The sequence below is a fragment of the Plecotus auritus genome, assembly GCF_963455305.1.
Source record: "Plecotus auritus genome assembly, chromosome: 3".
Lineage (NCBI taxonomy): Eukaryota > Metazoa > Chordata > Mammalia > Chiroptera > Vespertilionidae > Plecotus > Plecotus auritus.
Window position 1 is genome coordinate 158,447,145 of NC_137772.1, and position 66,934 is coordinate 158,514,078.

Sequence of the window (66,934 nt, forward strand, 5' to 3'; positions counted from 1 at the left end):
AGAGGTTCTTAGTATTAAAACCAAAACTGAAAGTCATACATATAAATAAACAGAATACTGTATCAGAGATTTGCTTCCAAATCCTCACATATCACTTGCCAGCAAATGTCCAAAAGAAACAATCAAACAAGTCTTTTTAAAAATATATATATATATTTTATTGATTTTTTACAGAGAGGAAGGGAGAGGGATAGAGAGTTAGAAACATCGATCAGCTGCCTCCTGCACACCTCCCACTGGGGATGTGCCCGCAACCAAGGTACATGCCCTTGACCGGAATCGAACCCGGGACCCCTCAGTCTGCAGGCCGACGCTCTATCCACTGAGCCAAACCGGTTAGGGCCCAAACAAGTCTCAAGTGACCAAAGTTTGATAGTCTGGACCAAATGAGTGTGAAATAGTTTGTCCTCCTGAAATAGGGCAATGATAGCATAGTATTCTTGAAAGCAATGGCAAGAAATTTTTATTCCCAATTGGATTTTCTTTCCTTGATTTTTTTTTTAGAGAGAGAGAGATCGATTTGTTATTCTACTCCTGATCGAACCCACAACCTTGGCATATTGGGATGACACTCTGAACAACTGAGAACCCGGCCAGGGCCCCACTTGAATTTTCAATAATCAGATTTTTTCTATCCTATCTGAATCTGCAATATGAGGGAGGGAGCAGTACACAGATTATCAAGTATTTTACCCACCATATAAAATTATCTACTTAGTGTCTTTTCCTTCTGTTTTAAACAGATGCCATCTAAGAGAATTTTTTCTTTCCCCTCTAAACTCTCCCTTCTTTCAACTCCTTATACAGACTCAACAAGTACATGTATTATTTTCTACACACATTTAATATATGCCTAGCACTGCCCTCTAGCATGAACTACAAACCCACTTTTACAAAAGCCTCTAGGCATTCCCAGTGTTTGGCAAGTATATAAAAAACATATTCAACATATTCAAAACTGATCTCATTAAGCATTCCCTTCCCCATATTTCTACTACTAGTACAACCATTGCCATCACTCACATTTAAAATAAGTATAGCCTTCAACTTCAACTTCCTCCAAACCTTTCCCAACAATCCTTCCTTCCACCACCTACTAAATCATCCCAATGCCATGACGCTTGCCCAGTATTTATACTACTGTCGATCCTTGAGCAACGTGGGGGTTAGGGGTACCAACAAATCTTCAAAAGTTGAAAAACCACGTGTAACTTTTGACTCCCCAAAATCTTAATAGCCTGTTGACCAAAATTGTTATCAATAACATAAACAGCTGATTAACATAAAGGGTGGGGCAAAAGTAGGTTTACAGTTGTTCATATGGAAAATAATAAATAATACAAGAATAAACTGTTTTACATATGCACAACTGTATGGAAAATAATACAATAATTGTAACAAAAAAGTAAATTAGAGAAAAGAAAATGTTAAGAACTTTCATTTACAGTACTCTATATATTTATTGCATATAAATGATACCACGCAGTTGCAACCCATGTTTTCAAGGGTCATCTCCATATATTGAAAGTCAGCTTTCTACAACAAAAAATTCTACACACTACACTTTTAGACCTTAGAAGTTTCTCATTACCTCCCAAATGTTGAACTCCTAAGTACATTTAAACATGTTCCAACTCCAAATTAAATTTCAAACCTCAGCCCGACTGGTGTGGCTCAGTGGTTGAGCGTCAACCTATTAACCAGGAGATCACGGTTTGATTCCCGGTCAGGGAACATGCCAAGGTTGGGGGCTCCATCCCCAGAGTGGGGTGTGCAGGAGGCAGCCAATCAATGATTCCTTCATCATTGATGTTTATTTCTCTCTCTCCCCTCTGAAATCAATGAAAATATATTTTAAAAATAAATAAATTTCAAACCTCAACTCTTATTCCCCAAAATAAACCTTATATTCTAGGTAACCTAGTCCACTAACTTTTCTCTGAGTACACCATGAACTTGTGTACCACCTGGGGCTGGGGACCTGGACACCGGACTCAATCTTGGGACCCAGTTCCCTCCTCCACAGTTGTGCTCACATCATTCCCTTTATTGGAAAAGACTTCTTCATCCACCTATTCCCAACACACAAATTTTTGTCTTAGAAAAGTCTTACCCTCTGTAATGTTGAACTCAGGTTACCAGTTTATTGGAAGGTAGCATGATGTAGTGGAAACACACACAGGCTTGGCATCACGCAGATCTGGATTCAAATTAGGGCTCAGTTACCTGCTAGCTACATAATCCCCAATTAGCAGAGAGCCTGGTGCTCACTTAGTGCTCAATAAATAATAGTTTAAGAGTTAATTTCAGAAGTATTACTATACCTCCACTACTCTCCATAATTACTCCAGCTAAAAATGAGCCCATTTTCCTTTCAAACAACTCAAACTTTACATCAAACCTATACATGTACATATTTTTATGTAGTAAATATTTATGCAAATATCTTACATCCACTCATAAATTTCAAATTCCTAAAGACGGAAGACTTCATCTCTGTACCCTATAAAGCCTAATAATGCTTTTCATCAAGCACACACTACCTCCAGCAATTAGAAAAATTGCTTAACATGCTTAAACAATACAATTCATCTCTTCATTACTTCTGACACATCATAGAAAAGTATTACCAAAACATGACTCTTAGTTGTTAGGGCTGTATCTTTATTTGTTCGAACATGGCTAACATAGCAAATGTTCAATATCAGTTGAATTGACTTGAATAATATAATTTACAATGCAAATGTTCAGTATCTACTGAATTGACTTGAATACAATAAAATTTCCAGTGCCTAAGGGTATCTGATTTTCCCAAGCATCTTTTTCTGCCATTACAATTCTTGAAATATTTCCCTTCAAAACACATTAACTACCATCAGTACGGACCCATGACCATATCTAACTTGACTCCTTTTCCAGCTTCTCTCAATTATAATACTCTCACCGTAAGCTCTAAACAAGTAACCACTTCAAATGGTTAAGAATCTACAGTTTCTATCTAAATGTAAATGTCAGTCAACTAACCTTTCCTCCACAATCTTTTCTAGGAAATTAAAAAAGCATCCATCCACCCTCTGCCTGCTGAAGAGCAACAATCCTGAAATAAATTTTCTTTTGCACAGGAGAGCTCACTGAACTTGTCAATTCAGTCTGTTTTCCCTAATTCAAATTACCTCCCCTGTCAGTGGTGGGAGGAGAAAGAGATAAGTACCCAAATAACTACAGTATAAGCCTAATATAAGCACCAGGTGAAAATGTCACTTGCCTCACAAAGGTGGCTTGTGTACACTTTACACTGCAAAAACACTGGTCATCTGCTGATAGTCATAATCTGCAGTAACTGCAGTCCCTTATGATCATAATTGAAAAAAATCACTATTAAATGTGGAAAACCCTTATTTCCTACAAAGCTTTCATCAGTTTATTATCTGAAATCTACTCATTAAAGATACCTACTTTACTTTTTCCTTTAGGAAGTCCTCAATTTTATCTGCGCTAAACACTTAATAGAAGTTTCTTAAATAAATAAAAACGAATCACCTGTGCCCATCAGCGTGCACTCTGCATTGCAACAACAGCTGTAACAGTATAGGGAACCTCTCAGGAGTTACCGAGAACAATTCTGCTTTAAAAGTTATGGAAAATGACAGCTCCAAACATGAAGTATATACAAACTTCGGAGAAGAGAGAGACTAATAATTCTCCAAACCTCTGCAATCCATTCGTGCAACAACCGCAGGCTGAACTCATTATACAACCGTAACTTCAAATAGCCACAGGGATTAGGAATACAGATGAGAGAACAGCATCATTTTGTACGTCTGCAAGAAAATAAGGAAACGTATCTGAACCGATTTTCCTCAAGTTGTTTGTTTTAAGAAGCGACTTGAACAATAGCTTGAGCAAGCTTTCCAGTCACTAAAGATCGTGGGAGACACGCCGGTGCCACACGGACCTATCCGGAACCGGTCCCAAGCGCGGTCCACATCGATCCCGGGCAACCCCCAAGCGCGTCGGGCAGAAAAGCTTTGAGAACGATCTCGGGCATCTACACCCGCATCGCCCCGCCCTGGGACTGAGGAGACAACACCTCAGCGACCCGGGCTAAAAAACGAGCCCGAAGGCAGTCCCAGAAGACGAAAATGTCGGGAACTGGGTCCCAAGATTGAGTCCGGTGTCCAGGTCCCCAGCCCCACCCAGGTGGGACACAGGAAACCAAATCTGGGAGGCAGTGCGAAGATTCGGGGGAGCAGAAAAGAGGGGATCGGATGGACCGAGGCCCAGCCCATTCCCACTCTCCAGTCCCAGCAGCAACAACAGCTCCGGGAACCCGGTCCCCGGCTCCGCCCCGCCCACCCCGCGGCCCACCGCCCGCTCCTTCCAGGCTGGCGGGTTTGGCCAAGACCGCGGCGGGCAACAACCCGCTTCCCCGAACCCCGACAGCCCAGCCCAGCCCAGCCAGGCGCCCGGAGCCCGGAGCGGGCAGCGGGGGCCCGGGAGCGCCAGCCCGACACGGCCAGCAGCCATCCCAGGCCGTCCCCCGGCCACTCACCGTCGGCCCGGGCGCTGGGAGGGGTCAGGGCGCGGGGCGGCGGGCGCGGACCCCCGGGCTCCGATACGGGCTGGAGCACCTAATCGGAGGCGATGGAGCTTCAGCGGCTGTGCCTACAAGGCCTCTCTCCGGCCCGAACCTGGGAAAAGCACTTCCGGGGGAGTGGGAGAGGGACGGGTTTGGCACCGGAACTGCTCGCGGGCTGGAGCGGCCGGGGCCACCCAGGAGGGGCGGGGCCTCTTGCCAATCTTTCCTCTCCCCCGCCCCCCCCCCTAACCCGCCCCTGGACTCGGTAACCCTTTCTGCCCCGCAGCCCCTTGGTCCCCAGGCTACCGCTGCTCTTCGGGTTCCCTTCCATCCACCTAGTTTTACGTTGGAGGAAACCGAGGCTCCAAGAATTTTGGTGACAAGGGTCCAGCGCATACACCCGGCCTCCGCTCTCTCAAATGTTCTCTCCACTCCAATCGGCCTCTTTTAAAAAGAATGATAGTTAACTTTAATTGACGGCTTACTACCTGGTAGGTACCCTGTGAAGCGCTTCAGGTGCTTAACTCAGTTCATCATCTCCAAGCCCCTTGAGTGGGGTGCATACATCTTGCAGAAGAGGAAACCGGTGAAAGATGCCAAACTCAATACCACAAACGCTGGCGCTTGATTTTAACTTGTGTTGTGTGTAAAAATCTGCTCAGCTACCCCTAACAAGATTTTTTAATTCTTTAAGTGCGGGCACCAAATTATGTTCCTGGATTCCATCATCGCCTGGAGCTTCGACGGGCGCAGGGGTCTCATTGCCTGGGTCCTGGCACTTCCCTTTACTTTTTCACCCTGGGCAAGTTGCTTGACCTCTCTACGCCTCCGTTTCTTCATTTGTAATACATCTGATATGTGCATGTATGTGTGTATATACATATACAATCATCTCTGGATTGTTGCTGGAATTCAAAGTGAAAATGCATGATCAACACTTCAGTGTACCTAGTACCAACATAGGACTGAATAAAAGCACGATTCTCATACCTCCGCAGGAACAATTTCTCTTCCAGCGGAGTCACTCTGACAGGGAGAAATTTGGAAAACTGTGGATTAGCAACAGGCAACAGAAAAGGTTAGTTAAGGAAATAAAAGAAGAGGAGAGGTTTTTGCAATGGGAAAAATGAAGGTAGGTGAGCCAAAGAATGTCCTGTGGCCAGCCTGGAGACTTGTGACACTATGAGCCAAGACAGTATGAGGACCCACAGTCAGTTGCCAGGCAGGGAACGCAGGGAAAAATAAATAAGAAAGAGATTCCTCAGCCACAAAATCAGGAAGGCATCAAACATCGGAGGCAGAGTCTATATCTCAGGCCAGATACTGGGGAGCGGGAGGGGGAATAAACCCTCTTAGCATGCATACTATCTGCAAAACAAATTTACAAGCATCTCTTAAAACTGTGGGGGAGGAGGATTTTTTAAATTTTCTACTTAAAAAGGCAGAAGAAATGGAAATGTTTTACAACCGTTATTAGGAATTTAAAATTCAAACAATGCTTTGCTATTGGCTTTATTTATTTATTTTATTTTTGTGATCACAGTAGTGTTTGTAAATACCTCCCTAATACCCAAGTTTAAGCAGCCTTTCGTGCCTTGGAGTGTGAAGGAATAAAAAACAGAGCCTGGGCTGGCAGGACTCACTAACTTCTGTTTCCACCAAGGGCCAAGGGCTTACAGGAAGAGTGAGAGGAATCCTGAATCAGAGACCTTCTCAGGCTCCCTGAGGGACGCAGAAGTGCGAGAGGTTTGTCATTGAACCTTGTCATCTAACTAGTAAATGGTGCAGTCAGGATCTGAGTGGGGGTCTGTCCCCTCATTCCTTTCACCACTATACCAGTGGTTCTCAAACTTGAGAGTGCACCAGAATCACCTGGAGGCCTCAGTAAAACAAGACTGCAGGGCCCCACCCCCAGAATTATACATAACCATGCCAGTGCTTCTCTGAGGTCTAGTCCCTGGACTACCAGCATCAGCAGCATCTGTGAACTTGTTACCAACGCAAATGATTAGGCCCCACTCCAGACTCTGTGAATCAGAAACTCTGGGGTGGGGCCCAGAAATCTGTGTTTTAACAGGCCTTCCAGGTGATTCTGGTACATTCTCAAGGTTTAGAACCATTGCACTCTACTCTCTTGTCTTCCACATATTCCTCTTTCTTTTTTCTAATTGCCCCGAATAGGAATAATTCTACAGAAACAAAAGTTCTTGACATTGAACTAAATGACAGATTTTTATTCATGTTTTGCTGTCTATAGGACATGAGGCTAGAAAAAAAATTAGTATTAATGTGGGATTTTTTTTTTGTTACTTTATATTTGTACTGAAATTCAACCATATAATACTGGGTTGGGGGTGGAACTAATCTTATTTGAGAACTATTCTGTGCCAGGCCTTAACATGCATTTTCTAAATTAATCTTCACTACTCTGCTATGAGGTTTTATGATCTTAATTTTACAGAAGAGAAAAACGAAGACTTAGATGAAGTAACTGACTTAAGGCCACATTCTTATTAAAGGGCAGATATCAGGATTGTTCAAACAAAGATTCCTCTAATTCCAAAATTCATGATCTTTCCACTTCGTGGCAAGATCTTGGAGAACCAAATTCCAGTGTGGACTCCACCACCCCAACTATGCAACATTGAGTAAGCGATTTCATCTCTATTTCAATTTCTCCATCTATAAATAATGTTATCATAAATCTGCCCCTCCCACACTGGAATGTTAGCACAAAGGAGGAAATAAAAGTGTAAGCACTTTGAGCTTTTTGAAGAAAAACAGTAAAAGAGCAAGTTATTAATTGTACTGTATGTTTAGCTGAGTGTTGCTATGTGAGCGTCTTTCCTGGTTATCTCCACATGCATGCATAAGAGGTCCGAAGGCTGTACTTGATGCCAAAGAAAAGTTGTTTGACTTCATTTGTCAGTGTCTTCTGAAGGTTAAAGAAGATGACAGATGATTTTATGCGTCGCTTTTCAAAATTACAGGGAATCTCTCACCAGGTTCATAGGCTCCAGGTAAATTGCTGGCCCATCCTCATCCTAGGAATGTTTTCTCCAAACCCTTTTTTTCTTCCTATGACAGGCACCCCTCCACCCTCCTGCCTCTACCCACTAGGTAAAGACTTAAAATTCCTTTACTTTATTTATTTTCCTGCTCTTACTTTATTATGTAGAAGAATTTAGCTCTCAATCCTCACTCAGGCCAGATTCCAGGCCTATGTTTATTGACCGAATCATCCAGGTAGCACAATTCCAGGGGGTACCATTCACAAAGAATATAACCTGAGTGGTGCTCAAGGGGGTGCCGATTGCAGAGGCCACAATAGGAATGGTCCCCCTGGAACTGTGCAAGGTTGTGGCCATTTCTATGCATAGATCCTCTATGTATAGCTCCCACCCCCAAAATCCATTAAGGTGTTTTGTGAAACAAAAGAGCCATCTACTTGGGTATCACCATTTGCCAAGCTTTCAAATAATGGGTTTCTTTGTTTATAGTTTTTTATAATGGGCCTGATCAAATACATAAAGCCTTAAGTCCTGGCTTCCACACTCTGCTGTGGCATTTTTCACTCTGTCCTGTGACACTATTGCCTATCTCCCCATTAGACTTGTGAGTTTTGTGAAGACTTGGTCATATTTTGTCTTCCTCACCTTGTATCCATGCCTTGGCATAAGTGCTTAAAAAGCATTTGCTGATATAAATAACAGCACACTGTACTCCTATGTAGGTACTAGTATAATTGGCAGAGATTTGAAAAATGGCCCTCAAGTGTGTTGTTTGACCCACAGTGTTTTGTACCAAGAAATATATTGAGCCAAAAATTTTAAATTGAGAAATGTCACATTAAAAAAAAAAAAGCAATTCCAGTTTCTGGAGTCCCTTGAAAAGTTAGACGCTGGTGGACTAGGCATGCATCAGTGTCTTTATTCAGGTTGTACAGTGAGTTGGCCTCATTCACATGTACTAGTAAAATCTTGGTGGTGGGCACGGAGTTTGGAGCCAATGGGGTGTGGGATCACATGGTTGTTTTGGAGAAACAAGTATAAAATTTTGCCTTATAGATTTTACATGTGCTCATAACTATGTATTCCAATGTATTTTGAGGTCCTTTTAAATTGTTTTTCTGGGGTAGAAAATTGTGTTGTACCACGTTGTACCATTTCTAAACAAGCCAGGCAAGTGCAGACATCAAGTTATAAATATCATTACCACCGACATTTTAATGGAGTTATGGCTGATGTTATTTGTCAACTGCCTTGGAAATGGAAAAGCACATAAGAGCATATACTTGAATAAATTTCATAATAAGTACCTTTATGGAGTGTGATCCTCTTTCTTCTTCTGGATGGAGAAGCATAAGCACAGTTAGTTCAGATAACTAACTAGCAAGAATTGTAGCCAGATTAGAACCTAGGTTGTCTGTCTCTACAGACAGAGTCTTAACCACTAAATTAATGTTTATTGAGCCTTTCCCAGGTGCTATAGTCATGACTGCCTCCCAACTGAAAGAGACTACCAGATTTATGGAAGAGTGTGTATTTCTTCCAAGCCTTTTATAGGGTGCTGCAATAAACCCACACAGCTCCTTCTCATCTCTCTCCCCCTCCCACCCCAAGTCATACTGACATGTTTATAATCTTCAGTTTTGAAGTGTACAAACTGTCATACATCTAAGACTTCCTTAACTCCCAATATAATTCTTGCACAAAGTTTGTTTTTATTGCAAATTATTACGAAGAGTCCTATGCCTGTGATGAACAAAAGGTGTCTCTTAAAGACAATGAAAGCAATTTGAAGCAATATAATATTGACACTGAAAACCAATATCTGTACTCAAATTGTGCTTGTGTGGAGAAATGGGAGACAGTAAGGTTGAATTAGGACAAAACTGTCACATGACATGAATGCAGTGAAAGCTCAAAAATAGACAACCTAAAAGGAAATGGTCATCAACTTTTAGCATATATAACATTTTGTTTTTTGGTTTGATTTTTTTTGTTTATTTTAAATATATTTTATTGATTTTTTACAGAGAGGAAGGGAGAGGGATAGAGAGGTAGAAACATAGATGAAAGAGAAACATCGATCAGCTGCCTCCTGCACACCTCCTACTGGGGATGTGCCCACAACCAAGGTACATGCCCTTGACTGGAATCGAACCTGGGACCTTTCAGTCCACAGGCTGATGCTCTATCCACTGAGCCAAACCGGTTAGGGCTAACATTTTGTTTTTAATTGAATATTGAGAAAAATATTGGAAGTGACACCTTCCTTTAAAAAATGTTTAAAGGATTAAACTTCTGTTGTTGCCCAGATTGAGCTGTTTCTCAGAGTCTCAGAAATTTAAGAGATTGCATTTTACCTTCACTTTTTATTATGAAGATGTAGCTCATCTTAATTTGCTTCAGTTTCTCTTTCTGCAAAATATGCATGGTAAGTGCATCTTTATATGGTACAGATATTGTGAGTCAAGCTAATAAATGATCATAAAGCACAGTTCTTTGAAGTATAAAGCACTGCATAATTACTAAATACTATAGTAATACTATAATAATCATCTTCATAATAATAGTAATTTTCAGCCAACACATCAACCAGACCTAGATGCCTTTCCTCAACTCCCAATTAGACAAAAGTGTATATGCCAACTATGAAATAAAGTAAAAATCTTAAACCACAGACTAGTTCCACTCCCATCTACTTTCCTATGCAGAATATAATGTCAGTCTGCCAGAGATACATCTCAGTTCCATCACTTGTTAGCTGTGAGACCCAGCTCACAGGAGATAGTCAAACCTCTCCAGACGCTTTTTTTTTCAACTATAAAATGACAGTAATAATAATTCCCACCTCTCAGGGGTTGTTGTGAGAATTCAGTCTAACAGACTGTAAGAGCTCAATGAATGTTAGTGGTGATGATGACTGGCAGTAATATCTGAAAATAACTAATAGTGGGCAGCTATCTACTAGTAACCATGTTTTTGAATGAAAGAGGGGAAAAAATCAATAATCTTATTTCAGGTGCCCCTCAATTATGTTAACATTTATCAAATATAAGCACTTTAATATTAAACTTCGGTAGAAAAAAGAAAAGGTGAAATATTTTACTTTCCTGGTGTATTTGTTTATTTTTAATAATTGTGCCTGAAATAAATGACTATATTTTGGCTATAGATGATTAGGGAAAGAATGCTCCAGCTCACTCCTTTCTGTAGGAGTAACCATAGTTAATGATTTGGTGTGTTCCTTTCCAGACCTTTTTCTGTGCATTAACATTCACATAAACAAAACAGAATTACCCAGTGAGTGCATGAAGTATATACTTAAGACCCCAGCAAACCATGACCAAAAAAAAATTTTTGTAAAGAATTTGATGTTTTCATAAAGGTATAGACATAAAAAAATCATAATTTGTTGGGACTCCTTATATTTATTTAATTTTAACATGGTTTTAATCTTAAAGTAAATAATAGGATATTATTTTATATATACCATCAGCTTGTCAGTGCTTAGGACATTCCTGAAGATCTTAATCCAAGCTTACTTTATATTTGCACCCATATTTTTTAAAACATAAATATATTCATATTGTTTTGCAACTTGCTTTATTTGTGTGAGTGAATTTAAACAGTGGTGTTTACTTAGCAGCAAACTAAACGAGAAAGAACTTTCACCACATCTGCCATTTTACTTCACTGAGAGCTATCTCTGTATAAGGGTCCTATTAGAACAATTTGGGCTTTAAAAACTTCCTTTCTTGGTAAAGCAAATTTCATTTTCCATCACATTTTCAAGCCAATGTAATACAATCCTTTTTTTAATCGCCACCGAGTGTATGATGGGGAGAAATCCTGCCGACCAGGAGCTTTCTAAATGGTGACTATGGAGAGATGCCAAGGAAATCGAATGGTGCCAAGTGCAAAATCCTCAAGTTGCTCCCTACACCAACAGAAATCCATTTGGGAGCTAGATTTCACTAAGGCAGGAAGTATTTCACCTACGATAGAGCACATGCGGAGATTATATTTGGGAACCAGGGACTAAGGAAGAAAAAGTAAAGCTACATTGTATTTCAGGAGACAGTAAGAAGCGAACATTCCCTGGAGAAAAGCCCAGTGACCTTTTGTGAAGGAAGAAAGAATGCTTAAGCAATAGTTCAAAACTACATGTTTTTAAAGTATTTCCCTTATAGTAAATAACTGTTGAAATGTTGTTATTCTTTCAATAAGCTCAATGCACTGAGAAGATACAAATATATATGTAAAGAAAATACTGCAAATGTTTATTACATACTTACTGTGAACAAGACACAGTGGCTCAGGGGCTACCAAGACAATACATGGAGAGCTCTGTAACCAGTGTCCAGCATTGCCATACAATACTTGTTTAATCTCCACTGAGTGTGACTCTAAGTCACAGAACCTGTATGCTAAGAAACAAAAATGTCAGTTAGGGAGATAAGTTATGAACTCATAGAAAAAGAATGACAATACAAAGCATCCTGTGATCAATGCTGAATGAATAACAGAGCCACTAATTTTTGGAGACCTCTTTCATTATTCATGCTCTCAGGACCAAGTAAGAGGCAGAACATAAATAGTGCCACCAAAGATTTGTAGACATTATAGGGAAAGGAGGAAAATGAAAAGAATCCCAGCTTTCAAAAAAGTATAGAAATAGAAAGTACAGAGGACATCCAGAAGACACTGAGCAGATCCTTTTTACTAAAACAAAGGGTTTGGGCCTCTACACTGAAGGGTCTTGACTACTAAATTAAGATATTTTGGCATTACCTTTGTAGGCAATAAAGAATCAAAGCTGGTTTCCTGCCTGTGAAGCAACATGTTTAAGGTACACTTTTAGAAAAACCATTTATTTTTCATGAAGGAAATTTACAAAACACTAAAAGCATTAAAAAAAAATGTCACCTAGAAGCCTATCACCCAGAAATGTTACACTTTTGATGCATAAATATCAGAATTTTTTTCTGGTTGTGTGTGTGTGTGTGTGTGTGTGTGTGTGCGTGCATGTCACATGTTTGTGTGTAAATTGGAATTATGCTTTATTCAACATTATTTTGCAAGTATTTTATTAAAAATCATAATTGTGCTGCATTTCATCAGATAAATGCAATATATGGTACTTAAACCATTTTTTCTGGTTTTTAGCCAGGCACAAATAACTAAAATTAACCCGAGGTTAACTTAGGCAGGATGTAGAGTGGGTTGGAATGAGGATAAGCTGAGAACAGGAGGAGCAGTTGTAAGAAGCTATTGCTAAAGGACTGCTTATATAAATTAGAGCATATTCACACAGAATAGTTGAGTTTATAACTATTATATTGAAATATAACTATTATTTCCAAAGCTGCTGCTCCTGGTATACTATCATAATAATAAAAGGCTAATATGCAAATGGTCACCGTAATGACCAAACAGCAGGACGCTACGTGTGAGGCAGGTGCGGGTGGGCGGGGACTTGCAGTGTCAGTGGGCGGGGACTTGCGCCAGCCTGGGACATGAGGCTGCCTCCCAGCTGGTGGTGTTTGGCGGGGGCCGTGAGGCTGCCTCCCTGCTCAGCACCGGGCCAGGGGACATGAATAGCAATGTTAAAATATTTCCTCTAATTAATTCCCTTTTAATGTGCACAAATTTTGTGCACCGGGCCACTAGTTATAGAATAACTTCTCAAACATATTTTCTCTTCTCCCTAATCACTTAAATTTGGAGTGCTCCTCCAACTATGTTTACTCCCTTGATGATCTCATTCAATCCCAAAGTGTTTTTTTTAATAAATCTTTATTGTTCAGATTATTACAATTGTTTCTCCTTTTTCCCCCCATAGCTCCCCTCAACACGGTTCCCACCCCACCTTCTGCCCTTACCTCCCCACCACTGTCCTCATCCATAGGTGTATGATTTTTGTCCAGTCTCTTCCTGAACACCCCCATTCCCCTTTCCCCCTGAGAATTATCAGTCCACTCCCTTTCTATGCCCCTGATTCTATTATATTCACCAGATTATTCTGTTCCTCAGGTTTTTAATTCACTTGATTTTTAGGTTCACTTGTTGATAGATATGTATTTGTTGTTCATAATTTTTATCTTTACTTTTTTCTTCTTCCTCTTCTTTAAGAATACCTTTCAGCATTTCATATAATACTGGTTTGGTGGTGATGAACTCCTTTAGCTTTCTCTTATCTGTGAAGCTCTTTATCTGCCCTTCAATTCTGAATGATAGCTTTGCTGGATAGAGTAATCTTGGTTGTAGGTTCTTGCTATTCATCACATTGAAAATTTCTTGCCACTTCCATCTGGCCTGCATAGTTTCTGTTGAGAAATCAGCTGACAGTTGTATGGGTGCTCCCTTGTAGGTAACTAACTGTTTTTCTCTTGCTGCTTTTAATATTCTCTCTTTGTCTTTTGCTCTTGGCATTTTAATTATGATGTGTCTTGGTGTGGTCCTCTTTGGGTTCCTTTTGTTTGGGGTTCTGTGCGCTTCCTGGACTTGTAAGTCTATTTCTTTCACCAGGTGGGGGAAGTTTTCGGTCATTATTTCTTCAAATAGGTTTTCAGTATCTCGCTCTCTCTCTTCTTCTGGCACCCCCATAATTCTGATGTTGGTACACTTGAAGTTGTCCCAGAGTCTTCTTACACTATCTTCAACTTTTTGGATTTTTTTTTTTTGCTTTTTGCTTTTTCGGTTGAGTGCTTTTTGCTTCTTTGTATTTCAATTCTTTGACTTGATTCTTGTGTTCCTCTAGTCTGTTTTTGGGTCTCTGTATAATATTTTTTATTTCAGTCAGTGTATGTTTAATTTCTATTTGGTCCTTTTTCATATCTTCGAGGGTCTCCTTATATTTATCAGCCTTTTCTAGGATATTCTTGAAAAGCCTTATAACCATGGTTTTGAATTCTATATCCAGTCATTTGTTTTCCTCCATTTCTTTTGTTTGTGATCTGTTTCTTTGTTGCCGCATTTTCACTGCTTCCCTGAGTTGGTAAGGTAGATTTGTGTGCTAGGTTTCCTATATGGCCCAGTGGGTCGGCCTCCCCAGTTAACCTGAGGTGGACACTCTTGGTGCACCCCTTTGTGGACTGTGTGTACAGCCTTGTTGTAATTAAGTCTTGATTGTTGTTGGTATCACTGGGAGGAATTGACCTCCATGCCAGTTGGCTGTAAGGGTCAGCTGTGTCTATGCTGGGAGAAGTTCGGTGCTAGAGACAGCCTTATAGGATTAGACTTGCCAAATTGCAATAGCCTCTGTGCTCAGCTTGGATGGGGTGAAGTCTCAGGGCGGAGCAGACAGTCTTGGCTTCCCGTCAGCCTTGCCCTTGCACGCACGCACGTGCCTTCAGACCTCTGCCTTCCCCGGCTCCCGAGTCTCTGCCCGAGAGTCCAGATTCCCCCCACAAGAGCATGTCCCCAGGGGCTCGCCTGGAACTGGGGTTCAGTGCAATCAGAACTGGGGCTCAGTGCAGTCAGGAGCTTCTGACTCCCTTCCACTAGGGAAAGCCTATGGCAACCTCTGCAGCCTTTGTGCGCACTGGCACGCGTGCACCTTCAGACCTCTGCCTTCTCCGGCTCCCGAGTCTCCGCCCGAGAGTCCAGATTCCCCCCTTAAGAGCGTGGGTCCCCAGGGGCTCGCCTGGAACTGGGGTTCAGTGCAGTCAGAACTGGGGTTCAGTGCGGTTGGGGGCTTCCTTCCCCCTTCCGCCAGAGAAAGTCAGCCAGGCTCTCAGCCGCCCTTCCCTCTCCGCGCACAAAGACCCTTTGCCGTACCTCCAATTCCCTGTGAGCTTTTCTCTTTCCTTCTAGTTGTAGAATTTTCACTCAGCCAGCTTTCCTGTGGTTCTGGATGGTGTCCGTTCTGTCTTTTAGTTGTAGTTTCGAAATAGTTGTGCTAGGCAGCAGCCTAGGTGCTTACCTATGCCGCCATCTTGGTTTCTCCTCCAATCCCAAGGTTTTAAATATTGTCTACATGCTGGCCACTTGATGATGCATTATGGAAAGGGGATTTTATATGCCGAGGTAAATACAAGTTTTCTGAAAAAGAATTCAAAATTTTAAGGAAGATGGAGAAGAAGAAAGAGGAAGAGAAGGAGAAAGAGGAAGTGGGTGGAGGCGAAGGAGGAGAGGGAGAAGAAGTCTGCTCCACTCACATGCTTTGCAATAGAAAAAAATACAAATACAAAATGCTGGTGTCCTGCTCTGGGACGGGCCCTTGGAAGTGAGGGGCCTTGAAGCTGGGTGAATGCTACAGCTTAAGCAAGGGCGTGGAGACAGGAGCAGAATGATATGAAGAAATCAGTAAGGGGACATGGCTATTTAAAAGTCAGGGGATGAGAAGAACCAAGTTAGCAGCATAGGTAAAGACCTGTACTTGCTGCCTCTCACAACCACATAAAAAATAAAACTAAAATACATAACAACTATGATCCAGAACCGCAGGAAAGCTGGCGAGTGGAACTACAACTAGAAGTAAAGAAGAAAGCGCATTGAGACTGGTAGGAGGTGCAGAGGCGCAGAATGGGCTGGCACCCGGGTGTGCCGCTTTTTCAATCAGGAGGGAGATACATGCTCCTGCTTGCTCTGAGCTCTAGTGCCGGGCAAGACTCTGGGAGACCCAGACACCTATGCAGGATCGTGGGGGCAGCTTTCTTCCAGATGGAGGTGCTCACAACGGTCACTGTTCCTGTACTGGGACCTCCCTGGTGCAGGGCTGACTGGCAGCCATTGCTGTTTGCTCCGCCCTGGAGATTCCCTGAGACCCTGCTCTACCCAATTTACAACCCCAACCAAGCTGTGGGCAGCGGCTTTTGCATATGAATGGCCTGTCCTTTCTCAGCCTAAAACCTGTCAAATTAGCTGCAGCTGGGTCAGGGAGCACCAAAGCTATCAAAAGAAGGCCCAAGGCCACACCAGCACCAGCCTGCCTTGCTTCACAGCTGGGCCTTGTCTAGGCACTTCCAAACCTGATACAAAGAGAAGGAATCTGCAGATCTCTCTGTAGCTCCTGCTGGGTGGCCCCAGGCAGTGGCTGACTTTGTACCTCCTTCGAGATCCAAGAGCCAGTATAACCAGTGGTCAGTGCGAGAACATACCAGATTACAGCTCTTCACATTTATAAGTGACACACCCAAGGGGCAGACTCAGTGAACACCAAAGCCCCACTGAAGCAAGGCCTGCCCCATAAGGGTGTCTCTTGCACAGCAACTCTTCCAGTGTAGACACAGCTAGTCCTCACAGCCAATTGGCCTGGAGGTCAATTCCTCCCAGTGATACCAACAGCAATCAGGCTCAACTACAACAAGACTCTGCAAACAGCCCACAAACGGGTGCACCAAGAGTGTCTACCTCAGGTGATTGGGGAGGCTGAGCCACTGGGCCCTATAGGACACAAGGCCACTCTATCAACTCAAGGAGACTTAGCAGCTACCCAATACATAGAAACAAACACAGGGAAGCAGCCAAAATGTGGAGACAAAGAAACATGTCACAAATGAAAGAAATGGAAGAAAGCAAACTACTGGATATAGAGTTCAAAACCACAGTTATAAGGTTATTTAAGAATCTTCTAGAAACCTTTGAGAAACTTAGTGAGACCTTCAAAGATCTTACTGAGAATGCCAAAAAAAAATGGAAAAGGACCAGTCAGAAATTAAGCATACACTGACTGAAATAAAAAATAATTTACAGAGATTCAACAATAGACTAGAGCAGCCTTGGGCAAACTACAGCCCGCGGGCCGGATCCGGCTGTTCTATCGGTTCTCTTGCTCTCCCCTCCGCTCCTTTACTTTGAATTTATATTAGTTCACACAAACACTCCATCCATGCTTTTGTTCCGGCCCTCTGGTCCAGTTTAAGAACCCATTGTGGCCCTCGAGCCAAAAAGTTTGCCCACCCCTGGACTAGAGGATCCCAAAAATCAAGTCAAAGATTTGAAATACGAGGAAGCAAAAAACACCCAACCAGGAGAGAAAAAAAAAAAAGAATCCAAAAATATGAAGATAGTGTAAGGAGCCTCTGGGACAACTTCAAGCGTACCTACATCCAAATTATGGGGATGCCAGAAGAAGAGAGAGAGCAAGATATTGAAAACCTATTTGAAGAAATAATGACAAAAAACTTCCCCTACCAGCTGAAAGAAATAAACTTACAAGTTCAGGAAGCTCAGAGAACCCCAAACAAGAGGAATCCAAAGAGGACCATACCAAGACACATCATAATTAAAATGCCAAGGGTAAAAGACAAAGAGAGAGTATTAAAAGCAGCAAGAGAAAAACAGTTACCTACAAGGGAGTACCCATACGACTGTGAGCTGATTTCTCAACAGAAACTATGCAGGCCAGAAGGGAGTGGCAAGAAATATTCCAAGTGATGAATAGCAAGAACCTACAACCAAGATTATTCTACCCAGCAAAGCCATCATTTAGAATTGAAGGTCATACAAAGAGCTTCACAGAAAAGAAAAAGCTAAAGGAGTTCATCACCACCAAACCAGTATTATATGAAATACTGAAGGGTATTCTTTAAGAAGAGGTATAAGAAGAAAAAGGTAAAGATAAAAAATTATGAACAACAAAGTGACAACAAAGGCATATCGATCAACAAGTGAATCTGAAAATTAAATGAGTAAAAAATCTGATGAACAGAATAAACTGGTGAATGTAATAGAATCAGGGGAATGGAAATGGAGCAGATTGACAATTCCCGGGGGAAGGGGGTGTGGGGATGTGGGAAGAGATTGGACAAAGATCTTATACGCATGTACTAGTATATAGTACCTATGGACGCAGACAGTGAAGAGGTGAAGGCCTGAGAAGGGTGGGAACCGGGTGGAGGGGAGCTATGGGGGTAAAAAAGAGGGACATTTGTAAATAAGCTTAACAATAAAGATTTTTTTAAAAATGGGGGGGGGGGAGTCAGGGGATGATTACAAAAAAAAGTCAGGGGGATGGGGTGGGTGGGAAAAAAAAATCACCAAATGTGAACCATTTGCTCTTTGACCTCTATTTATTCCGATATTTGTAGTATAACAACCTGAAAACATCATTTGATCTGGGTTTCTAAAAAATGGTACATAACTCATTGTGAGGGGGAAAAAGGAGAGAGTCTCTGTGGGCTAATTAACAACAAAATGCTCCTGAGATAGAAAGCAAATGCACATGCCTCTTCATTTTCAATACCTTTTCCATGTTAAAGGTTCTCTCGTTGTTTCTGTTACAAGCTGTGTTTCACACAGTAGCACCCTCAGCTAAAATTTGTAAAGAATTCTTTCTTTCCATATTGAAAAGACCTGGCAACTTTGATATGACTGTAGCTTGCACCCCCCCCCCCCCAATTCTATGTGAGTACAAACATGTAAAAATATTTATACATCTCCCCAATCTATAGAAAACCATTTTGGGGTCTTGAAAACAGTCTCTTTACAGATGGAGAGAATGTGAGAGAAATGCCCTCTGTGTGCTGGCTAAAAACTGTAATGCCTGCTCAGCACTGTGCCTCCTCTCATAACAGGGGATGCTCTGCTGAATGAGCCCTTGTATGTCAAGATTCAAAAAGTTCTTGTTTGCTCTGGGCGAACAAAGCTCTCACAGACAGTGGGATCTGCAGGGTAGCCACCAAGTGTGTTAAACCAATGTTCCCTCCACCGCATTGCCGAATAGTTTATCGTAATGGCAGTTCTCACCTTCATGTATAGAGGCCGGTGTTCGCCTCGCCGTCCTGCACAGAGCTCCCACTGACATCAAAGGAAGTGACATAGAACAGAACCCCATGGTGTAAGGAGAAACAAGCAGCATCTGATCAGAATCAGGCCATATTTTTTTTTCATTCTTTCTGTATAACTGGCTAAATTCATATACAGAATATCTAAAGGCCACCTTTCACTTCAGCAGTTTATTAATTGTCAGACATACATGCACTTATTGGGGAGCTCGACACTGAACTGCTTATTATGTAGGAAGGGAAGGGAGGGGTGGTGTTGTAGAGAAATCCATCCCAACCCCAACCCCACGTTTTTCTTGGTCTACAGGATCCCCAAGAGACCCAAGTGATTGGAGTAGCTTAGTGGCTCGTTTTACTTAAAGCTGGCCTTGAGACAAGGAGGAGGAGGAGGAGAAAAAGAGGAGAAGCAGAAGGAAGGAGAGGAAGAGAGAAAAAATGTAAGCATGTTTAAATCTCTGGATAGGGAGATCCCTTTCTAAGCTTAAAAGCAAGTCACTAAAGATTCGTAAGTTTAACTACAAAAAAATCAAAACTTCTACATGTCAAAAATTAAAATAAGATCAGACTAAACGGCAAATAAAAAGCTGGAGAAAATATTGGTGACATCTTTGACAGGTAAAGGATTAATATTCTTAGAATTTTTTACAGATTGGCTAAAAATATAACAAAATAACTTTCAGATGGATAAAGAAATGTTTCACCAAATATCTAAAAATGCTTAACAAAAATATTTAACAAGATTTCTAAAAATGTAAAATTTCTTTTTTTTTTTTCCAAATGTTTTTATTGATTTTTCTTAGAGAGAGAGGAAGGAAAAGGGATAGAGAGATAGAAACATCAATGAGAGAGACATCGATTGGCTGCCTCCTGCACACCCCCTACTGGGGATTGAGCTAGAGCCTAAACTTTTCAAATTTAAAAAGCGAGACTTTTATTCAGCAAAAGACACCATAAGTAAGTGATAGGACAATTCACAAACTTCTCTTTGCAATGAAAGAAGATATTATAACAACATATATTACATCACTGGACCTAGACAAGGGGTAGGCATCCTCCTTACATTGCTGTTTCTTTCTTTTTTTTTTTTTAATATATATTTTATTGACATTTTACAGAGAGGAAGGGAGAGGGATAGAGAGCTAGAAACATCGATGAGAGAGAAACATCGGTCAGCTGCCTCCTGCACACCTCCCACTGGGGATGTGCCCGCAACCAAGGTACATGCCCTTGACCGGAATCGAACCCGGGACCCTTCAGTCCGCAGGCTGATGCTCTATCCACTGAGCCAAACCGGTTTCAGCTACATTGCTGTTTCTAAACTTACTCATTTCTTCTTAAAACTCTCTGTCTTGATTAACATTATCTGACTATATACCCCCACTTTGCTCTTTGCTATACCCATCCTCCTATCCTGAGATTTCTCTTTCCTTAAAGGTTTTAGCTGGTAATTCAGTCATTCCAATACTATTCTCATCATAATGCTTGCTGACTTCAATATCCATTTACTAATAGGGTCCTTTCAATAACCTAACTTCTAAAGTTTTTGTCCATCTTTTCTCCAATAATGTTGACTTCCATCTTAGCCACTCACTAACATGGTCATGTCTCTAGAACTGCACTGTTCCATATGGCAGTTACTAACGTCATGTTGCTTTTAATTTAAAATGTGTTAACATTAAATACAACTTAAATTTCATTTCCTTAGCCCATTTCTAATAATCAGTGCCACCAGTGGCAACAATAATAGATAGTGGGTATGCAATGCTTGGGATCTTGTCATTGCCTATAACTACAACTCTTGCATAATGTCAATATTAAGTATCACACTCTCTGTGATGCTCAGTAATTTAAAAATTGTGTTAACTTTATTGGAGTCACATTGGTTAATCACATTATATAAATTTCAAGTTTACGACTGTGCTTTTTTGTTGTTGTTTATTTTTATTTAAATATACATATATATTAGAGGCCCAGTGCACGAAATTCATGCATGGGGGTGTGTCCCTCAGCCCAGCCTGCACCCTCTCCAATCTGGGACCCCTCGAGGGATGTCCAACTGCCCGTTTAGGCTCGATCCCGGTAGGACTGCTGGCTTCCAACTGCTCACCTGCCTGCCTTCCTGATTGCCCCTAACCGCTTCTGTCTGCCAGCCTGATCACCCCCTAACCACTTCCCTGCCAGCCTGATTGATGCCTAACTGCTCCCCTGCCAGCCTGTTTGCCCCTAACTGCCCTCCCCTGCAGGCCTGGTCACCCCTAACTGACCTCCCCTGCAGGCCTGGTCACCCCTAACTGCCCTCCCCTGCAGGCCTGGTCACTCCTAACTGCCCTCCCCTGCAGGCTTTGTCCCTCCCAACTGCCCTCCCCTGCTGGCCATCTTGTGTCCACATGGGGGCAGCCATCTTTGGCCACATGGGGGCAGCCATCTTGTGTGTTGGAGTGATGGTCAATTTGCATATTACTCTTTTATTAGATAGGATAGAGGCCTGGTGCATGGGTGGGGGACAGCTGGTTTGCCCTGAAGGGTGTCCCGGATCAGGGTGGGGGTTCCCTTGGGGTGTGGGGCGGCCTGGGCGAGGGGCCTGTGGTGGTTTGCAGGCTGACCACGCTCCCCGGTGACCCAACCAGAGGCCCTGGTATCTGGGGTTTATTTATCTTCTATAATTGAAACTTTGTAGCCTTGAGCAGAGCTAAGCCTCCTGCTTGCTCCGTGGCCGCAGCCATTTTTGTTGGGATTTATTTTTCTTCTATAATTGAAACTTTGTATCCTTGAGTGGAGTCCAGGGATGGCCAGGGTGTGCGGAAAGCTTGGCTTCCTCCATTGCCGGGGAAACCCAAGCCTCCTGCTCACTCTGTGGCTGCAGCCATCTTGGTTGGGTTATTTTGCATACTCGCTCCTGATTGGCTGGTGGGCATGGCTTGTGGGTGTAGCGGAGGTACGGTCAATTTGCACATTGCTCTTTTATTAGATAAAAGATATATATATATATATAATTTCAGAGAGGAAGGGAGAGGAAGAGACAAAAACATCAATGATAAGAGAGTATTACTGATTGGTTGCCTCCTGCACATCCCCCACCAAGAATCAAGCTCACAACCTGGGCATGTGCCCTGACCAGGAATTGAACCATGACCTCCTGGTTCATAGGTCAATGCTCAACCACTAAGCCACACTGGCCAGGCATGTTGTTTTTTAATCCTCACCTGAGGACATGCTTAGAGGGAGGAAAAGGGGGGAGAGACAGAGAGACAGAAGAGAGGAGGAGAGGAGAGGAGAGGAGAGGAGGGGAGGGGAGGGGAGGGGAGGGGAAACATTGATGTGAGAGAGAAACATTGATTTGTTGTTCCACTTATGGATTTGTGCATTCATTGGTTGACTCTTGTATGTGCCCTGACAGGGGATCGAATCCGCAACCTTAGCATATTGGGATGACGTTCTAACCAACTGAGCTACCTGGCCAGGGCTCCACTGGATCTTTTCTACCATCCTAAAAACACGGGTTTATTTCTTCCATCTGAAAAAAAAAAAAGACTATTGACCTCAGTTTTCCCTCCAGTGACTCCTCCATTTCCTTCCATCACCTTTTAGCAACAATCCTTGAAAAAGCAGTCTGCTCCTATGAACCAGGAAGTCATGGTTTGATTCCCAGTCGGGGCACGTGCCAGGATTGCTGGCTCAATCCCCAGTGGGGGGTATGCAGGAGGCAGCTGATCAATGATTCTCTCTCATCATTGATGTTCCTATCTCTCTCTCCCTCTCCCTTCCTCCTGAAGTCAATAAAAAATGTTTTGTTTTGTTTTTTAAAGAAAGAGCAGTCTGCTGCACCCACTATCTCTAACTTCTCTCCTACTCTCTTTTGAATCCACATTGATCAAGTTTTTGCCCTATACCATGTCATCAATTCTCTTGTCAAGATCACCAAAGATTTCCACATGGCTAAACCTAATAGCCAATCTCTGTCCGCATCTGGCTTGACCTATTAGCAACATGTGACACAGTTGATCCCTCCTATCTTCTTGCAATGCTTTGCTTGACTCCTAACCTGGCTTTTCTCCCTCTCTTACTATTTGTCCTTCTCAGTCTTTGTTGGTTTTCTCCTATCTCCCTGACCTCTGAACATGGAAATACTGTTTATCAGTCTTTGAATTTCTTCTCTTCAATGTCTGCACTCTATGGTTTACAACTGTTTGCTTTTTCCCTTCTATGAGTATTGTATATCCACACCCTTTGGATTTGTTTTGATGTATCTCTTCTGTGCACAGTATACATCCTTGTCCTATTGTAGGGCTGGACCATGTGACTTTTTTTTTAAAGTATATACTCCTTTTAATTTACTTATTTTTAAATATGTTTATTTTATTTTATTTTATTTATTTCAGAAAGGGGAAGGGAGAGGTAGAGAAAGATAGAAATATCAATGATGAGAGAGAATCAATGATCAGCTGCCTCCTGCATACCCCCTATTGGGGATTGAGCCCACAACCCAGGGCATATGCCCTGACAGGGAATCGTACCGTGACCTCCTGGTTCATAGATTGACACTCAACCACTGAGCCACACCGGCTGGGCCATCCATGATTTCTTACTTTTGCTTATATTTCTTGCTCAATTTATCAACAAATCATATTAGTTCTACTTTCAAAGTAAATCTAGAATCTGAAAACTTCTCACTTCCCGTTCACTGGTGCCACTAGCCCAAGCTGTTATCATTTCTACCTATTTACTGTTATAACCATACCAATCCCCCTACCAATGGGTTGGTCACCTTTGTTTTCTCCATCCATAGTCTCAGCTCCTAACATTACTAGAGAAAGTTCTCCTCAAGTAGGAAAACAAAATTAATCAGTAACTAACCAGCAAATACCCCCTGATCTCAGCTAGGTCATAGTTACTCACAAGTTATCTTTTAATTTTCTCTAATCACTTTTTACCACCTCAGTATCACCTTAGTGCAAGCCACCATTATCTCTTACCTGGATAATGTTTTTTGACTGATACAAATGTTATTTTTCATGCTAAAATTTTTATAAATTTTATTGTATCAGACACAATTCAAGAGCAACAGTGACAAGTGAACTAAAAAGTAGCACTTTGGGGCACTTCTATTCATTTTACTATCATAAGCATGTTTTACATGAACAGCAACAATAGTTATAATTTACAGAACTCTCCAACTTGGAAATTAAATAAGTGTGCTATGCCCGGCTCAGTGGTTGAGCGTCGACCCATGAGTCAGGAGATCAGGTTTCAATTCCCGGTCAGGGCACACACCTGGGATTATTTGCTGATTGAAAGTGACAAAAAACAAAAATAAAAAACAAAACAACACGGGAGAACTGGCTGTGGCCTACTTAACTCAGTAATTAATATTAGCATCACTAAATTGTACACAGCATCAGCTAGGAATATTCCTAACAAAAATGTTTAACTTAAATTGAAATCTCCAGTTTACGGGTAATAAGGTGTAGATGAACATGTTAGATGACATAAAACAAAGAAACAATCAGACAAATCCAGAGGTGAAAGATTAGATAGGGACAATGGGACCAGTTCAACAATTCAGTAACATAATAAAGAGGGAAGGGAGCATTGTTGAAGTCAAAAGAGAATTAAGCCCTGGCCTGTGCGGCTCAGTAGGTTGGAGTGTAGTCCCATACAGTGAAAGGTTGGAGCTCGTGCAGGAGGCAATCGATTAATGTTTCTCTCTCCCTTCCTCTCTCTCTAAAATTATTTTTTTAAAACACACACACACACACACACACACAAACATGTCCTTGGGTGAGGATTAGGAAATAATAATTTTATTTTTATTAATCTTCACCCAAGGATATTTTTCCATTGCTTTTTAGGGAGAATGGAAGAGAAAGGGAAAGACAGAGCGAATCATTGATGTGAGAGAAACACGTTGATTGGTTGCCTCCTGCACCAGCCCTGAACCAGGGCCCAGGCCAGGGAGGAGCCTGCGTGTCCTTGACTGGAATCCAGGACCTTTTGGTCCGCAGGCTGATGCTCTATCCACTGAGCCAAATGGGCTCCCCTACCTTCCACTCTCTCTAAAAAATCAATGGGAAAATATCCTCAGGTAAAGATTAACAAAAAATAAAATAAAAATAAAAACCAAGCCCTAACAGGTTTGGCTCAGTGGATAGAGCATCAGCCTGAGGACTTAGGGGTCCCAGGTTTGATTCTGGTCAAGAGCATGTACCTTGGTTGTGGGCACATCCCCCAGTGGGAGGTGTGCAGGAAGCAGCTGATTGATGTTTCTCTCTCATCGATGTTTCTAACTCTCTATCCCTCTCCCTTCCTCTCTGTAAAAAAATCAATAAAATATATATAATAAAAACCAAAAAAAGTCATATCTTCTATAATTTAATTTAAAATACTTCAGGAAAACAGAGATGAAGCAAATAGCTAAATCTACATGCAAGTATATTGGTACCTGTTATGATACTTGACTTTTCTGTATATTTTAAATTATAATAAAATTAAATGTAAACTTAGTAATAGAAAGTGATAAATAGTCTGAGATGGTAACTGAGTCAAAGTTGCTTTTACTGTGAATCCTATCTAATAAAAGAGTAATATGCAAATTGACCATCACTGCAATACACAAGATGGCTGCTCCCATGTGGTCAAAGATGCCTCCCCCATGCGGACACAAGATGGCCGGCAGGGGAGGGCAGTTGGGGGCAATCGGGCTGGCAGGGGAGCAATTAGGTGTGGATCAGGTGGCAGGGGAATGGTTAGGGAGTGATCAGATTGGCAGGCAGAAGCAGTTAGGGCAGCCTTGGGCAAACTACGGCCCGAGGGCCGGATCTGGCTGTTCTATCCAGTTCTCTTGCTCTCCCCTCTGCTCCTTTACTTTGAATTTATATTAGTTCACACAAACACTCCATCCATGCTTTTGTTCCGGCCCTCTGGTCCAGTTTAAGAACCCATTGTGGCCCTCGAGTCAAAAAGTTTGCCCACCCCTGGGTTAGGGGCAATCAGACAGGCAGGCAAGCAAGCGGTTGGGAGCCAGCAGTCCTGGATTGTGAGAGAAATGTCCGACTGCCCGGTGGGATCGGGCCTAAACAGGCAGTCGGACATCCCTTAAGGGGTCCCAGATTGGAGAGGGTGCAGGCTGGGCTGAGGGACACACCCTACCCCATGCATGAATTTCGTGCACTGAGTCTCTAGTATGTTTATAAGCTGAAAAAAGGCAATATGAAGAGAGAGGAAGGAACTGATTGAACAAGTCGAACAAGTGGGATAGGATAGAATATAAGGACAGGTGAAAAGTTCAGACCCAGAAATGCTTATCAGCTCCCATTTCTGAGAAAAGAGGGGCAAAAAGTAATGAGTGAAGAGATGAGAGCATCCTAAAGTGGAGACCAAAAAAAAGTGGAGAAAGCCAATATAGAGAATGGCCCTTGAGTGGAGGAAGGTTAAGAATGGTAGATCAAAAATAGAGATGGGCCCTAGCTGGTTTGGCTCAGTGGATAGAGCATCGGTCTATAGACTGAAGGGTCCTGGGTTGTGGGCTCGATCCCCAGTGTGGGGTGTGTAGGAGGAAGCCAATCAACTATTCTCTCTCATCATTGATGTTTCTATCTCTCTCTCCTTCTCTCTTCCTCTCTGGGAAAAAAAAAAAAAAAAAAAAAAAAAAAGAATAGTGATGGGAGACCGGCTGGTGTGGATCAGTGGCTGTGCATTGACCTATGAACCAGGAGGTCGTGGTTTAATTCCCAGTTCCCAGTCAGGGCACATGCCTAGCTTGAGGGCTTGATCCCCAGTGGAGGGCGTGTAGGAGGCAGCCAATCAATAATTCTCTCTCATCATTGATGTTTCTATCTCTCTCTCCCTCTCTCTTCTTCTCTGAAATCAGTTAAAATAAAAAACAAAAAAAAGAATAGTGATGGGTATTTGAGAATGAGAAAGTTCTGAAAACGATGCTGGATAAATTCTGCAGGAATGCAATCCTGAAGAGAGGTGTTACTCAGATGAAGTTAGATAGCATTCATTTATAGTGAACCCAATCAGCGTGATTTTATGATTTCCTTTGGGGATGTTCAAAAATCTGGAAATGATAGGAGGGATAAATGCAGATGGAAAAAAAAAAGATTATATATCTTTTGTCTGGTTTGTCTCAGTGGTTAGAGCATCACCCTGCAGACTGAAGGGTTTTGGGTTCAATTCCCGGTCAATGCCCTGTACCTTGGTTCCTCAGTTTCGGGTCATGCAGGAGGCAACCAATCGATGTGTCTCTCTCACATGGATGTTTCTCACTCTCCCTCCTTCCCCATCCCTTCCACTCTGTCTGAATATCAATGAAAAAAATATCCTCAGGTGAGGTTTAAAAAATAAAAATAATAAAAACATATATTTAAATCTGGAAACGGAGGAAAACCACAGAATGATAGATTTACCCTAGAGTGGAAAATGAAAAGGTGATAATCCTACAAATTAAATGGGTGATTGTGGCTATTTCTAGGTTTTAAATTAGGCCATACAGAACTAGCGTCTCATAGGAAGCCCCCTGTGTAACATCAAACATTGAGCTTGCTCACAACTGGCTTTGGGTAAGATTGAAAGGGTATGAATATTAAAACAAAAAAGGCTGAAAGGAATAAAAAGTTGTTTGCTGTGAAGGAAGGATTAATGGGAGTGAAGGTGTGGAACAAGTAGAGGAAATAAGTTGTAGTCAAGACAGGAAGCACAGGGGGAGAAAGCCTGGAGAATATAAAATTTCAAGTGGTGGTGAGGTCCCAGGCATGGCCAGGTGATGTGTAACTGAAGAAGACTCTATTAGCCAAGTTATTAGCTGAATACTAGAGGGCTGGTGCATGAATTCGTGCACTGGTGGGGTCCGGCTGTCCCGCCCCAATCAGGGCCAATTGGGCCAGGCTGGCTGGGGGGAGGGGACACCAGAGGTTGGCCAGCCAGCCCACCCCTGATCAGGGTGGGGGGCCGATCTGGGGCAGGGCCGGCTGAGGGAGGGGCCATGGGCAGTTGGTGGGCAGGCCCCGCCCCTGCCCCCTGGTTGAACTCCGGTTGGACTCCCGGTAAGGGGACAATTTGCATATTAGCCTTTTATTATATAGGACTAGAGGCCTGGTACATGAAATTTGCGCACTTGGGGGTCCCTCAGCCCAGCCTGTGCCCTCTCACAGTCTGGAAGCCCTCAGGGGATGTCCCTCAGCCTGGCCTGTGCCCTCTTGCAGCGCCACCGGCTGGGTAGCCTGGGCCTCCCTCTGTGGGGAGATCGTGGAGTCCCCTTCCCTGATTGATTACCCCACCAACCAGTGGACTGGGCCTCCCTATGTGGAGCTATCATGGGGCGATGGCGGGTCCCCCCAACCAAACACATCGCACCCACCTTGGCTGGCCTGGCGCGAGTGCGTGTCATAGCGTGGTGGTCTGGATGGTCATTCTGCTGTTCGATCGTTCAGTCCATTTGCATATTATGCTTTTATTATTATAGATTATTATAGATGAACATGGATGTAGTAGACAGTCTATAAGATAGCCCCCAATGATCCCCACCTCCTGTTACTCACACCCTTGTAGAATTCCCTCCCCTGAGTGTAGACTGGACCTAGTGACTTACTTCCAACAAATAAATAAGGCAAAAACGATGGGCTGTCTCTTCTGAGATTATGTTCCCAAAAGACTCCTGCTTCCATCTTGCTTTTCCCCTCGTTTGCTCTATGAAGCCAGCTGCCATATTGTGGAGAGACCAACCAGGCAAGGAGCTGAGAGGGGCCTCTGGCCAACAGCCCAGGAGGACATGAGGCCTGTCAACAGCCACCCCAGTGAACTTGGAGCGGCTCCTCCTCACCCAGCCTCAGGTGACTTGGGCCCAGCTGACACCTTGACGGCAGCCTTGTGAGCGACTCTGAGCCAGAGGATCCAGATAAATCTTGCCCAGATTCCTGATGCACAGAAACTGTGAAGTAGTAAATTCTTGTTGTTTTAAGCTGATAAGTTGGGACGATTTCATAGATAACTAATAAAATGGATGTTGCCTCTTGAGAATAACAGGAGACAAGATAGAGAGGAAAACCATGAGCCAGGAGCAGGGGTTCAGAAAGATTTAAAGCTTCTCCACGTTTAATGTGTGTGCAAATCCCTCCAGGGTCTTGCTGAAATTCAGATTTTGATTCAGTAGTTCTGGGACCTGAGGTTCTGCATTTCTAACAAGTTCCCAGGTGATGCTGATGGGGCTGGTCCTTTGAGAAGCAGGGATCTAAAGTGCCCTGAAGATTAGCAGAGGTTAGCAGAGAAGATGGGTAACAGGTGAGTTAGGAGAATCCAAATCAAAATGCTTATGGATGGGGTCGAGTTGTTCACTAAAATAAGGAGGCATGCTAACAGTGAGCCGGGCCTGAAGTGAGGCCAGAAAAGAATATAGATGGATCAAATAAGCAGACCAATCTGGGTGAAAATGTAAAGTATTGAGTGTTGCCTGCAGCTGCTTTTCCATGGTATGTTTAAACAGGTATCTCACAGTTAAGGGACAGAATTCTCTCTCTCTCTTCTCTCTCTCTCTCTCTCTCTCTCTCTCTCTCTCTCTCTCTCTCTCTCTCTCACACACACACACACACACACACACACACACACAATTGCTCTTAATATCTATCCATATCTACTTAATAGAACCTGACTTAGAAAAGGTCATTAGGATAAATGAATAAGTTCCTTCCTTCCTTCATTCGTTCGTTTGTTCGTTCATTCGTTCTGCTACCCTGAACTGAGCACTTACTATGTGCTAGGAAGGAGGAAACAAAAGTGAGTAAGAGTGTCCCTGCCCCAGTTATTGAAATAGCAGGGCACCGGTACATGGAGAAGTGCTAGACGACAAGGTGCTGGTGCTATAACAGAGGTATAAAAGTTATGGTGGCCTGGCCAGGCAAGGGATTCATTTTTCCCAAAGGCTCAGGGCTAGGAGAGGCTCACAGAGTAGGTGAAGTCCTCTTTACGTTTACTGTTTCGCTGTGTAGAGATGAGGAGTGGGTTGATGGTTGGGAAAGATTGGCCTTCTAGATTTTGCAGGGAGGAGCAGATATTGAGAAAGGGAATCGGGGAATTCTACGTAGATCAATTTGTAAATAAATCTCTCTCGGACCCTGTCCTTGTACCAATAACTTATGCTTGCACAGCAACAGACTTCTAACCTTTGTTTGGTTTCCTCTGTGGGAAGAAAAACTTGCACACTGGCCAACATAAATATATTGCCCCACTTGGCTGTTACAATTGTAAATGATTAAATTGATTTTCTGATACAAATCAGACTCACATGAGTTTGGGATGCAAGAGCCAGTTTTTCTTGGGCCTGATCAAGCCAGGATAAGCCAAAAGTGAGGATCCAGATTGACAAAGACAGAAAACCTGGAGAAATCAAGAAGTGCAACATCTTTCCAGACCATCAACCTCTACACAACGAAACAGTAAAGTAAAAAGGACTTCATTAATGATTACATTGTTTACTGAAAAGCACTAAAAAGGCAAATGCCGTAAGATTTAGGGCTGGGCGCAAGGGGGAGAACCTTAAAAGAGAAGCTAAAAATACACTCATGAACATATTTGAATAGATACTAAAGTTCAGATGCTTCAGCCATTTGTGTGCATTAATAGTGAGCGTCAGCACCTGCTTTTATGCCTTCAACCATGACAAATACCGATAAAGAGAAGAGAGTTTGGTGAACTGCTCCTGGGCCTCTTTGAAATTGTACATAAGGTCAGTTTGACATCACACACTAATGTTCTGCTTGATCGAGTCTGACCAGTTTTTCTCTCACTTAATAGGGCAATTCTTTCCCTGCTCTGTGAGTCCTCTCTAGCCTTGAACTGCTGTGGCAGCAATAACTGGTGTAGCTACGGGCCCAATTTGCACATGTGTGCATGAGCATCCTAAGCAAGGCTGCGGTAGGCTTCCATGCCCTGCCTCGTTTGACTGGACCCAAACCCTGCATCCCAACAAGAACCTGCCCTGAGTCCTTAGCTCACCTGGATGTACTGAGGTCTTAAGGTTTTAAGTTCCACGTCTGCTTTACTCTTCACAGTATAAACTCCTATGTGAGTGACCCCACAAGGAAATCCCAAAGGCATCATTTTCCACATTTAAATTTGTATGTCACACTTATACTGAGGATCTAATTTACATACAATACCAAACATTTGGTCACTTTTTGTCTAGTCTTTGTCAGTATAACGTATAAGTGCATATTTTTACAGAGTTGAAATCAGTGTGCTCATTATCCTGTTCGTTATTTTTATTCCACATTTACCTCCTTGAGATCCACATAGTTAGAAACACACTCATGCCTCAGTGTAGAATGGATTCTTATCAGTTAAAATAGGTGCAGAGGCCCTGGCTGGGTAGCTCAGTTGGTTAGAGCATCATCCTAGATACCAAGGTGGTGGTTCAATACCTGGTCAGGGAACATACAAGAATCAACCTATGAATGCACAGGTCAGTGGAACAACATATTGATATTCTTATATCTCTCTCCCTTCCTCGCTCTAAAAATCAACAAATAATTTTTTTAAAAAGTAGGTACAGCGTATTCAGTGTATTGACAGAGCAGGCTCTGCTTAGCCTGCTGTTTATTGCTGGGTTTGGGGTTGTTTCCAGTTTTTTAAATAAAGCTGTTACATACAGCCTTCTACAAATTGCTCTCTCTTCTTTTAGGCTATTAACTTGGAACATACTTCCCCAAGAGAGGATGAATGAGCCAATGGCTGGACAGTGAGGAAGCACTGAAGGTTGATAAGCAGCTGAAGGGCATGCTCAGATTTTCATCTTTAAAGGTCTGTCCAGTGAGGATAATACCTATTACGGGGTTTATTATGAACATGAAATGAGGTCAACAAGGTGCAAGCACAGTAAAGAAGAAATTGTGCAGCTATAGATTATTATCCTCGGGATTTTGTCAGGAAGGCTAATTATTAAAGTCTAACCAGTGTTAACTGAAGGTCATCAATTTAGTCACACCCTCAAAGTGTTTTTCCTGGGCTCTTATTTTATCTTTGCATGCTAAGGATATGCAGCGCCTCGAGAAGCAGTGAACTTCCACGAATAACCACTAAAAACAGGCCTATTCTTTATACCATGAACAAATGCCTGTTTCCGGAACCCAGGCCTACCTCGGAAGCATGGAAGTGGCCCACTCTGCAGCTTGACAACTTCCGTGATCTGAGAAAGAAAAGGAGACATTATGTAGTCTAGACACTGGCTTAAGGGCCAGCTCCTCACATTTCTCTTCTCTCTTTTCATTCTATCCATGGTAATCCTCTTATTATATTGAAGTCCTGTTTTTGCTTCTCTTTCTGTTCTTACGTGCTCACAATGCCCTGGTGTCACCACCTCTGGGCTCCATTTTCTCCTCTGGAAAATGAGGAGGTGGTCTTGATGGTCTCTTCTAGCCCTTGCAGCGTGGATCTCAGAGGTTCTATGGTTCTGTCCACTCTCTCTGGAGGACAAGGCCCAGTCTGGCTCCAACCCAGTGTCTTGTTGCTTCAGTTTCCCTAAACCACCAGTCACTGGCTCTTCAGGGAAATCTTTGTCAAAGTGTGGCATCTGAGTCACCTTAAAGCACACTAAAATGCAGATTCCTGGGCTCCAGGCCTCCTTAATCAGAGTCTCAGGGGTGAGGCCTGAGAAGCTGCTTTATAAAAGACAAGCATGGCCCTAGCCAGGTAGCTCAGTTGGTTAGAGCATTGTCCTGATACTACAAGATTGTGGGTTCAATTCCTAGTCGGGGCACATACAAAAATCAACCAATGAATGTATAAATAAGTGGAACAAAACAAACAAACAAAAAACAACAACACACGATGTTTCTCTTTCTCTCTCCCGTCCTCTCTCTCTCTCTCTCTTAAAAAACAACAACAAAAAAACCCCACAAATATATTCAATACAGATGATCCTGAACCAAACTGTGAAATGCCACCTTAGAGTAATTCCTCCCCTTGCAAATTCATTCATTCTTCACCTTCCCAGTATTCCCTCTTATCCTTCAAGGTTGTGCTTCTAAAACAGTATCACCAGAATCACATCAAAGACAACAGATTCACAGGACTGGCAGGCATCAGAGAGATGCACAAGAAAGACCTTTTCAATCCCATTGAGCCTCAATCCTATCTGTCTACAATTACCTGATCTACTGCCATTAAAGCTGACACTAAATGTGGCATCAGAAGATTTCCATGGATTTAACTGTGTCCCCTGACCCCAAATGCATATGTTGAACTCTAATTCTCAGTACTTCAGAATGTGACCTTGTTTAGAAATAGAGGTATTCTAGATGTGATTAAATTATGATGAGGTTAGACTGGAATAGGGTGAACCTCTAATCCAATTTAACTGGTGTCTTTATATAAAGGGAACGTTTGGAAACAAATAGATACACACACAGAGAGGACACCATGTGAATGTGAAGGGTGAGGCACCTACAAACTAAGGAAGAGCAAAGATGAAGAGAACCACCAGACACCAGGAAAGAAGCATGGAGCAGATTCTCTCTCCCAGCTTCCGAAGGAACCAACCCTGCCAACATCTTGACCTCACTCTTCTAGCTTCCAGAAGTGTTAGGACAATTAATTTCTCTTGTTAAGCCACTCAGTGCTTCATTAAGGCGGCTCTAGCAAATGAATACAAAAACCTGGGTGACAATCGTGGCTGGGTCATAGGGACTTAGGCTATCACTCACTGCTCTGAGTTGCACTGTACCATCTCATTGGAAAGACAGAAAATATGCTATGTTTATTAGAAGATGAGTGTTGAATGAGATCTGTGTGAAATCACCTGTAATATATCGACTATTAGTGAGATTATTATTCACCAAGTATCCAACAGTGAACTGCTTAGGGGAAATCATAAAGGAATTCTTTGGTAACCAAGATCATTTTTCCACTACGTACAAAGATAGGCACCAGGTTGCAGGTGCCTTCAGTTATCCAAATTGTGTTATTAGTATAGATTAACTCCCTGTGCTCTTATCCAAAGCCAGTCCCTGTAAGTGTACGCCAGATTGCACCCCCTCTCACATCACTTTAGAATTCTCCTCTTTCTGAAATCTTCCATATTCTCCTTCCATCAATGTACAAATATACTATCATTATTTCTCCCAGCTTAAAAAACCCTTTCTTTAATCCTCCTTCATCTATGAACTACCCTTCATTTCTTTCCTCTCCTTTGTAACAAAACCTTATGAAAGAGTTGTTATAACCTCTGTCTCCAGTTCCTCTCTCACCATTTTTAACTTTTAGTAAATGTTATTTTAGACATTGAGAAGTGTGCACAAAATCCTCAGCGCTCAGTTAATTTTGACTGGGAACAATCCTGCTAACAAGCACCCAGATCAAGGATTAGAATATCACTGTATTGCATATTCGAAAGTTCTAAAAGAATAGATCTTAAAAGTCCTCATCACAAGGAAAAAAAATTTTATAATTATGGTGATGGATGTTAACTAGAAAAAAAAGAATTAGAATATCATCAGCACCATAGAAGCTCATCGCCTGACCCCTCCCAGTCACTAACACCAAGCTAACCATTATTGTAACTTCTAGCACCAAGATTCGTTTTCCTGTTTTTGAACTTCATACAAGTAGAATCATACAGTGTACACTCTGCATCTGGCTTCTTTCCCTCAACATTGTATTTGTGAAATTAGCTCATGTTGTTGCGAATACCAATAGTCCACTCATCCTGATGACTCCAGTGCAGGGGCTGGCAAGTTTTTCTGTAGAGTATTGGATAGTAAATACTTTAGGCTTCATGGGCCAGAAGAGTTTAGCACAACTACTCAACTCTGCTGCTGTAGCCCACGAAAGCAGCCACAGACAATACTTAAACACATGGCTGTGGCCATGTCCTAGTGAAACTGGATAAAATAGGGTCTGTGCTGAATTTGACTCTTACATTGTAGTTTGCTGACCCCTGCTTAGTCTATAATGCTATACTGAATAAATATGCCATGATTTATTTATCCATTTTAATGCTGATGGACATTTGTGCTATTTCTTTCTTCTTTTCTTTTTTTTTCATGACCCCACTGGCACAGAACAAGGGAACATGAGCCGTGAGCACGGAAGGCCTTGTGTTATTTCTAAGTTTTGGTTTTCCTATTTCACACGTTCCCTCTTTTTGGGCTTTTAAATCAACTTTATTGAACTATAATATATACATGGTAAATAAAATTCACCCATTCGTATCTAAATCTATTCCAGTCTGAATTTCCCCCACCACTCCAACAAAGCATTTCTTAGCAAAATCACCAATGATCTTCATGTTGTTAAATCCAATGATCAGTTCTCAGTCCCACCTTACTCGAGTTCATGGTATTTGACATAGCTGATAGTTCCCTCCTCCTTGACACACTTTCTTCATTTTGTTTCCAGAATTTGACATGTAGGTTTCCCTCCTGCCTCTGATCACTCCATCTTGCTCTCCTCTGCTGAATCCTCTTTTTCCTCCCAACCCCTTGATGTTGGAATGCTAAAAGGCCCAATCCTTGGACCTCCTCTCTATCCACACTCACTTTCCTGGTGATTTCATCCAGACTTTGGCTTTCAATACCATCTGAATGCCAAAAACTACCACATTTACATCTCCAGCCCAAACTTTATCCCTGACCTCCACACTCCTATATCCAACAACCTGTGCCCCTTACAGATTTCTCTCTCCTGATGGCTGTAGTGATCTAACTCGTCTTTTCCCCCTTTATAAACCACATCTAACGTATAGCAACTCCAACTGGCTCTACCCTCAAATTCTATCCCAAAACTAACTGACTACTTTTCACCACCCGCACTATCACAATCAGGCCTAAGCCAGCATTGTCTCTTTCTTGATCATTGTCATTGCATTCTATCTGGTTTCCCTGTTTCCACTCTTTTTAAAAAATATTTTTATTGATTTCAGAGAGGAAGGAAGAGGGAGAAGGAGATAGAAACATCAATGATGAGCTGAAACTGGTTTGGCTCAGTGGATAGAGCGTCGGCCTGCGGACTGAAGGGTCCTGGGTTCGATTCTGGTCAAGGTCATGTACCTTGGTTGCAGGCACATCCCCAGTGGGAGGTGTGCAGGAGGCGGCTGATCAATGTTTCTCTTTCATCGATGTTTCTAACTATCTATCCCTCTCCCTTCCTCTCTGTAAAATATCAATAAAATATATTTTTTTAAAAAAACAAAAAACATCAATGATGAGAGAGAATCATTGATCGGTCAATGATGAGAGAGAATCATTGATCGGCGCCTTCTGCACGCCCCCGACTGGGGATCGAGCCTGCAACCCGGGCATGTGCCCTTGACTGGAATGGAACCTGGGACCCTTCAGTCCGCAGGCCAACGCTCTACTCACTGAGCCAAACGGGCTAAGGCTTCCCTGTTTCCACTCTTGCTCTCATACAGTCAACAGGCTGTGAGTTATTTGGTTCTAATATAAGAGAGAATATGTCACTCCGCCGCTCAAAACTCTTTAGTAGAGTCCCTGCTCATTCTGAGTAAAAGTCCTACAATGTGAAAATAAAAGTCCGAAGGCCTAGGGTAGGGGGCAGGGGCAGGCTGGAGGGGGTCAACGGCGGGGGTGGAGGGGAAAAGAGGGACATATGTAATACTTTCAACAATAAAGATTTATTTAAAAAATAAAAATAGAAGTCCCTACAGTGACCTACCAGCCTGCACACCATTGGGTCCTTGTTATCTCTTCCTGTCTTCCACAATCCACCCTTCCCCTCCCACTGCTCTAGCCACCCTGGCTTCCAGCTATTCTTCAAATACACCAGACACACTCCTGCCTGGTAAGCTCTTTCCCCATATGTCTTTTTGGTTGAGCCTCTCAGCTCCTTCAAGTCTTTGCTCAAATGTCACCTTCTCAATAAGGCCTACCCTAACTAGTCTATTTAAATTGCAACCAGCCTTGCCTGGCCGGCATGTTTCAGTGGTTGAATGTCAACCTTTGAACCAGGAGGTCACAGTTCGATTCTCGGTCAGGGCACATGCCTGGTCCCCAGTGTGGGGCATGCAGGAGGCAGCTGATCAATGATTCTCTCTAATCATTGATGTTTTGTTGTTAATCTTCACCCGAGGATATTTTTCCATTGGTTTTTAGGGAGAGTGGAAGAGAGAGGGAAAGACAGAGAGAAACATCCATGTGAGAGAAACACATTGATTGGTTGCCTCCTGCACAAGCCCTGACCAGGGCCCAGGCTGGGAAGGAGCCTGCAACCAAGGTACATGCACTTGACCAGAATTGAACCCGGGACCCTTTGGTCCCCAGGCCACTTTATCCACTGAGCTAAACCGGCTAGGGCTAATCATTGATGCTTGTTATCTCTCTCTCCCTCTCCCTTCCTCTCTGAAATTAATAAAAAGATATTTTAAAAATAATAATAAATAAATAAATACATTGCAACCAGACTTCAACACTTTAAATCCCTCAATTCTGCTCTACTTCTTTCTTTTTCCGTAACACTTAGAACTTCCTAGCACACTATATAATATACTTATTTATTATGTCTATTGTTAGTCATCTATCTCCCTACGATAGGAGTCCTCAAACTATGGCCCGCGGGTCACATGCGGCCCGCCGAGGACATTTATCTGGCCCGCCGGGTGCTGCTGCCCGTCCTGCTTAGCAGCCGACTCGTCCCGGGCCCGCAGTGCGCATAGGAATTTGTTCATAGTTGTTTTTTTAAACTATAGTCCGGCCCTCCAACGGTCTGAGGGACAGTGACTTGGCCCCCTGTTTAAAAAGTTTGAGGACCCCTGGATAAATCCTTTGTGGGCATGAACCTTTGTTTTGCTCATTTATGTATTTCAATCTCCAAGAACAATGCCTATCACATAGTAAGTACTCAATAAATATTTGTTCAATGAATGAATGAAATGTATTTTCCTTTAAGAAGCATTAGTCTTGTTTTGGGGTGCAAATTCTCATCCTGGATTGAAAGCTAAAGGATTCATGTGTCAAGTTCCCAGCGGGTGGTTTGGCAATTATATCAACTACAAGCAGGTCCTAGGTCGATAGACACCTGAGGCTGTTTATTTTATTGCTGCAAGTTTGGTGTGGGAGCGTTTTGGTCCAGTTTAGGAAAACAGCAGTGTTCTAACCAGCAGCTCTAATAAATCTTGCACATTCTTGAGCCCATAAGTCCTGGCCTCTTGCCTCTCTACACACCCATTCATCCAACTAAGAAGAAGCTCTTGTTGGAGCACACAGGGGCACTTGGTTAGTAAGAGCGATGGGAAGGAGCATAATCTTCTTCCCTTTCTGCCCTGGGGACAAAGCCTCAGAGCAAGCAGCTCGTTGCTCAGGACACGCAGAATGTGACAAGAAGGACTGCATCTCTCCACAGCTACCAAGCAGCTTGCCCACTGTCCAAACCCAGGTCGAGTCAACACACGGAGCCAGACACTAACACAGTCTTATGCCAAGGCAAGTTGTATTTTCTTCTGGGACTGAGAGTACTGCATGAGCATCTAAGTCTATAGAGTCTAGTCGGCTGAGAGATACTTCATCCAAAAGAATATAACATGATTATTTTCTGATTCCATGTCTCCTTTTACATAATTTCATTTTTAGTACTTTTCACATTCCCACTGTCATTTGTTTATATTTTGTAGTTGTTTATTTATAACAAGCTAGTAGTTAAGGGCATGAACTCTGAAGCCAGACTGTATGGGTTGAGTTCCAACATCAGCACTTATTAACTGTATGAGCTTGGGCAAGCTATTCAGCCTCTCTGTGCCTTAATTTTCTCGACTGTTAAATGCGTATAATAATACTACCTATCTCATGAGATTGACAGAAGGAGAAAAAGAATTAATATATATAAATCACTTAGCACAATGCCTGGCACATAGGAAGTATGAATATATGCATAAATGTGATAGATATAGATATAGATATAGATATAGATATAGATATAGATATAGATAGAAGCAATTTGTGTCTTGGAAAGGTGACATAAATAATCCAAGATTTTCTTTGATTCTCACCCCTACATTGGAATCAGGAATGAGACAGGTGTTTGTCTGATGAAGATTCTAATAAGATGTTAAGGAGAAAAAAATAATTCTGACCCTGTGCACACACACCCAGAATGCCTTTCTCCTTCTAGCAGGGCTGAGCCAATCTCACGAGACAAGCTCCCTGGCAGACATTCGGGAAGCGAGGCCTTAGAGGACCAGAGGTTTGATGTGACACGACCAGGGCGTACAGGAGGTGATGGCAACATTTAGGACAAGTTTTATTCGCTTTGCCACACTCCCCAAATGTATATTAAATCTCTGTGGTCATCATATTCATACATGCCCTCGCCTTTATTAGTCAGGTCCTTTAAGGTTTGCCAGACCTTATGGACTAAATTGTGTGACTCTTCTCCCAAATTAGTATGTTGAAGCCCTAACCCCCAATGTGATGGTATTTGGATATAGAACTTTTAGGATATAGCACTTTTTTTTTTTTGGATTGTATTTGGATATAGAACTTTTAGGATATAAGACTTTTTTTTTTTAATTGTATTTGGATATAGAACTTTTAGGTAATGAAGTTCCACAAACTGGGTTTAAAACAACATAAATTTATTCTCTCATTGTTCTGGAGGCTAGAAGTCCAAAATCAAGGTGTGAGCAGAGCCAAGCTCCCTCTGAAGGCTCTAGGGAATGATCTTTCCTTGCCTCTTCAAACTTCTGGTGGCCCCAGGCAGTTCTTGCCCTGTGGCAGCAAAACTCCAATTTCTGCCTACCCTTGTCTTCATATGGCCTTCTTCTCTGTGTGTATTTTTTTTTTAATATCTTTTATTTACTTTTTACAGAGAGGAAGGGAGAGGGAGAGAGAGTTAGAAACATCGATGAGAGAGAAACACCAATCAGCTGCCTCCTGCACACCTCCTACTGGGGATGTGCCTGCAACCAAGGTACATGCCCTTGACCGGAATCGAACCCAGGACCCCTGAGTCCACAGGCAGATGCTCTATCCACTGAGCCAAACTGGCCAGGGCTCTGTGTGTATTTCTTGTGTCTTCTATTCTTTTTAAAAAACACCAGGCATTGGACTAAGCCCACTCTAATCCAGTATAACCTCATTTTAACTAATTACATCTGCAGATCCTTTTCCCAAATAGGGTCACATTCTAAGGTTCTGGGCAGACATGATTTGGGGCAATGGGGAACACTATTCAACCCATTATATTGCTTTATTTAATTAAGACTCTTTAGTTAAAAATTACAAAACAACCTTTGAGCCATATTATGGAAAAAGTATTTTATTAATTGGACATGGGAGTGTTTCACAGAACCCCAAGGCAATAAGCAGTCCGTCCTCAGGAGGAAGAACCTGGAACTGCACAGCTATCAGAAGTATTGGTCCTCTCCCTCTCCCTCTCATCTCAGTCCCCCCTGCCTGGCTTCCTCTGCATTTCCATGCCCTCAGCAGGCAGAAGGTGACCAACCCACTTATCCAGAGTTTACATTTATGTTCAACTGACCAGGTCAAATTGGGTAACCTTACTTGAATCCTAAAGTATCAGGAGAGAGAATCTGATTGGCCCATTCAGAATCAGGTGTTCAACCCTGGTCCAATCAATTGTGGGTGAGTACAGTGATACTGAATAGTAAATACAATTGGGGGAGTGGAGTCAGCCGTGGACAAGGAAGGCATCTCTCAGGAAGATGAGTCACTGTAAGCTGGATAAACACCCCCAAAAGGTCTAAAACACATCTGATAGCATTAAGCAGCATGCAAAGTGTTTTCATGTATATTCTTATTCGACTTGTGCCAATTCATCCAGAGTAGGTGTAACTGGCATTCTGCTCATTTTGCAGATGCAGAAACACACTCTAGAGATGAGATGACTAACCCACAATGATGGTCATGTCAGACACCAGACACAACATTCTGTCGTCTGCCTCGGCCTGACTTTCACCTCACCATGCAGTACAGTCTAGGGAAAGACAGAGAGAAATATTGATGTGAGATCACCTTCACAATTCTACCCCCTGGACATCACTATTCTCCCTGAATGTTTTCCCTGATTTAGCATACTAAAATGAAAAGAAAAGTCATTTTCATATAACATTTAAACTCAAATCCCTCCTCCTTTGCATTTGATGATCTTCTAATTCTGGAATCTAATCAATTCCCCGTGTTTGGGGAAAGTGAGCTAATCCTTTTCATTCATCTCCTATATTTTCTCTGAGGCTTGTTTCACACAGTCACTAGTTCAGGCTCCCTCGTTTCATTTTTTCACTCATTGGATTCCCCAATCCTGTGGCCCCACAGTGAATGATTTTGCCTCCTGTTTACTGAAACTCCATTAGTTTCCTTGGCCTTAATTTCCTTGAACTTTCTGTTTCTATTTTCAATTCATTTTCTTTCCATTATGTAAGGAAAAAAAACCATTCCTCCTCTCATTAGAGGTAAAAGTTTTCTCTCCTAAAGCTTCCTAGAACCATTAATCTCATATAATTTCCTCTTCGTAAAAATTAAATCTTTCTTTCTCAACTGCTTCCTTCTCTCTCACTTTCATTTTTAGCTTTTCTTTTATTTCTAGGAAAGAATAACAACCCAAGCCTTTGATAGGTCTTGCTGCCCCTTTCTGTCTGTGCGGCCATACTTCTTGAAAAAATGGTCTTTGCCCACTACCTTCATTTTTTCCTCATCATTCCTTCCCTTTTTTCAGTCTGCTGTCCTTTCCACCACTTGGCTGAAATTTTTTTTTTTTTAAATAGCTTCCATTTATTGTCTCACTTTGTTCATGTTTTCATTTAATTAGTCAAACCGTTATTGTAGCTGCTTTAATAAATATCCTTGTCTGCTAATTCTATCCATCTCTATCATTTCTGAGTCTGTTTCTTTCGAGGGATTTTTTTTTTTTTTTTTCGCTACAGGTCATGGTCCTGCTTTTTGGCAAGTGTAGTGTGTGTGTGTGTTTTCAATCCTCCCCCGAGGATATTTTCCCATTGATTTTTAGAGAGAGTGGAAGAGAGAGGGAAAGACAGAGAGAAATACTGATGTGAGAGAAACACATCGAATGGATGCCTTCTGCACGAGCCCTGACCAGGGTCCGGGCCAGGAAGGAGCCTGCAACCGAGGTGCATGCCCTTTCCCGGAATTGAACCCAGGACCCTTCAGTCCGCAGGCTTATGCTCTGGTCACTGAGCCAAACTGGCTAGGGCTGTTTTTTTATTTTTTATTAGATGCTAGATACTGTGGGTTTTACATGGTTGAGTTGTCTAGATTTTGCTGTCTTCCTTTAAAGATTCTCATGTTTTGTGGCAGGCAGTAAAGATACTTGATCCTTTGGGGCTTGTATGATGCCTTTTTAGGGCAGATATAAAGTAACCTTTATTCTAGGGATAGTTTAGTAACACTACTAAAGCATGGCCATTTTAGGATGTGAGTGAAAAAGGGTTCTACAGAACGTTAACTCACAGGGCGATCTGATTATAAATTCCTAACTGGACAGGTCATGGTGAGTAGTCATGCCCCAGGCACATCAGTAAAAGGTTTCTCTTTGCCTTAAGCAAGCCCTGTTCATTGTTTCTGTGCATCTATGTTAACACACCTTTGAAATGCCTCTTTTCAACCCCTCAGAAGCCACCCTCAAGAGAGCACATCATCTTAATTATTCTGTAATCCAATCCCTGCCTTGCTTTCTCCCACCGCCATGTAATCTTTCTTAGTTCCCTCTTTAATTCAAAATTCGTAAAAGAAGCTGCAAACTGCCATTCTAAGAAGCATTATTCTCAACCTGTTGAGACCTTGCTTCCAGGCTTATCTTCTGATGGGCTAAGACCAGGAACTGTTCAGTTCACAGCTCCCCAGTCTCTATCCAGACTGTGGAGTTTCACTGTATTCCCCCAAAACTCAAAATGAGCCCATGCAGATTTCTGGAGCTCTTTTTCTAGGTGCCTTCCTCCTCTCTGCAACTCTGCCCTGCAACTGCCAGCAGCTTCAGCTCTCTGAACTCCCATCTTCACCTCCTCAACTCAGTAAGACCACCATGTTTCACATGGGATCCCTTCCCTGCTTCATGGCCAGGCCTGTGTCTCCAGGCAGAAGCCAGGGTGATCTTGGGCCACCTTCGCTCAGAGATCACAGTCCCACACTACCTGTTGTCTGAACGTAAAATAGTTGTTTCATATATTTTTTGTCTACTTTTCTAGTTGTTCAGGGCTAACCCCAGTTCCAATTATTCCATTATGACCAGAAGATAGAGTGTCTGAAACTTCTCTTTTGAAGAACAACACCAGTGACTACTTCTAAGTAAATCCAAAGGCTTTTCCTTATTCCTCTTGTTCTTGGGACAACATTTGGATCACTGTCTTCTTTAAATTCTCCTTCCATAGATCATTCTATCTCCCTTGCCATTCCTTCCCTATATCTTCTCTTCTCCAGAGGGCCTTGGGGATTAGGCAACTTGTCCGAGTAGAGTGTATGGGGTGTTATCCAAGGCGTCCCTGGAGATAAACTTAACCGTGCAGGTGTTCGGACATTAAGTAGTTCTAGTGCAGAGACTATTCTAAACAAGCAGTACCGAGGGTAGGCATTATGATCGGACCTTATCTATACTAATAAAAGGGTAATATGCTAATTAGACCAGACATCTTCTGGACATCCTTCTGGACAAAGCCATGGTGGTGGGTGGAAGCAGAGGCAGTAAGGGGCGATCAGGCCAGCAGGGGAGAGCAGTTAGGGGGATCAGGCCAGCAGGGGAGAGTAGTTAGGGCAATCAGGCTGGCAGGGGAGAGCAGTTAGGGGGATCAGGCCAGCAGGGGAGAGCAGTTAGGGCAATCAGGCTGGCAGGGGAGAGCAGTTAGGGGGATCAGGCCAGCAGGGGAGAGCAGTTAGGGGGATCAGGCTGGCAGGGGAGAGCAGTTAGGGGGATCAGGCCAGCAGGCAGGTGAGTGGTTAGGAGCCAGCGGTCCTGGATTGCGAGAGGGATGTCTGACTGCTGGTTTAGGCCTGATCCCAACTGCCGATTTAGGCCCAATCCCTAAACTGGCAGTCGGACATCCCCCAAGGGGTCCCAGATTGGAGAGAGTGCAGGCCGGGCTGAGGGGCCCTCCCCCGCTGTGCATGAATTTCATGCCCGGGGCCTCTGGTATTAATATAATCAAGACTGCCGGAGGAATTACACCACAGAAATATATACAGTTGCAAATCACACAGCACTTTATTACTCACACGAATTCCTGGTGCCCTGGATACAGGCTTAACGGGATCCCAAAGTGTGGCTTCCTCTGGAGGCAGCTACGACGTTGTCTGGCAGCTGACAAGGTCCCGTCAGGTACCGGGTTTCACGGCTTTCCCGTCTGAGATCTCGCGAAGTTGTATCGCAGTTGGATCGGAGGATTCAGCCGTCTTCTGCCGTCTGGCATGGAGCAGAGCAGGAGCGTGGATCAAGTCGATTGATGTCTGAGGTTTGGGACCTGTTATTATAGCCAGATTGTTTACTTCACCGCAATCCAGGTACTTATCAATCAGGTACAGGGATTCAAGGTGTTAATCAATCAATTAGGTCAATGGTACAGGTGCATATCAGTCAGGGCAAGTGTTAATCAGGGTACAAAATATTCTTCCAAATTACACTTTAAATCAAAACAAGCTCTGGACTTTCCAGGGTGAGTCATGTTTGTACTTCATGTCTCTCTGACCAGTCCTTATCTATGGAGTGCGCTCCTGCTCATGTACTTTCCACAGCAAATCTTTATCTATGGGGTGCACTCCTGTCTAGTTACTTTCCAAAACATCATATTAAGTTTCACACAGGTATTTTTCTACATCTCCTAGAACACTCTTTAGTTATTTTCTATTGCTATAACATTGTAACACTCTCTGCTTATTTCCTATCATTATAATTATCACTGTTACTATGACACAACTTCAATTATAAAGCAGGTCATAGTTGATGCTGGCAATTTCCAGTTTGGTCAGGGAACGTAGTTGCAGAAACCTAGGCCGTGGTCTCTAGGCAAAATCCCCATGATTCGCATTTAACAAACATTTGCTGATTGATTTGGGAAGCACTCATCCATTAAGATGGTTGAGAGCTGGCTGTGTTTAGCATGTATGTATTTCAGTATGAATGCTATTATTTTCCAATCTCATTTAGGAGAGTTCTGATGATTTTTCTATTCTCAAGAAAGTATGAAATTAAATTTATCAAGAATGTAATCTTGCTCTAGCTCAGTGGATAGAGACTTCTCAGACTAAAGGATTCCGGGTTTGATTCTGGTCAAGGGCATGTACCTTGGTTGCAGGCTCAATCCCAGGCTCTGGTTGGGGCAAATGCAGGAAGCAACCATCGATGTGTCTCTCTCACATCAATGTTTCTCTCTCTCTGTATCTCCTCCTCCCTTCCACTCTCTCTAAAAATCAATGGAAAAATATCCTTGGGTGAGGATTAACCAAAATAATAATAATAATAATAATAATAATAATAATAATAATTTTTTGCCAAATTTATATTATATTTGATTATTTTTCTTGATGGGTCCCTTTCAACTTGTACAGCTCCCCTGTTGGCCCTTCTCAGAGCAGACACAATATTTATTCTTTTTTTCCCCTTTCAGTTTGTCCATGTGCTTCTGTTCTGGGCAGTTTAGCAATATGCCAAAATGTTCTGTCTTCTTTGTTTCTTATATCTCGGACAAGATAATGTAGGTTGCCCTGACCGGTTTGGCTCAGTGGATAGAGCGTCGGCCTGAGGACTGAAGGGTCTCGGGTTCGATTCCAGTCAAGGGCATGTACCTTGGTTGCGGGCACATCCCCAGTAGGGGGTGTGCAAGAGGCAGCTGATCGATGTTTCTCTCTCTTCGATGTTTCTAACTCTTTATCCCTCTCCCTTCCTCTCTGTTAAAAATCAATAGAATATATTTTTTAAAAAGATAATGTAGGTTAATATCTTTATTGTAAATTATGTTTTTCATTTATCTTGGCTAATGACTCCAGGTCCCTTCAGGCAGAGACATCCATATAAATTCCAGATGATTATGCTGCCCCTGAGATTGTAGCTTCATTTCCCACTCCCTGAGGACATTTCTATTAATTATATATAACTCCTGCAGGTATTCAATATAAAACAAATTTAAGTACATCAAAAAGATGTCCGTGATTAATAGAATAATCTTATGAAGTAATATAGTGCTCCACATCTGTCAAAAGGAAATAACTCAGGTCCTCTGATCACTTGCTGTAGCTTTTATTGATATGAGATGGCATTAAGGTAACCAAGCATCAAGCAAAGGATAATTGTGTACTTTCCATTGATTCTCCCAACTCTCTTTCAAGAAACTTGTCCACACAGACTTGATGCCTTAAGAAATAATATCACTGTAAAGGAATCATTATCAAGCGCAAACTGACAACTCAGTGTTCAAAATCAAGGACAGTTAAATACTTGCTTATCCTAGGAGTTAATTTACTGCCCTTGAGACGGTGTTTCACCTCCTTTAGAGTGTTTAAAAAATGGACAGATTGGTTTTTAAGAAATTCCACTCATGAATAATGGTTTCCTTAAACAAAAAGAGCTTTTTAAAAATCCTGTGCTGTTTTGGCATCCCTGGATGCCTATGTTTGAAAGAAAATTTAAACTGAAGTGGCATCCACAAATATACAATGAGAAAATTGATTTTGAATAATAGCTGTAATTCTTTGTCTTAGCCTAAAACACAGAGGTTGAGGCCAGGGTATATACTAATGTTACTGGAAAGAAGGGGATACAATTCCAGGGCAGCAAGAGTGAGTGAAAAGGAAGTCAGTCAGGGATGGATAAATAGCAAATACAAAGCAATGCATAAGGGCATTGGCTAGGGCTTCATGAGAAAACACAGTGAGTTACTTGGTCAGGCCGTATGGAACCATATGCACAGAGGGGTCCATCAAGGAGAAAGGGGGAGGAGTTAATGTGCTGGTTTCTTTTCACCTTCCGTCTCACTTTGGTCAAAGTAGACCCCCAACAGGGGTGATAACTCCCTGCAGCCTGGACTTGGAACCCAAGACATCTCCAGGCATCACTGGGGAAGTCACAGCACTGCCTAGAAGTGGTGGGAGGAAACAGAAGCTCCGAGTCAGGTTGAGCTGGCTTAACACTGTGTGTTGCCATGGAGGCCATGCCTGAGATGGTCCTCACACCCGGGGAAGTAAACACCACCAGGACTCTCCATCGAGCAAGCAGCTTGCAGGCCAGTGAGGCAAATCTGGGAAAACATATAAAATAGGCCCAATATTCTTTTGTTGTTATTCAAGCCCCCTATCTCAAAATTCCACTTAAAACACATTTTTTGAGCATCTATTATTTATCAGCCTTTGTGCCAGGGGCACACAGATAAAGAAAATAAGACCCATGGCCTCCTAATCCTATGTAATAAAAGCATAGTATGCAAATTATCCCCTCGACCTGGAGTTGTCCAGGAGAAGGGAAGGAGGCCCCGGTCGGCAGCCGGCAGCTGCTAGGGACCCTGCCAGTGCATGAATTTCGTACACTGGGCTTCTAGTTAACTATAATTTAATATAACAAGAAACCAAGATGGTGGCATAGGTAAATACTTAAACTGCTGCCTCGCACAACAATATCAAAACTACAACTAAAAAACAAAACGGACACCATCCAGAACCACAGGAAAGCTGGCTGAGTGGAAATTCTACAACTAGAAGAAAAGAGGAAAGCACATTGAGACTCAGAGGAGCTACAAAAGGCTGAGGTACGGAGGCTTGCACGTGGAGAGGATGGGTGGCTGTGTGCACGGGCGGCTGAGTGTGTGGCTGGCTTTCTAAAGCGGGAGGGAGAAAGAAACTCCCTACTGCACTGAACTCCAGTCCCGGGCGAGATGCTGGGAAACCAGACTCATTCGGGGGGAATCTGGACTGTCAGGAAAAAGAAAGCACACTGAGACTCAGGAGCTGTGGAAGGCAGAGGTCTGGAGAGGACTGACTGCTGAACGCACGGGAGGCTGAGTGTGCAGCTGGCTTTCTAAAGCAGAAGGGAGACAGAAGCTCCCAACTGCATTGAACTCCAGTTCCAGGCAAGTTTCTGGGAATCCCAACTCATTTGGGGAGAAACTGGACTGTCTGGCAATGGGCGAAACTTGAGGGCAGCTTACTCTCAGAGGTGCTTGCAGCGAATACCAAGGGACACTGAGACCCAGGGGCCTCACAGGGCAGGGCTGACGGGAAGCCAAGGCTGTCTGCTCTGCCCTGAAACTCCGCCCCATCCAAGCTGAGCACAGAGGCTTTTGCAATTTTGCAAGTCTTGTCTCATAGGAGTGTCTCCAGCACAGAAGTGTTCCCAGCGTAGACACAGCTGATCCTCACAGCCAATTGGCCTGGAGGTCAATTCCTCCCAGTGATACAAACAACAATCAAGACTTAACTACAACAAGGCTGAGCACACAATCCACAAAGGGGTGCACCAAGAGTGTCCACCTCAGGTAACTGGGGAGGCTGAGCCACTGGGCCATATAGGACACCTAGCACACAAAGCTACTCTACCAACTCAGGGAAGCAGCTAAAATGCGGAGACAAAGAAACAGATCACAAATGAAAGAAATTGAGGAAAATAAACGACTGGATATAGAGTTCAAAACCACGGTTATAAGGTTTTTCAAGAATTTCCTAGAAAAGGCTGATAAATTTAATGAGACCCTCAAGGATATGAAAAAGGACCAACTAGAAATTAAACATACACTGACTGAAATAAAAAATATTATACAGAGACCCAATAGCAGACTAGAGAACTGCAAGAATCAAGTCAAAGAGTTGAAACACAAAGAAGCAAAAAACACTCAGCCAGAAAAGCAAAAAGAAAAAAGAATCCAAAAATTTGAAGATAGTGTAAGGAGCCTCTGGGACAACCTCAAGCATACCAACATCAGAATTATGGGGGTGCCAGAAGAAGAGAGAGAGCAAGATACTGAAAACCTATTTGAAGAAATAATGACTGAAAACTTCCCCCACCTGGTGAAAGAAATAGACTTACAAGTCCAGGAAGTGCAGAGAACCCCAAACAAAAGGAATCCAAAGAGGACCACACCAAGACACATCATAATTAAAATGCCAAGAGCAAAAGACAAAGAGAGAATATTAAAAGCAGCAAGACAAAAACAGTTAGTTACCTATAAGGGAACACCCATACGACTGTCAGCTGATTTCTCAACAGAAACTATGCAGGCCAGATGGGAGTGGCAAGAAATATTCAAAGTGATGAATAGCAAGAACCTACAACCAAGATTACTCTACCCAGCAAAGCTATCATTCAGAATTGAAGGTCAGATAAAGAGCTTCACAGATAAGAAAAAGCTAAAGGAGTTCATCACCACCAAACCAGTATTATATGAAATGCTGAAAGGTATTCTTTAAGGAGAGGAAGAAGAAGAAAATGGTAAAGATAAAAATTATGAACAACTAATACATATCTATCAACAAGTGAATCTAAAAATCAAGTGAATAAAAAATCTGATGAACAGAGTAAACTGGTGAATATAATAGAATCAGGGGCATAGAAAGGGAGTGGACTGACAATTCTCGGGGGGAAAGGGGTGTGGGAGGTGCTGGAAGAGACTGGACAAAAAGCGTACACCTATGGATGAGGACAGTGGGGGAGAGGTAAGGGCAGAGGGTGGGGTGGGAACTGGGTGGAGGGAAGCTATGGGGGGAAAAAGAGAAACAATTGTAATAATCTGAACAATAAAGATTTATTTTTAAAAAAGCTAAAAAAAATAAAAAATAAAAAAATAAAAAATAATAATTTAATATAACAAATGCCAAGACAGTGGGACTTTAAGTGAGGAAAATGAATTCTTTTTGGGAAAAAGCAAGGGACGCTACAAAGAAGAGCACAAGGATAAGTAAGGCAGCTTTTCCTACTCCAGGTGGAAGGGAAGGGTAAAGACTGGTGAGAGAAGTAAAAAAATGAACCAGAGTCTGCATCTTGTTTCCTGTGCACAGAAATAGGACTCTACATGAGTATAGTCTCTTAGCTGTTTAGGAACTCTTGCTCTTTAAATTTTCTACTGTGATGGCACCATATAAGGAAGGCAGTGTGGCAATTAACCAAGAAATCCAATCAATCATGACTTAATCAAGTCACTCATTATTGACATGGTTACGTTTGAGACAGGCCATCCCTGAGTAGTTTTGGAAACAGAACAGTGTCACCAAGTGTTGGTTCACAACCTGGGTAAAGTCCGAAGTGGCCCTCTTACAGGGAGGGCAAGGAGAGAAGGGGGAGTGAGGCAGACCACTCCAGATTGGGAGGTGGCAGTTTTAATGAGCAAGGGAACCTGCATTTGAGGCTTGTCTCGGGCCGCTGCAAAACCGGTAGATCTCCATATCCACCAGAATGCCTGAATCTTACAAGTCTATATAGAAGCTTTCATGGGGTTCAGTCACAGTCCACCCACATATTCCTCTCTCAAAGTTGTGTCCTTTAAAAGGCTCTGCCTATCGGAATGGTGGGCAGAGTGCACATTCCAAAGGCAGGGGAAGGGTGAGGAGCCTCCAAGTGCTCGAGTCCAGCTTGAGGGTCAACTGGCAGTCACACCTCTCAGTGATCTCCTCTGACACCAAGAGGCCAGGGTTTTTCTTCTGCTCTGCCATTTCCAACTTGTTGGCTTTCATCCTTATTGCCTCATAATCTTAAAATAATCGCTACAGCTCCAAACATTACATCTTTATGGTGCAAAATGCATAAAGAGAGGAAGGGCCCTAACTGGTTTGGATCAGTGGATAAAGCATTGGCCTGCGGACTGAAAGGTCCCAGGCTCGATTCCGGTCAAGGTCATGTGCCTTGGTTGCGGGCACATCCCCAGTAGGAGATGTGCAGGAGGCAGCTGATCGATGTTTCTCTCTCATTGATGTTTCCAACTCTATCCCTCTCCCTTCCTCTCTGTAAAAAATCAATAAAATATATTGTTTAAAAAGAGAGAGGAAGGAATGGGACAGTAGAAGCTTTCTTCTCAAGCATTTCTTTATCAAAGAACTCTTTCCCAGAAGCTCCTTGTAGAATCCTTTTATACCCCATTAACTTAAAGTGGGTTGCATACCCAAACTCTAGATCAATTAGTGGATAAGGAGATTAAGATCGTCCTCAGTAATTTAAATAAATCAAGACGTATCCATTGTGTTTAGGTACACAATCGTACATTAGCGTTGGCCTTCTTCTTGATCTTCTTGCCAGTGTGCTCTTTCTAACAAACAACCCGATGAAGTAACTATCATGCTTGAAATTCTGCTATGGCTTTTCCTTGTCTATAGGGAAAATTCAAGTTCCATGACCATTCGTGCTTCTTTGTGTTAACCTTCAATTTCACCTCTGACCTTGCCAAGGGTACTCCATTTCAGACACACGGTACTAGCTGAAATTCCAAGAATGACCATGTTTGTTGTTACCTCTAGTGTTTTGTATAATTATATTTTCTGACTTTTCCCCATTTTTTTCACAGTAATTACAACTTCTATTTCAAACACAGTCTTTAAATGCCCCCTCCTCAGAAAGCCTTCCAGGATGTTTCTCCTCTTTTCTCAACAGGACCCTGTTTATAGCCCTTTTAGGACATGTACAGTCTTGTGATAATTACTTCATCTATCTCTCTAACTTGACTGGAAATCCCCAGGGCTTGGCCCAGTGGCCAGAATGTAGAAGTCACTTTAAAAGTATGGAGTACCTGGCCCAGCCAGTGTGACTTAGTGCTTGAGTGTCGACTCATGAACCAAGAGGTCACAGTTGGATTCCTGGTCAGGGCACATGCCCGGGTTAGGGGCTCCATCCCTGGTGGGGGATGTGTAGAAGGCAGTGATCAATGATTCTCTCTCATCATTGATGATCCTATCTCTCTCTCCCTCCTTCCTCTCTGAAATCAATTAAAAAATGTAAAAAAGAAAAATATTGATAATATGGAAAATCCCAATGGATGTCTGCTAGCAAACTTCACCAGGTCTTTATTTTTTTATTTATTTTTTAATGAATCTTTATTGTTCAGATTATTGCAATTGTTCCTCTTTTTCCCCCCTTAGCTCCCCTTCACCCGGTTCCTACCTCACCCTCTGCCCTTACCACCCCCCGACTGTCCTCATCCATAGGTGTATGATTTTTGTCCAGTCTCTTCCCGCACCCCCCACACCCCTCTCCCCCTGAGAATTATCAGTCCACTCCCTTTCTATGCCCCTGATTCTATTATATTCACCAGTTTATTTTGTTCCTCAGATTTTTAATTCACTTGGTTTTTAGATTCACTTGTTGATAGATATGTATTTGTTGTTCATAATTTTTATCTTTACCTTTTTCTTCTTCTTCCTCTCCTTAAAGAATACCTTTCAGCATTTCATATAATACTGGTTTGGTGGTGATGAACTCCTTTAGCTTTTTCTTATCTGTGAAGCTCTTTATCTGACCTTCAATTCTGAATGATAGCTTTGCTGGGTAGAGTAATCTTGGTTGTAGGTTCTTGCTATTCATCACTTTGAATATTTCTTGCCACTCCCATCTGGCCTGCATAGTTTCTGTTGAGAAATCAGCTGACAGTCGTATGGGTGTTCCCTTATAGGTAACTAACTGTTTTTGTCTTGCTGCTTTTAATATTCTCTCTTTGTCTTTTGCTCTTGGCATTTTAATTATGATGTGTCTTGGTGTGGTCCTCTTTGGATTCCTTTTGTTTGGGGTTCTCTGCACTTCCTGGACTTGTAAGTCTATTTCTTTCACCAGGTGGGGGAAGTTTTCAGTCATTATTTCTTCAAATAGGTTTTCAGTATCTTGCTCTCTCTCTTCTTCTGGCACCCCCATAATTCTGATGTTGGTATGCTTGAGGTTGTCCCAGAGGCTCCTTACACTATCTTCAAATTTTTGGATTCTTTTTTCTTTTTGCTTTTCTGGCTGAGTGTTTTTTGCTTCTTTGTATTTCAAATCTTTGACTTGATTCTTGTTGTCCTCTAGTCTGCTTTTAGGTCTCTGTATAATATTTTTTATTTCAGTCAGTGTATGCTAAATTTCTAGTTGATCCTTTTTCATATCCTCAAGGGTCTCGCTAAACTTATCAGCCTTTTCTAGAAAATTCTTGAAAAACCTTATAACCGTGGTTTTGAACTCTATATCCAGTCGTTTGCTTTCCTCCATTTCTTTCATTTGTAACCTGCCTCTTTGTCTCCGCATTTTAGTTGCTTCCCTGAGTTGATAGAGTGGCTTTGTGTGCGAGGTGTCCTATAGGGCCCAGTAGCTCAGCCTCCCCAGTTACCTGAGGTGGAAACTCTTGGTGCACCCCTTTGTGGGCTGTGTGCACAGTCTTGTTGTAGTTAAGCCTAGATTGTTGTTGGTATCACTGGGAGGAGTTGACCTCCAGGCCAATTGTCTGTGAGGATCAGCTGTGTCTAAGCTGGGAGAGCTTCTGTGCTCAAGTTGGATGGGGCAGAGTCTCAGGGTGGAGCATATAGCCTTGGTTTCCCGTCAGCCCTGCCCTAATAGGCCCCTGGGTCTCAGAGTCCTGTGGCAATGGCTGCACGCACCTCTGAGAGAAAGCTGCCCTCGAGTTTTGCCTGCTGCCAGACAGTCCAGTTTCTCCCCGAATGAGTCTGGGTCCCCAGGGTCTCACCTGGAACTGGAGTACAGTGCAGTCGGGAGGTTTTGTTTCCCTCCTGAACGAGAAAACCAGCCATGCGCTCAGCTGCCTGCCCTCTCCGTGCGCGCACGCCTCCGCACCTCCGCCTTCCGCAGTTCCCTTGAGTCTCAGTGTGCTTCCTCCTGACAGTCCAGTTTCACCCCATATGAGTCTGGGTTCCCCGAGTCTCACCCGGAACTGGAGTTCAGCACAGTGGGGAGCCTTTGTCTCCCTCCCGTTTGAGAAAGCCAGCCGCGTATTCAGCCGCCCGCCCTTTCTGCACACACACGCGTCTCCGCGTTTCAGCACCTCTGCCCTCCACAGCTCCTCTGAGTCTCAGTGTCCTTTTCTCTTTCCTTCTAGTTGTAGAATTTCCACTCAGCCAGCTTTCCAGTGGTTCTGGATGATGTCCGTTTTGTCTTTTAGTTGTATTTTTGAAATTGTTGTGCGAGGCAGCAGTATAGGTATTTACCTATGCCGCCATCTTGGTTTTTCTCTTCACCAGGTCTTTATTTGTTTAATTTATCACTTCTTAAGTGCTGACCCTGGAGATAGTTGCAAACACTACCCACCCTCTCATGACCCAAGTGCAGTCTTTGCCTACTTCATCCTCAGTATGTAATCTCAAGATCGTCTTCTTAGAGTTTATTGATGACATTAAGTTTATAGTCCTTAATTTTCCCTCATTTACCTCAATTCTCATTGTCAACATTTAACATCTCTCTGTTTCTCACTCTCTTCATCTCTCTCATCTGAAAGGAAAAGGTATCTCTTCTCTCTAAAAGCCTCATGCCTTCTGCCCCCTCCTTGGACCTCTCTCCCCAGAATACTCAATCTTCTCATTGACACCTGCTAGCACTTCAGTCTTGAAAACACTCACCAGTTATTCTTGCACTGCCTTTCATCTCAAAAGATTCTTGTCTTGTCATCAATGCCTTCAAGCCTAGCAAAGGTTGCTAGAAATGGCGACTCAGAGACCAGATACAGCCTATAAACTTGACTGTCATAGTGTTTTTAAATTAGGAAATTTCAGTGAAAAATAAGGATTTCAGCTCAGTCAACATGGCTCAGTGATTGAGCCTGGACCTATGAACCAGGAGATCACAGTTCGATTCTGGTCAGGGCACATGCTTGCGTGCAGGAGGCAGCCAATCAATGACTCTCACCATTGATGTTTCTAGCTCTCTTTTCCTCTCTCTTTCTCTCTCTGAATCAATAAAAATATATTATTTTTAAAAAAGGAGGACAATCCAATTTAAAAAATGGGCAAAGAACTTAAATAGACACTTCTCCAAAGTGGACATACAGAAGGCCAAGAGACATATGAAAAAATGCTCAAAGTCACTAATCATCCGAGAGATGCAAATCAAAACAACAATGAGATATCATCTCACACCTGTCAGAATGGCTACCATCAACAAATCAACAAACGACAAGTGCTGGCGAGGATGTGGAGAAAAAGGAACCCTCGTGCACTGCTGGTGGGAATGTAGACTGGTGCAGCCACTGTGGAGAACAGTATGGAGTTTCCTCAAAAAACTAAAAATGGAACTCCCATTTGACCCAGTGATCCCACTTCTAGGAATATATCCTAAGAAACCTGAAACCATCATCAGAAAGAATGTATGCACCCCTATGTTCATAGCAGCACAATTTACAATAGCTAAGACTTGGAAACAGCCTAAATGCCCAACAGCAAATGAGTGGGTAAAAAAACCATGGTATATTTACTACCTGGCAATAAAAAAGAAAGAACTCTTATCAGTCGCAACAACATGGATGGACCTGGACAGTAAGTATTATGCTGAGCGAAATAAGCCAGTCAGAGAAAGATAAGTATCACATGATCTCACTCATATGTGGAATCTAATGAACCAAATAAACTGGTGATCAAAAATAGATCCAGAATCATAGAAGCATGAACAGACTGTTAAACCTCAGAGGGAAGGCAGGGGAGGGTGGGTGGGAACAGATCAATCAAGGAACTTGTATGCATATATGCACAACCTGTGGACACAGACAATGGGGTGGTGAGGGCCTGGGGGGGCTGTGGGGAGAGCGGGAGTGGGCTGGAAGAGGTTAAGCGGGGGAGGGGGGACAGGAGGAGGACCTATGTAATACTGTCAACAATAAATATTTTTAAAAAAAAGATTTCAGTTGTTTTTTTCTGTAAAGGTCAGACAGCTGGCAGCCCTGAGCCACCCTTTCCACGTGGCAACAATGGTCTTGACTCAGCTGCTACTCCAGGGTGGGACATGTGATCACCCAGTCATCACCGTCTCCTGTGACGCTGTTTGCTCACCTATTACCTATCAGGTCCTTGAAAGCATTTGAGTTTGCAATTCCCTGCTGGATTTGTGGTTACGTCCCTACCTTGCAACTGGAAGTACCCTCTTAAAACTCACCAGTAATTTTCCAGTTATGAGATACACAGAAGTTTGCTCCATCCTCATTGTCCTTGAACTTTCTGCATCTCTCTAGCACCTCTCCAGCACCTGTTGTTCCTGGCCCTCTTAGACCCCTAATGCCAATTTTGTTGGCTCTTCCCCTCTTGTTCCCTAAATGAAAGCTTTTCCTAAGTTTTGGTCCTGAAATTTTCTATCTAGAACCCACTTACCTCCATGAGCTCACCAAATCATGTGGCTTTTGTCATCCATACCTTTATGTGAAGAATAAGCAAATTTCTCTCTGTCTCTTTCTCATGTTGTTTTCACATATCTCCAACGATCTGTTGGAAGTATCCTCGGGATGTGTTTCCAGCACCTCAGATTTAATACATCTGAACTACAACTCCCCACCTTACCTCTTGCTCCCTCCCCCTGACCAAACCAGGTCCCAGCCAACTAATTAACTGTTGATAGAGTTCTTTTTATTTATTTATTTATTTATTTATTTATTTTTATTTATTTATTTTAAAATATATATTTTATTGATTTTTTACAGAGAGGAAGGGAGAGGGATAGAGAGTTAGAAACATCAATGAGAGAGAAATGTGCCCACAACCAAGGTACATGCCCTTGACTGGAATCGAACCTGGGACCCTTGAGTCCGCAGGCCGACGCTCTATCCACTGAGCCAAACCAGTCAGGGCTGGAGTTCTTTTTTTTTAATCCTCACCCCAGGACATGCTTAGAGAGAGGAAGGGAAAGAGAAAGAAAAACATCGATATGAGAGAGAAACGGGATTGGTTGCCTTCCTTACGAGCCCCAACAGGGGATCGAACCCACAACCCAGGTATGTGTCCTGACCAGGAATTGAATTGCAACCTTTTGGTGCACAGGACAACACTCAACCAACTGAGCCACTCCAGCCGGGCTGATGGAGTTCTCACAGTGATCCAGACTGCAAATTACTTTATCCCTTTCTTTGGACTGACAAAGCGTTTCTTCAGATCTTCAAAGCTCCTGCCTCCTGCCCCTCATCCAAATCTCATTCCTCACACCCTGGCAAAATCACCCCTCTAAAACACATCATGGGATTATTTCTGTATTTCTGTTGCTCTGCATCTGTAGCTGAAAGAATGAGACACAATTTAGCCAAGATTCCTTTCCAATTTCTCCCCAGCAATCCAGTTAAATATATTAAATATTTTTATTGATCTCAGAGAGGAAGGGAGAGGGAGAGAGATAGAAACATCAGTGATGAGGGAGGATCATCTATCGGCTGCCTCCTGCACGCCCCAAACTGGGGATCAAGCCTGCAACCTGGGCTTGTGCCCTGACCAGGAATCGAACCGTGACCTCCTGGTTCATAGGTTGATGCTCAACCACTGAGCCATACCGGCTGGGCAATCCAGTTATATTTAATCCTCAAAGCAATGACAGTCCATGCTACCCACAACATTCTTGATGCATCAGAGACTTTGACTAAGTTCTCCATCATTTGAAGGAGAAAACCCAAAACTTAAGAATGACCTTCAGCCATCTAGCCTCAACCAGGTTTCCAGCCTTATCTTCCACTGCTCCCTGATGCTTACCTAATATCACCTGGACAGCTTCAACGTCATCAGACAACTTAAAGATTCCGCAAGCGTTCTCCCTTTGCAGATGCAGGTCCACTGTTTGGAAGGTCCTTCCAGCACCCTTCAAGGCCCATCTCAAATATTTCACTGGTAATGCCACCTGTCAGACACTTTCTTATATTGTGTTTATAGCCCCTGGCCCTACTACATTGTATGCTTCTTGAGAGTAGGGACTGACTCCTTCTCCATCTTTTATCCCATCAGAGTGCCCAGCACGTGGCATCTTCTCAATCAACAAACATTTAGACAAGCCTTGTACAATGGCAGACACTGAGCCAGGTGCTGTCCTATAAAGATGGGTGAGGCACAGCCCCTGCCCTGATGGGGTTTTCACTCGAACCGGGGAGAATGATACATAAACACGTGACTCTCAAGTGTGATGATCACAGGGGAGGTATATGCAAAATAAAGGAGAATTTACTCGTGGAGGGGTGATTGAGAATGGGAAAGTGCGGCCTCAAAGGATATGACACTTAAATTGGGCACTCAAGGGAGAACAGTTAGAGAGATAAGCAGGAGAAACGACTGAAGTGGAACTTAAGTCAGCGATATTGACAACTTATTGGCCATTACAATGGTGGTAAGGTAACAAGGCTGAAGGATTAGCTCAAGTGTATTTAGATTATGTAGGTTTTGCTTTGGTATGAAACAGATAAAAGAGAGTTAACTATTACACAGGATTCTACCAAGAGAAATATGATGGGGGAGGGGGAAGACACTGAAAAATCACTCTCATTCTTGGTTGTTGACTCCCTCCAACACATACATCACATTGTTGACAGGCGGATATTTTAGACAAGCAGGTATTTATTACTGACATTTTAAAAAGGGAGAGAGAGTTGACAGTCAAGATTTGGTGCAGATCAGGAAACTAGTAAGAAGCACCTTACACAAATTGCAAGCACGGTATCTGCAGTCCAAACCTACTTGGATTTTGGAACTCTTCCACTCTCTGAACATGACTTGAACAGCATTATCACCAGCCAAGGCTGAAGTCACTGCTCACATGCCTTCCCTAATGCAAGACAATCCCTGGGATCTTTCTTTATCAGAAGAATGACCTTTGATTTCTTCCTTAGAATACACAGCTTTATTTGACTAAGATTTTTAAAAAGCCAGAATCTTTAATTATAATGGATTTCATTTGATCATCTTAACTAAAATCTCTTCCTACATGAGAAAAGATTCTCCCTCAGCAATTTGTTTTTTGTTTTTTTTAAGGGGCACCTGGCTTTAAAATCTTTTCTTGCTTTTTTTCTATTGTAAAAATATTAAGTCAAGCATTTCTGGGGAGGCATGCCACGAAAATGCCAACATCAAACGAAGTCCTGCTGGTTTCCATGGGGACTGTCTCCACAATAACAAGTGCTTGCTGTTGTTTTTACAGAAACACCAATAAATAAACAGGTTTAGAAACATATCTCGTGCACAGTGATCAATAAGACGAAACATTTCCCCATTTTAAAGCTCGTTTTAAAACGTCACAGAAGTACTAGTGGAGAACACAAATAATTAGCCTTGAAAAGCAAAGGATTTATAGGCACAGGAGTTTTGGCCTCCCACCCACGCAGCCTTCATGCATCAGCCGTTGGTCATTCTTTCTCATCTGCTCAGAAGCTTGGAAGGTATTCAGCCAAGATCTTGGTCATCCAGCCCTGACCACCCATCTCCCACCAAATGGGTTCTTATCATCAAAATTTAGCGTTGGAGGTCAGTCATGACACACTGACGTAAGTGGAAAGTGGAGTCATAGAGCCTTGTAATTTCAAATCCAGACCCTGGTGAAGCCAGCCTAGGTCATCCAGTGGAGGATTGCAGGGAGGTAGACAGGAGATGTGACTCACTGTGAGTCTTGGATTGCCCTTTGAACCAAATCGATGGAAATGTTTCCTTACTGTGTTAAATACCTCCGCACACTGATAAGTGTCATTTGGAAATCTTCATTCGGATAAACATCACTAGTTCACCGTGTTTCTGAGTTCCAGATCTTCCCCTACGGCCAATCACTTTGCAATACGCCTCTTGGGCAAACTCCAGTTCCCTAGCTAGAGGACTGTAAATGTAAAAATCAGGAGAATTTATCTTTTTTTAATTATTATTATTGTTTACTAGGTAACAAATTAAACACATCAGTTGATTGAAAAGCCTCTAAGTTGTTTGTTGTTGTTATTTTTGGGCGGGAGAACAACTGATTAACCAGGTCAACTTCTTCCTACCCGTTTGCTCTTTGAAGCACAGGGTAGGGTAAGAGTTAGTGGGGTGACGGAAACAGTATTGAAGCTGGGATGCAACTGCGTTTTCTCCTCTTCTTCCACTGAGGTGGGACAGAGGGCCCAGGGGGTGCCAGACCTGGAGGATCCCGCTGCCTCCGGCTCCAGGCTAGGATGATGGCTGTGTTCTCACAGAAGTGCTGACAGAACATGTCAAATAGAAAACAGATGTGAACTGAGCTCCCGAAAATGTATTTCAAGGCTTCTTCATCTTCACAGGAATCCTGCAGGGTGAGAGATGCCACCTTCAGGCTGTGATGAGCATGGCATTTAAGGAAGGGATGCTGCTCCTGCCTGGACCCCCTGGACAGGCCCCCTTTCAGACAGCGCTGGCCTCAGAATCCATTCCACAGGCATCATCTCCCAGCACACCTGCTTTCCCCCATCTGTCCCCACACACACAGTCTTGGTTTTCATAGATGTACCACTTCTTACCAAGCATTGAGGCCATGTCGCTCCCATGTTTAGATCCATACTTGCTTTGAAATTGTCATAGTCTCTAGGCCATTACTGGCTCCTCTTTGTGACACTAAATGGACATTGGGGATCACTGACTACACTGGACTTTTGCCTCCTTTAACAACTTAAGTTAGAAATCCTGGACCAGAGAGGTCCAAAGGCCAACGGGGGAAACAAGTTCTCGTGCTCCTCTCTTACTGCCGCTGGGCCCTGGCTCTGAGGGCAAGGTCCTGCTCCCCCTGCATGAGTGCAGGCTTGCACCAGGCATGCTTCTATGGCTCGAACTGCCTGCTATGTTCTTGTGGACACCTGTCTGCATCCCACAAGAATCTGCGTGGGATTTCCCAGAGTTTTTCCCTCACAATGACTGTAATACTTTGTAGAAGACTTTCTTTCTTGTCAAGTTGTTGATATCTCACAAAGCAATTAATGGCAACATTTCCCCTGGGAAGGAAAGCCATGCAGGTGCAAGGCAGTACAAATTCATTCCCAATGTCACCGATGAGCAATCAACTACATCACCCTGGTTAATCCCCAGTCAGGCTAGCTTCAACATCCGGGACTTCTCAGTGGGCCAAGCCAGCTCTCACTCTGGAAGTTCGGGGATGCTCTGCATAAGAAGTCAGTGCATTCTCCTACTTTCAGACATCAGATGCCAAGAAGTTCCTATCTTATTATGAAGTAAATTAAGTAGAAAGTTTTGGGTAAGAGCGAATTTATGGAACACAAACATGTGAATCTTTTTCCTAATTCCCATCTCAATCATTTGTCCAATTTGTGGGATAATAAAAAAAATGTGCTCTTTATTAGAACATGCAATTGTTGTTTAGATATCTGAATTTTGCAAATGAATAGAAGCTGTCAAATATGCAATTTGTATGCATTAGAGCTCAGTTGAGTGTGATGATGAGCTGATGTAATGGGTAATAGCATGCCAATTTTACAGAGTAGAGAAATGAATTTTACCAATGTTATTTCAAAGCTAATCAATAATAGAACAGGATTTAGTTAGGCTTGACTGACATCTGATAGAAATGTGGGCAGGGGACTTTCTCTGAAGTTGTGTTTACATTGCTTTGCTTAGTGTGTTTATTTGGGTTAGATCGAAGGGGTGATGGTGATCAGCGGGCCTTTAGCCTCCCCACTGCAAACTACTTCTTGGAATGCCATTGCTTCTTTGACTCCAAGATCAATTCTCTTTCAATTGATATATTTGCAACACGAGGTCCCAGAAAGAAAAATTTAAAGACAAATATGTGATTATTGATCCATAAATTTATTAACCCAAAGTTCTATTCTCTGGTGGTTTTTCTGATTCATTCTAAATCACCACAACCACCTCTCACACACTTGGGGATTCAGCATTGATGGAGTTTTTATTCAGTCTTTCCTAGGCCTGTCTTTGTATGCATATATTCCTCCCTGTACCTGGAACACTCCCCTTGCACCCCTGTTTCTCCTCTACCTACACCCACCCTTCTGGGGAGGCAAACTGCTAAGTTTCAGCTTCAGTGTTACTTCCTCCGTCCCATGTCATCCCATGATAACCCCCATCACACCCGCTATCTTTAAGAGCGGCACTGTGGGGCCCAGCCCTGAGCACTTGATTCTCACTTTGCCTGATGTGCACGTTCTGGCCATGTACGAAACCTCTCAGTCTTTTACTTTCCTCACCTTTCCCTGGGGACGACAGTGGCACCTGAGCTTTGAGGTAGGTCCAGGATCACTGAGAGGATACCTTCCCACCGCTTAGCCTGACTTTCGCCAAACCCTCTACCTGCCTTAACCATTACCATTAAGTGTTTACAGTAATAGGGGAGAGACCATCACTGGGATGGTCCCCACAACATCCCTGAGCATTGCATAGTGCCTATAAATATTTGCTGGGTAAATAAATCGCCAGACTACATAAAAATAAAAAGCTTCTGCACAGCAAGAGAAAAGGAGCCCACTAAATGGGAGAACATATTTGCCAATGATACACCTGATAAAGGTTTACTATCCAAAATATATAAAGAACTCATACAACTCAACAAAAGGAAGACAAACAATCCAATTTAAAAATGGGCAGAAGACCTTAATAGGCATTTCTCCAAAGAGGACATACAGATGGCCAAGAGACATATGGAAAAATGCTCAAAGTCACTGATCATCAGAGAAATGCAAATTAAAACCACAATGAGACATCACCTCACACCTGTCAGAATGACTATCATCAAAAAATCAACAAACAAGTGCTGGCGAGGATGTGGAGAAAAGGGCACACTAGTTCACTGCTGGTGGGAATGCAGATTGGTGCAGCCACTATGGAAAACAGTGTGGAGTTTCCTCAAACAATTAAAAATGGAACTTCCGTTTGACCCAGTGGTACCATTTTTGAGAATATATCGTAAAAACCCCCAAACACCAATCAGAAAGAATATATGCACCCCTATGTTCATATCAGCGTTATTTACAATAGCTAAGATCTGGAAACAGCCCAAGTGCCCATCAGTAGATAAGTGGATAAAAAAGCTGTGGAACATTTACACCATGGAATACTATGCCGCAGTAAAAAAGAAGGATCTCCTACCCTTTGCAACAGCATGGATAGACCTGGAGAGTATTACGCTAAGTGAAATAAGCCAATCTGAGAAAGACAAATTTCACATGATCTCACTTATTTGTGGAATCTAATGAACAAAATGAAATGACCAACAAAATAAGACCTGACATGCATGGAGGCATGGAACAGACAGACATACCTCAATGTGGGGGTGGGGAGACAAAAAGAGATAAACCAAAGAACTTATAAACTTATATGCATAGCCCGTGGACACAGGCAATAGGGTGATGAAGACCTGGGGCGGGGGAGGTAGGGGCTGACAGGAGGCGAAAGGGATGGGGGGAGAAATGGGAGATATCTGTAATACTATCAACAATTTAAACAGTATGTTTAAAATAAAATAAATCTCCAGTTGCACAAACATAGCACATCAATGGCTCCTGATGACAAACACCATTATCTCTTATCTGGGTCCTGAACTCGGCTCCTGACCCAGGCTCCTGCTCTCTGTCTCTCCCCTCCAGTCCAGTCAGAGGGACCTTTTCCAAACTTAAGTCAGATCAGTTGCTCTCCTGGTTTCACATCTCACTTGGAATAACAACTAAAGTCCTTGCAAGGGACACCAAGAGCCTACGTGGTTTGGCTCCCTGTTACCCCCCTGACCTCATCTTCTGCTACCTGCCCGTTGCTTACTCAGCTCCAGCCTCACTCTTGGGTGTTCCTCCAACACACCAGGAATGCTTTTGCTTCAGGGAGTTTACCCTGGCTGTCCCTTCTGCCCAGACCACTCTTCCCAGCAATAACTGCTAACTTATTCTCTCCTTCATGTCTTGCTCTAATGCACCTTCTCAATCAGGCCTACATAAATTACTTTATTACTTTATTTATTTTTATTATTATTTGTTAATCCTTACCCAGGGATATTTTTCCATTGATTTTATAGAGAGTGGAAGAGAGAGGGAAAGACAGAGAGAAATATCGATGTGAGAGAAACACACTGATTGGTTGCCTCCTGCATGCTCCCCAACCAGGGCCTGGGGAAGAGCCTGCAACCGAGGTCTGAGGTACGTGCCCTTGACCAGAATCGAACTTGGGACCCTTCGGTCTGCAGGCTGACTCTATCCACTGAGCCAAACCGGCTAGGGTTTACCCTACTTAAAATCGCAACCTCAGCCCTAGCCGGTTTTGCTCAGTGGATAGAGCATTGGCCTATGGACTGAAAGGTCCCAGGTTCGAATCTTGTCAAGGGCACATGCCCAGGGTTGCAGGTTCGACCCCCAGTAGGGGGCATGCAGGAAGCAGCCAATCAATGATTCTCTCTCATCATTGATGTTTCTATCTCTTCCTCTCCCTTCCACTCTGAAATCAAGAAAAATATGTTTAATATATATATAAATTAAAAAAATAAAATCGCAACCTCATCACAAATAAAAGAGGGGAAACCATGAAGAGGGTAGAAGGAGACTTTTGGAGGTGATGAATACGTCTATGGCACAGATGGTGTTGCTGGTGTGCATGTATCTCCAAAGTCATCAAGTTGTAGACAGTAAACATGTACAGTGTTTGTATGTCAATCATGCCTTAATGAAGTGCCCTTTTTTCAAAAAAAGACAAAATTGCAACCTTGTCCATGCTTCCCTCCAGCACTCCAAACCCTCCTACCTTCTTTAATTTTATTTAATTTGACACTTTCCAACTTAACTTGTTAGCCGAGTTATTTATTATGCTCAGTCTTTATTTTCTGACTCTCTTCTAGAATGCTAGCTCCACAAGTGCAGATGCCTTTGTTTATTCATGATGTATCCCAAGAGCTTGCTCCCACACTGCCCTTCGTAAATATTCTCAAATAAGTTGTTACATATGCATGCAGACCTATACATGGTTTCAGTTTATAGTCACTAAGGGCTGGTAAGGTTAGCAGGGGGGCAATTCCTCTAGGTGAGAAAAGCAGACTTCTTCATTGCAGCTTTGACACATTGCCCTAGATAGATTTCAACTAAATGGATCTTTGGCAGTGTGGATGCTCTGCGTCTGGGTGTGGCCCCAAGCACGTGGTCTAGATGGAATGTCTTGATTAGCTATCAGATGTGCCTGAGCAGCTCTGGGGGAATAGCTTGTCAGTTCAGGTCTCACCATGGAGAAAGGGTTTCTCATCACCAGTTCTATTGAAATCCTTCCTGGGCTGTCTCTATCCTCCTGCAACTCAAAAAAGCATTCTCCCTCATAGTCTCTCTATCTCATTCTCTCTCTCTCTCTCTCTCTCTCTCTCTCTCTCTCTCTCTCTCTCTCTCTCTCTCTCTCTCTGCTTTAATACATTTTTATTCATTTCAGAGAGAAATGGAGAAGGAGAGAGAGATAGAAACATCCATGATGAGACAGAATTTGATCTGCTGCCTCCTGCACACCCCACTGGAGATCAAGCCTGCAAGTTGGGCGTGAGCCCTGACCAGGAATCAAAGTATAACCTCCTGGTTCATAGGTTGATGCTCAACCACTGAGCCACGCCAGCCAGGCCCTCATAGTCTCTTTCTACAACCTTTTCCTTTATTGATTGCAAAAAAGCAGCTGTCATTTCTTAATGTATGATTACAATGGTCATTTGGATGGAATATTTCAGTTCCAGCTATTCTGTGGTACATGCCATAAATTTGTCTAACGTATGTTACACCTAAACTGTAATAGGAATATGTTACTGTGTAGAAGTCACAGGGCAGTACATTTGGACCCAATATAAGAAGTTTTAACAGGTAATCATGATATAAAATGTAAAATTTCCTAATCATTGGAGAGGATTTATATTAAATGTGCAGAACAGACAAATGTATATATAGAGGGAAAATTAGTAAATTAGTGGCTGCTTGGGGGCTGAAGGTGGGAATGGGAAGTGACTGCAAAGGGGGACCATGATGAAAATATTCTCATATTAGATTGCACAACTCTGTTAATTTAATAAAAATAATTGAATTATACACTGAAATGGGTGAATTTTATGGTATGTGCATTAGTTCACTAGGGCTGCCATAATGAAGTATCACAGACTAGAGGGCTTAAACTACTGAAATTTATTTTCTCAAGTTCTGGAGTGTGGAAATCTGAGATCAAGATGTCAGCAGGTTCATTCCTCCTAAGGGCTGTGAGGGAAGGGTCTGTTCCTGGCTCTTTTATTGACTTGTAGATGGTCTTCTCCCTTCATCTTCACACCCCCTTCCCTCTGTACAGGTGTGCATCCAAAAGTCCTCTTCTTATAAGGACACCAGTCATATTGGATTAGGGTCCACCAATGGCTGCATTTTAATTTAATTACATCTTTAAAGACCTTATCTTTAAATGCAGCTCAATTCTGTAGTAGGGGTTAGTATTTCAACATATAAAATTTGGGGGTGACAAAATTAACCCCATAACAGTATGTAAATTATACTTCAATGAAGTGTTTAAAAACAACTTAGATGAGCCCTGGCCAGTGTGACTTAGTTGGTTAGGCATGGTCCTGTGCACCAAAAGGTTGCCGGTTTGATTCCCAGTCAGGCACACTAAACTCATGGTAGATAATTCAATAGATAATACAAAAACTTAGAGGCAAACAATCTTATATCCAGAAGGTGGTGATCCAGGGACATAGGCAACCCTGCACCACAAGGCACAGGCAGGAGGGGAGTCGGGAAGGCAGGGTCAAAATTACTCTATTGAAGGTCATTTCTTCTACTCTCTCCGCTTCTTTTTGTGTATCAATTTCAATCTCTCTCT

At 42.7% G+C, this 66,934-nt stretch overlaps 1 long non-coding RNA gene across 1 annotated transcript; it reads right to left on the reverse strand.

The window, feature by feature from the left end:
• Positions 1–14,538: 14,538 nt before the first annotated feature.
• On the reverse strand, positions 14,539–32,493 carry LOC308245511. Its single transcript, XR_013960291.1, has 3 exons — positions 32,445–32,493; positions 19,279–19,329; positions 14,539–15,630 (listed from the first exon to the last, which is right to left on the reverse strand). It is a non-coding gene; the product is annotated as an uncharacterized lncRNA (long non-coding RNA).
• Between the last annotated feature and the right edge of the window lie 34,441 nt (positions 32,494–66,934).